This window comes from Haliotis rubra, unplaced genomic scaffold (genome assembly GCF_003918875.1).
Source record: "Haliotis rubra isolate DU_JTF1 unplaced genomic scaffold, ASM391887v1 Scf517, whole genome shotgun sequence".
NCBI classification, from domain to species: Eukaryota; Metazoa; Mollusca; class Gastropoda; order Lepetellida; family Haliotidae; genus Haliotis; species Haliotis rubra.
In genome coordinates, this window is record NW_025767210.1 from 663,800 (window position 1) to 722,037 (window position 58,238).

The window sequence follows — 58,238 nt, forward strand, 5'->3', positions numbered from 1 at the left end:
CGGAATAACACGAGTTGGTCACGAATGTTCGATAAGAGTACATTCCCACTGACAGATTGTTTGCTTAGCGATAAATCGTTACAGTTGTTTGACGCTTTTCCATGTCAAACTGACCCGTGGAGATCCGGGTTAGAATTGATATTCAGTAACCCATGCTGTTCGTAAGGGGCGACGAACGGGACCGGTGGTCAGGCTCGCTGTCTGCTGACACATGTCATCGTATCTCAATTGCGTAGATCGATTTTCATGCTGTTGATTCCTGGATTCTCTGGTCTAGATCCGATTATTTACAGACCGCCGCCATATTGCTTGAATATTGCTGAGTGCGGCGTAAAACTAAACTCACTCAGTCACTCCTTGTCAAACTATTCAGGCATATTGTTTCTCCAAAAATTCAGGTATCTGGCGACAGGCGCTAGGAGTCCAAGTTGTTCATGGTGTTACACGCAAAGGATGCTGGTTACATGTGTGTAATTATCATAGATTTACATTTCCTATGATTGGATGTATCAGGCGAAGAGACAAACATTCATTTGTCTTTGAACCACATAAAATGTTAAACGAATGTTCATTTCAGGTATTGACATACGTGTACTGTCCTATTCTCGTGATGATATCATGTGTTTGAGACCTTCATTGTGATCTATGGTTTTTGCCTGATGAAAGAATGTGAAAAGGAATTCTTAAGTTGGTTCAAGAACAAAGACGATTAACAAACTCACTCTATATGAACTGTAATTACTATAGTAGATTTATATTACTGAAGTGAATAGTTTCATGTTGTTGGTTGATTGTCTAACGTCGCACGCAGCAATGTTCCAGTTATATAGGGGCGGTCTGTAAGTAATCGAGTCTGGACCAGACAATCCAATGATTGATGTCATGAGCGTCGATCTACGCAATTGGGATACGATGACATGTGTCAACCAAGTCAGCAAACCTGACTGCAAGACCACTCGATCCCGTTAGTCGCCTATTACGACAAGTATGGGTTACTGAAGACCCGGATCTTGACGGATTCGAATGGTGTCAAACTTGGGTCACAGATGACAGTGGAAGTCGCGGTGGCTGAGTGGTAACATATGTTACATTTGAACACTTTCAGAATGGCATTGTGTAATCATAACGTACTACATGACGTACCAACATTTACATGCCGTCCTACATCAACATTCACATAACGTCCTAGAAACACATTTACATGATGTCCTACACCAAACTTTACATGACGTACTACACCAACCTCTACATGACGTACCATCATTTACATGCCGTCCTACTTCAACATCCACGCAACGTCCTGGATAAACATTTACACGATGTCCTACACCAAACGTTACATGACGTACTACACCAACCTTTACATAACGTACTGCGCCAACCTTTAAATGGCGTACTACACCAACCTTTACATGACGTACTACACCAACCTTTACATGACGTACTACAAAAACCATTACATGACGTACTACATCAACCTTTACATGACGTCCTACACCAACCTTTACATGACGTCCTACACCAACCTTTACATAACGTACTACACCAACCTTTATATGACGTACTACACCAACCTTTACATGACGTCCTACATCAACCTTTACATGACGTCCTACACCAACCTTTACATGACGTCCTACATCAACCTTTACATGACGTACTACACAAACCTTTACATGACGTCCTACATCAACCTTAACATGACGTACTACACCAACCTTTACATGACGTCCTACATCAACCTTTACATGACGTTCGACACCAACCTTAACATGACGTACTACACATACCTTTACATGACGTCCTACACCAACCTTAACATGACGTACTACACATACCTTTACATGACGTCCAACACCAACCTTTACATAACGTACTACACCAACCTTTACATGACGTACTACACCAACCTTTACATGACGTACTACTTCAACCTTTACATGACGCACTACACCAACCATTACATGACGTACTACACCAACCGTTACATGACGTTCGACACCAACCTTAACATGACGTACTACACATACCTTTACATGACGTCCTACACCAACCTTAACATGACGTACTACACATACCTTTACATGACGTCCAACACCAACCTTTACATAACGTACTACACCAACCTTTACATGACGTACTACACCAACCTTTACATGACGTACTACACCAACCTTTACATGACGTACTACTTCAACCTTTACATGACGCACTACACCAACCATTACATGACGTACTACACCAACCGTTACATGACGTCCTACACCAACCTTTACATGACGTACTACACCAACCTTTACATGACGTCCAACACTAACCTTTACATGACGTCCTACATCAACCTTTACATGACGTCCAACACCATCCTTTATATGACGTACTACACCAACCTTTACATGACGTCCTACATCATCCTTTACCTGCCGTCCTACACTAACCTTTACATGACGTCCTACACCAACCTTTACATGACGTACTACACCAACCTTTACATGACGTCCTACATCAACCTTAACATGACGTACTACACCAACCTTTATATGACGTACTACACCAACCTTTACATGACGTCCTACATCAACCTTTACATGACGTACTACACCAACCTTTACATGACGTACTACACTTACCTTTACATGACGCCCTACACCAACCTTTACATGGCGTGCACTACACCAACCTTTACATGACGACGACGGGCGGTGGGTAGCCTAGTGGTTAAAGCGTATTCGCCACGCCGAAGCCCCGGATTCGGTTCCCCACATGGGCACAATGTGTTAAGCCCATTTCTGGTGTCCCCCGCCGTGATATTGCTTGAATATTGCTGTAAGCGGCGTAAAACTAAACTCAGTCAGTCACTCAGTTACATGACGTACTACACCAACCTTTACATGACATACTACACCATAATTTACATGACGTCCTACCCCAACCTTTACATCACGTACTACGCCAACCTTTACATCACGTACTACACATACCTTTACATGACATCCTACACCATAATTTACATGACGTACTACACCAACCTTTACATGACGTCCTACACCAACCTTAACATGACGTACTACACCAACCTTTACATGACGTCCAACACCAACCTTTAAATGACGTCCAACACTAACCTTTACATGACGTCCTACACCAACCTTTACATGACGTCCTACACCAACCTTTACATGACGTACTACACCAACCTTTATATGAGGTACTACACCAACCTTTACATGACGTCCTACATCATCCTTTACCTGCCGTCCTACACTAACCTTTACATGACGTCCTACACCAACCTTTACATGACGTACTACACCAACCTTTACATGACGTCCTACATCAACCTTAACATGACGTACTACACCAACCTTTATATGACGTACTACACCAACCTTAACATGACGTCCTACATCAACCTTTACATGACGTACTACACCAACCTTTACATGACGTACTACACTTACCTTTACATGACGTCCTACACCAACCTTTACATGGCGTACTACACCAACCTTTACATGACGTACGGGGCGGTGGGGTAGCCTAGTGGTTAAAGCGTTGGCTCGTCACGCCGAAGCCCCGGGTTCGATTCCCCACATGGGCACAATGTGTTAAGCCCATTTCTGGTGTCCCCCGCCGTGATATTGCTTGAATATTGCTGAAAGCGGCGTAAAACTAAACTCAGTCAGTCACTCAGTTACATGACGTACTTCCCCAACTTTTACATGACGTACTACACCAACCTTTACATGACGTCCTACACCAACCTTTACATCACGTACTACGCCAACCTTTACATCACGTACTACACATACCTTTACATGACGTCCTACGCCATAATTTACATGACGTACTACACCAACCTTTACATGACGTCCTACACCAACCTTAACATGACGTACTACACCAACCTTTACATGACGTCCAACACCAACCTTTAAATGACGTCCAACACTAACCTTTACATGACGTACTACACCAACCTTTACATGACGTCCTACACCAACCTTTACATGACGTACTACACCAACCTTTACATGAAGTCAAACACTAACCTTTACATGATGTAATGCACAAAACTTTACATGACGTACTACACCAACCTCTACATGACGTACTACAACAACCATTACATGACGTACTACACCAACCTTTACATGACGTACTACACATACCTTTACATGAAGTCCTACACCAACCTTTACATGACGTACTACACCAACCTTTACATGACGTCCTACACCAACCTTTACATGACGTACTACACCAACCTTTACATGACGTACTGCACAAACCTTTACATGACGTACTACACCAACATTAACATGATTTCTTACACCAACCTTCACATGAAGTCCTACACCAACCTTTACATGACGTACTACACCAACCTTTACATAACGTACTACACCAACCTTTACATGACGTCCTACACCAACCTTTACATGACGTCATACAACAGCCTTTACATGACGTACTACACCAACCTTTACATGACGTACTGCACCAACCTTTACATGACGTACTACACCAACATTTACATGACTTCTTACACCAACCTTCACATGAAGTCCTACACCAACCTTTACATGACGTACTACACCAACCTTTACATAACGTACTACACCAACCTTTACATGACGTCCTACACCAACCTTTACATGACGTCATACAACAGCCTTTACTTGACGTACTACACCAACCTTTACATGACGTCCTACACCAACCTTTACATGACGATAAATAGACAACACGAACATTTTCCACGGATATTGTAAGTGGGCTTTGCATTTTGTGCGACATTCAGCTTTCCAGTTCTCACCAGATGGAGCACACTTAGATCCACATTTCCAGAATATATGCATATCATCTTCTATTTCCCTGGGACAGTAGATGCATATTTAACTTTCTACGTACGGTGTTGTGGCTAGATCACGTTCGTGCAAATACACAGAATACAATTGATACTCTATCTTATTCTTTCAAATCGTGTCCAAGGTCGTACTCCCATTTAACTAAGTTGTACAGCACCCATTGCTTTCGGTGCATTAGGTCTGCTACTCCCTCAGCCTGTTTACCTTCTTGGGATATAGTACTCGTTGAAAAGGCATGCCTCTAAATGTACCTTGAATGATTTTTGTGATGTTGAGAGCGTAAAATTACTTCAGCTTGTTTTGCTTTTGTCTTGTTTTGTTATGTTATTTATATATTTGGTTTGTTTATCTTAAGCAATGTAACGGTTTTGCATAACAAGATATTGAAGAGAATAAAGCACTACAGACCAAAGCTTGTTTAAGTAATCTACGTTACAAGAGGAGTACTTTGTTAACGTATATAATTCGGTGGGTTTCTGTATGAATTGGTATTCTAATGGCTAGTTAGTATTTCTAAAGTTGAAAGTGATTCGTTTTGACAAGATAATGACAAGGTTTAAATGATTGTTATTTTTCTATAAATAGCCAAAATAAAAGCACATTTTCCATAGATATTGTTACAGAGCTTTACATTTTCTGCGATACCAGACTGTCTACGAACGTTAATGAGAAGACAGTTCGTTGGCAAGATATGATGCAGCATTTGATACTGGAACTATTGTCGTTAAGTCAGGTTCCTGCAACTAAACGGAATGGATTCTCTTCTATCTTGTTCTTTAATATCGTGCCCAAGATACTACTCCCATTTAGCGAAATGGTCATTTCTCTCACATATGTTTAAGTGCTATATAGAAATACTGTGAAACTTAATTTTCTTTGTTTAAACGATATATATAAAATGGTAAAATGGGAGATTATAGGATCATGTTTAATTTTGGTAATCGATGGGTTCGGCAAAACTATTTTCAACTGTTGAAAGTACAACCCTGGAAAGATATATGGCCACAATGCTTTTAGACTGTACAACTAATTCAAGTACAATCTTGGAAAGATATATGTCATATCAGTTCCAACACACCAATTGAAAGATCTGTGGACACACTGCTTACAAACTGTACAACTAATTCATATCAACTCAGATGGTACCCAAGTTTGACACCATTTGCTTCAGTACACGTAAATCTACCATTTTGGCAGCTAAATCCATTCTAAACTACATTATGTCATATATGTTTTAACACACCGATGTCAGTGCATTATTTCCGTACATATCTTCAGATTGGAAGCAGTCCTACCCTGGAGTAGCTCCTCAACATATGAAAAGAAAGACACTAAAAAGCAAACTTTATGATGCCTGCAAGGAAGGTGATCTTAAAAAAGTGAAGTGGATCTTGTCTCATACTCGGGTGAACATGAACTATAGATGTTGGAAAATGAAAGTGACACCTCTCCTGCTGACTGCATTCTATGGGCACAGACAAGTGTATGACTTCCTTGTAAGTAAAGGTGCTGATGTATCCTTAGTAGGTGCTGACGGTAGCAACATTCTGCATGTGGCATCTGAAGGTGGACATGAGGAGATGGTGAAGTGTGTCCTTTCACAAAATATTGTTGACATCAACAGCAGAGACAAAAGGGGAAGGACACCGGTGATGCGAGCTGTATATTTTGGACATAGAGACGTGTACAACCTGCTTGTAATGTCAGGAGCTGACATTTCCCTTGTTGACAATATCCTTAGAAACATTCTGTTTCTTGCCACTGGGCCAGGACATGTGCAGATTGTGCAGGACATCCTCGCACGGGACATTGTTGAACTTAACAGCAGAGCAGGCGGCGACATGACAGCAATAAATCTTTCAGCTGTTTGTGGAAGAAAAGAAGTGTATGGCATACTAATCAGTAAAGGTGCTGATGTTCTCTTGGTAGATGATCACGGCCGGAATATCCTTCACGTAGCATGTTGGGGTGGACATGTAGACATGGTGAGGTATATCCTTTCGCAAAATATTGCTGACATCAATAGCAGAGATAAGAGAGGGTTTACATCAGTGATGGTGGCAGCATGTCATGGACGTAGAGAAGTGTTTGACTTCATTGTAAATATAGGAGCTGATCTTTCCTTAGCAGCTCACAATGGTCACAACATCCTTCACTGTGCTTCTCAAGGTGGACATGAGGGGATTGTGAAGTATATTCTTTCGCAAAATATCGTTGACATCAACAGCAGAGATAAGAAAAGGAAGACAGCATTGATGGTGTCAGCATACACCGGACATAGAGAGGTGTTTGATCTTCTTGTCAGTGAAGGAGCTGATGTGTCCCTCGTAAATGGTGACGGTCGCAATTTCTTGATAGTGCTGCTCAGGGTGGACATTTGGACATGGTGAGGTATATCCTTTCGCAAAATATCGCTGACATCAACAGCAGAGATAAGAAAAGGACGACAGCATTAATGGTGTCAGCATACGCCGGACATAGAGAGGTGTTTGATCTTCTTATCAGTGAAGGAGCTGATGTGTCCCTCGTAAATGGTGACGGTCGCAATATTCTTTATAGTGCTGCTCAGGGTGGACATGTGGGCATGGTGAGGTATATCCTTTCGCAAAATAACGCTGACATCAATAGCAGAGATAAGAGAGGGATTACACCTGTGATGGTGGCAGCATGTCATGGACGTAGAAAAGTGTATGACTTCCTTGTAAATAAAGGAGCTGATGTTTCCCTCTTAAATGATGACGGTCGCAATATTCTTTATGGTGTTGCTGCGGTTGGTCATGTGGAGATGGTGAAGTATATCCTTTCGGAAAATATTGTTGACATTAATAGCAGAGATAGGAGAGGGACGACGCCATTGATGATGGCAGCATACGGGAGATATAGAGATGTTTTTGATCTGCTTGTCAATGAAGGAGCTGATGTTTCCCTTGTGACTAATGATGGTAACAACGTCCTTCATACTGCCTGCACCAAGGGACACACGAGAACGGTGAAGCATATCTTACTACTAAACGTTGTAGACATTCAAACGAGGAATGGATTTGGCCATACACCAGCAATGATAGCAAAGCAGAAGGGGAATATGGCAATATAAAAACTACTTCAGTCCCACGCTCGGGGTAGCCACACTCAGTAATAAAAAGTATGCAACTGTGATGGGCTTATTGAAGTAAATGCTAAAAGCGCTTGTGTTGTTTGTATGGATAGATCAATTGGAAATGTCATTAAAGACTATTTAAGATTAATGGTTTCACAGAACCATTAGTTACCAATGTCTGTTGTCCCGTCTTGAACTTTAGCCTTGTTTTTGACTTTGTTATCAACCAAAGTTTAACACCAATTCTTGATTTTTCCAGTGCTGTATGTGCTACTAGTCGATGTGATGACCAAGGCTGCGGAGTGTGAGAGATCTTTGTAGTGCATTGAGCGATTGTAACCAGTGCTGTATGTGCTACCAGTCGATGTGATGACCAAGGCTGCGGAGTGTGAGAGACCTTTGTAGTGCATTTAGCGATTGTGACCAGTGCTGTATGTGCTACCAGTCGATGTGATGACCAAGGCTGCGGAGTGTGAGAGACCTTTGTAGTGCATTTAGCGATTGTGACCAGTGCTGTATGTGCTACCAGTCGATGTGATGACCAAGGCTGCGGAGTGTGAGACCTTTGTAGTGCATTTAGCGATTGTGACCAGTGCTGTATGTGCTACCAGTCGATGTGATGACCAAGGCTGCGGAGTGTGAGAGACCTTTGTAGTGCATTTAGCGATTGTGACCAGTGCTGTAAGTGCTACCAGTCGATGTGATGACCAAGGCTGCGGAGTGCGAGAGACCTCTGTAGTGCATTTAGCGATTGTGACCAGTGCTGTATGTGCTACCAGTCGATGTGATGACCAAGGCTGCGGAGTGTGAGAGACCTTTGTAGTGCATTTAGCGATTGTTACCAGTGTTGTATGTGCTACCAGTCGATGTGATGACCGAGGCAGCGGTGTGTGAGAGACCTTTGTAATGCAGTGAGAGATTGTAACCAGTGCTGTATGTGCTACCAGTCGATGTGATGACCAAGGCTACGGTGCGTGAGAGACCTCTGTAGTGCAATGAGCGATTGTAACCAGTGCTTTATGTGCTACCAGTCGAAGTGATGACCAAGGCGGCGGTGTGTGAGAGACCTCTGTAATGCAATGAGCGATTGTGACCAGTGCTGTATGTGCTACCAGTCGAAGTGATGACCAAGGCGGCGGTGTGTGAGAGACCTCTGTAATGCAATGAGCGATTGTGACCAGTGCTGTATGTGCTACTAGTCGATGTGATGACCAAGGCTGCGGTGTGTGAGAGACCTCTGTAGTGCAGTGAGCGATTGTGACTAGTGCTGTATGTGCTACCAGTCGATTTGATGACCAAGGCTGCGGTGTGTGAGAGACCTCTGTAGTGCAATTAGCGATTGTGACCAGTGCTGTATGTGCTACCAGTTGATGTGATGACCAAGGCTGCAGTGTGTGAGAGACCTCTGCAGTGCAGTGAGCTATTGTATCCAGTGCTGTATGTGCTACCAGTCGATGTGATGACCAAGGCTGCAGTGTGTGAGAGACCTCTGTAGTGCAATGAGCGATTGTGACCAGTGCTGTATGTGCTACCAGTCGATTTGATGACCAAGGCTGCGGTGTGTGAGACATCTCTGTAGTGCAATGAGCGATTGTGACCAGTGCTGTATGTGCTACCAGTCAATGTGATGACCAAGGCTGCCGTGTGTGAGAGACCTCTGTAGTGAATGAGCGATTGTGACCAGTGCTGTGTGTCCGTCAACTTAACTTTTGGCACCCTGTTTTTCACAATTTACATAAAACTCCTGAATATTTTAAAACACTACTCTGTTCATATGGAAATTGTATACCTAGTGACCTATCAAGATATCGATTTTAGGAATTTTAAAATGATTATTAAAGATTTTGCCTTAAAACCTGTCATATAATAACTGTAAAACTGTGGAGAGTTTTACGAGGGGTTAACGCACATGATGGAAAAACCAACAACATTGTAAAATGTATGTCAACGTGATATGTACATGCACAGGTATTTACATTAGCACGCTTAAGTGATGTCAAAGATCGTCAACACACACGTTATGGTGAAAACGATGTTGTACAAAGATGACCGGTAAATCATCAAAAGAGTTTACAACATTTTCAAGCACGAGGCAAAGCGAATTTTTCAATTGAGTGTTTCTCCAAAAGACATTTAATGCAACCAAGACCTGCAAAAGAGCATTGCAAGGAGTTATCTCCCATGACATTATTTCAGAGCCTGTTAATGACGTGGCAGTTAAATCGGGGACCGTCTCAAAACATGCAAAAAAAAGCGTGATGAATTTGATAGAAGCGTTGTGAGGGACGTCATGTGTCGGTTAGAGCGATCAAATGAGTCCATATCAACAAGGAAACTGAAGAAATATTGTTCAAAAGAAGAACATGACATCAATGTATCAAAGCATACCATATGCAAGCTGTTGCTCAAGAATGGATATAGATACAAAAGATTGAGCAACCAGTCTTTGAAGACTTCAATCTACTTGTTTAAGATGGATTTGTGATGATTATACAGTCCCTTTAGATTTGCTAGCAGGCGTAACAATGTAAACAACATGCACGCGTGTCGTACCATGTTGTTTGCTGTTCCATCGTATCATTTTACTCCCTTGTATAGCTACTTCTATTTTTTATAATTTTATAAGATGGCTTCTTAAGAAGAAGCTTTAAATATTGACATAAAATTATGAAATTTAAACTTTCGATAGGTCATAAGATATAAAGAGCCTATGTGCAAAAACATTTTGAAGGCATTTTTGGTTAAAGATCACATATACTCTAGGGGGGTACAAATACACAAATCACTAACTGGCATCGCTATAATGAAACCCCGTCATTAATACTACTCACTTCGATCTTTAATCAACTTAAATCGACCTTTTTGACAACAGTGCACAATTCTCACCCGCAAACGAAATTTCAACCAATCAGAGCGGGGCGTCTCTGTGACGTCATATGAGGAATAGCTATGAGGGCCGATGCAGAATTCATCTACATTTCAGGGGGTAAATTATCTTCTTTACATGTTTGCATAAACCTGAAATCGTGACAACTGTTCTGGAAAATGAAAGCTATATGTTCTCACAATCTACTGTCATATAATTTTGTCTCCTGCTTTGCCTAGTTTCCGAGTTACAAGTTGTTTTCATAGACGATTCTGTCAAAATCGCTTGGTGTCGTTAGGCCTTATTTGTATAATGACTGATCGAAATTAATCCCATTTCTGTGGGTTTTTTTACCTCGATATTTAATCATGTCATGTAAAACTATGACGTCTATTATGTATGATATTAAATATTGACATTTGATTTATTTGAATCGGTAAACTAAACAACCCTATTTTGCCATTGCTAGAAGAATCTGAAATTTTACTTAGGTAAATAGGTACATACAGTTTTAGCACACAGCAAATGCTTATATGTATTTCTTATGCAACAATGAAGGTCTGTTTGTATTCTCAAAACAGTGTCGGCCCATAAGTTTTCACATGTAATTAAAATTGCATGCAATACAGTAATTAATACTCCCCCGTTGTAACCCGTGTTAGACGGTATAAACCTACACATGTTATTTGTCATCATTCACTTGATGGTCAGTTAATGAATTTATAACAGGTATAATTAGTGGTAACACCACTTAGATTGCCGAACAAAGGTTCCCATTAGGCATTTCTTGTGTCTGGAGTAAATATTCAACATTATAAACATCGATCAAAGGATTAACCGATAACACGCTGATTGATTAATTACTTTTATCAAGAATTTAAAATAATATTACCTAATAAATGCGTATTAAGATGTACTTCTATCATTAGTATACATGTTTATACACAAATGTCTAAATATCCGGAAAATATCTCACATTGCTATGGTATGCTTCTGCAAATCAGTTTCATTTTCATTTTTTTATCTACATCCTAGAATACTACAATTATTAGTACCACAATTATTTTATTTAATTCTTGAAAGACATATTTGGTGCCAGTGCAGACCAAACACCTGTTCTGTTCAATGGATACTAAACATCAATATGAAGTTCATGGGGAAAATTGTCATGGCTCGCAGATTATTTAATCAGCAACCGCGGATTTCACAAAAAATGAAAATCTAACAACTAGTTATCGAGATCATGGTCCTTTGTATATCCCTCTGACAAATGTAAATTTGCAGACCTCTGTTTTTGTCGTCGCCATGGATCAACTGTGTCCTTGAAACCTTTAACAGCAATAACTCAGTGTATGCCTCTCTCCTGGTTCAGTATGATACGTTTGTGTTATGTCATAAGTTCAGTTGATATCATACGTTAAATTGCTTTTGTTCTGTACTTTTCAGCTCCTGAGCATGGATATGATAAACGAAGCGCATGAGTATACATCACGACATCAGTTTTCAGTTACGGATAAAGAAACACGTTAATAACACTGCATTACTTTGGGAGAGAACGCCGTTGTTATTTTTTCAGTTCATTCCCATTACTTTATCCTTGCTGGATAATGCTGCATATACATCCACTGTTAAACTCCAAATATCTTGACATCTTTATGTGTGTGTGTGTGTGTGTGTGACCTTAAGGTTTACCTTAGTGGTCTGTGATTATCATTCAATTATTTTATGAGTTTTCCCACTCGAGTGTTCACACAGCAAAATCTCTTTTCAACGTAGAATTAATATCACACAATGATGGGAATTTAGCTGCTATTTATTAGGTCAAAAGTTGTGAAAATATCAGAGCGCATTTTGTTAAATCAAAGGTATCACTAGCCAGTTTAAAATAAGCTGTCATTTGGTACACAAGGAACAACTCCGAAGTTCTGAGGATTTATTTTACATATCTGTGAACAATAAGCGATTGTAGCTGTTAGCAAATAAAATTCATGCGCCACCGTATATGATATGCGTGAATGGAGGGTGTTGTCTATGCACTATACTAACAGTAGAATCGTTTTTCGCTGAGTGTCGGCCTGTGTGTGGCTTCCTGTGCTCGCAAAAGTAGCCCGTTCAAGTTGACCAGAAATTATTTTATTGTAATTTAAAGGTCAGACTGTAATCATGTGCACATGGTATGGTTGTTGATAATTTTCAGCGTGGTGGCGAATGTAGTGTCAAAAATGGTCAGCTTCCGTTGTTTAAAGATCAGACTGTAATCGTGAGTACATGGAATGGCTGTCGATAATTTTCAATGTGATGTTGAATGTATGCTGACAAGTGGTCAGCTTCCACGTTATGTAGAGAGAGAAGTGTCTGACCGGAATTAAATACAAGAAATAGTAAGCAGTTGAGGACTGATGGTCACTAAATATCTCAAGTAGGGTGGCAAGTGGTTGTACAGTGATGAAATGATTTAGCATTTGTCATATATATATATATATATATATATATATATATATATTACTGGATAAGAAAACAAACCTACATGGGTTCTCCTGTAAAACTTTCCAGTGCTTTTACTCAAAATTTAAAGCTGCACTTTACTCTCAAACTGCAAACATAAAAAAACCATCCCTGAATACTATATATGACACTTTTTTGACATCATGTGACACATAGGTTACTCACATGCCGTTAGCCGCTCTTATTCCACAGACAGTACAATGAAATACTGGTGTAAGCTTCTTGTGACTGTATTGTGTGGGGTATGAAGATGTTGGGACCTCCTGGTGTTAAGAATTGTATTCTGTGTGTTCAGTGACATAAGGAGGATTATTTATCAGTTGTAAAACAAAGAATTTGTACAACGAACAGTTGTCTCATGTCAATCCTCCAGCAATGCATTAAGTGAGTGAGTGAGTTTAGTTTTATCTTGCACTCAGTAATATCCCAGCTGTATGATCTGTAAATATTCGAGTCTGGACCAGACAATCCAGTGATTAACAGCATAAACATCGATCTACCCAATTGGGATATGATGAGATGTGTCAACCATGTCAGCGAGCCTGACCACCCGATCCCGTTAGTCGCCTCTTACGACAAGCATGGGTACTGAAGGTTCATTCTAACCGGGACCTTCACGGGTACAAAACATTAAGAAACAAGAGAGATATACAGATTTCATTGTTTATTAGCTCCGTTTCAAATGAGTATACATTAGGATAGGAGCTCTCCCAAATGTCTACTTTACATGTTGTGCTAATTGTCTTATTGTAGACTTGGATGTACAGCGTGGATTTTGCCGGCAGATTTTCCAGGACGTTTACCACGCTGAGGAATTCCGACACCATCTGCAATCCCACTTTTTGCATCCCGGGTTTGCTCGACAGCAGGTGGGCTATTCTTTGCCTCAACGTGCTGACGATCACGCTGCGTTTTTGCGTAGGGACGTTAGCCACGAGAAGCGTTCCGTTGTTCACGACTTTCGTCAGGTAGTGATCTTTGTTGTCCGTGAAAACGTGGGGAGAACCGAGCGTGATGTTGCGATTCCAGTCGATTTGGGATGGCACTAATACCCATCTGTTGTCGTCGTAGAAGATGATAGTGTACTGCGTGCTTCTGGAGACGGCCGTGGTCTCGACGTCGTCCAGGTGGAACAGCCTGCCGGGGAAGGCTGGGGTTACCGTCCATTCGTCCTCGTCGTTGCGTATCAGGTCGTCCCGAGTGTTGCTGACCGCTCCTTCGGTATCGACGAAATCGCCTAGGTCGTTGTTCTTGCCACCACCACCATCAGCGGCAGTAGATGAGGTAATTTTAAACTTAGTTCTGTGACTGGTAGATATAACAATGTCCCTTTTGATTCAAGATTTTGTCCTTTTTGCAAAAACAATCATAAAAATAATCTTAATTTAGTGAGGATGAAATGCATGTTTTACTTTATTGTAAAGCCTACTTAGATATAAGGAATACATTTCAAGGTAAATATTTGAGAGAGAGAGGGAGAGAGAGGGAGGAACGGGCGCCCTCTATCACAACGCAGTTTAGTAAATATAATGTCTTCATATATAATATAAACGTTTATGAATTATTAATGCCTATTTTTATAAAATGTTAGGATGTACATCTGACGTTTTTCTTTAAAACGCATGCAAAATCATGCAAAAATTATATTTATGAATGTATTTTTGGTCAGTTGCCTTTTACTGAATAAAATGTGTGTCTGTCTATCTAAACAACGATGTGCTCACTTTGCGAACATTCTCTGCATACGAGTTTGGGTATTACTCGCCACATATCATAATGACAAATAAATTTTAATTTGTGTTTTACCTCAAACATGGAAGTGATTGTGAACCTGTTCAAATAAGTTTGGGCTTAGACACGAAACGTGATAACGATTGCAACATATCTTGTATCATTCATTGTCAGACATAGCTGTGATTGTATTGCATCGTGTCTGTTCGGATACAGAAGACAGCAGTGTTTTCCTGGCTGTTTTAGGTTGGGGTCAAGATGCTTTGTTTGTTTGTTGTATAACGCCGCACTCAGCAATATTCCAGTTTTATGGCGGTTTGGGGTCAAGAGTAATCTGGAAGCTTCTAGAACATCATAGATTAATCCAGCTTAGCAAAGACATGTCTTGACGTTTTTCATATATATACTGAAGAACATTAGAAACGCACCACACTAATGTGTACCGACGATGCTCAGATATCATTTCAGTCTGACGGGGATATTTCGTATTTTATAGGTGGTGCGTTTCTAATGTTGTTAAGTATATAAGGGGGCAAGTGCATACCTCTGTCATCTGACATGACATCACAAGCAGCTGATGTGTCAATAGAATCACCGGGATAGTCAGCCTACGTCTATCTTCATGCAGCTTCACCACTGTCGCTGGTGAAAAGCAATGTCTCTTACGTCATTGCTATTATGACACCCGTCATATTGCATGGCCGTTGAAATTGCACTACCTCGCTGTTGTGTACTGACATTGTTTGTCCTTTGCAGCAATTAGTATTGATGTGTAAACGTAGTAATTGTACTACACAACTGTTACCCCTATGTCATTCCTTTGTTGTTTGTAGATTTCACTGTTAATTTCTTTTTCAGACGTAATCCTGGTCTTCTTACTGCTTCAGATTGGACATCGACAGGTAACATCATACTTTCACAGTACAGGTTGGTTTGAGTGAAACATCGTTATGTCTCGGTCCCCTGAAAATGACCGTAATTTGAATACTCGAAACTGTAACTGGACAAAACCTTGTTGCTAGACAGTTTGGTGGTCATCGTAACTCCATACAGTAACCCTGTGGTCGGTGGCAACGGACCGAACCGACCGACGTTTTGGACGTCAAGAGCAACGTCACGGAGGCAAGATTATCATGACCGTGTGGTTCCCTGCGGCAACTTTGGTTGCCCACAGCATCCCTGGCTGATGTCCCTGGAACTGATTTTGTTTATACGCAATGTGTAGTACTCTGAGAGAATATGTATATACCAACGTTTTTGCTGTATGCTACATAGTGCTGTCACAATGAGCATGTATGTATAAGTATACTATCACACACCACTTAAAAACGTCACTGAACACTGAATGTTTATAAGTTTTGGTTATATGTAGTATTGATAGTCGACATACATATGTAAGTAGTTTTGCCGATTACCTACATATAGTACAGGTAGTGAACACGTATAAAACCGTAGTTTTGTTTATAACCTAAGTACATTCTGACCAAGTTTTGGCGAAGGACTTTGAGGATTTTACCCCCTCCTCCACCCCCACCTCAACACTACCACGCACGCACGCACGCACGCATGCATGCATGCACGCACGCACGCACATACATACATGCATGGGTGACATTGACATGATCGTTGTGTACTACTTGCAGTGACCTTTCAAGAGTGGACCGTTTGACAGCACCACTTAACACTAAGTGGGCTCTACTTATCGCTGCACTCATCACCAACTCACTGCTATCCATAGGACACTTCGCTTGCACGTCGGACGCTGACATGGCGCATCTACTGCTGTTGCTGATATGTCTGACCCCCCAGCTGGCTGCTTGTGAGTAGAGTGTATTTTGAATTTATTGTGTTGTTTATATATAGGACTAAGTTATCAAACAAATCGGCAGTTAATGCGTTTATTTCATGTTGTTGAAACATACGCCTGCAATTTACTAAGTGATTAATTCTTCAGATCTATTTTCATCTTGTTATATTGCTCTTGGCCTAATCCTGCTCATATCACGCTAATTGTTATACGTGACAATATTAAGCATATGTTACATAGGGATTACACTTTCTTAGTAAAGTACAGATTCCATCAGGGATTCGAACCCACACACTCAGAGTCAGGCACCTACTCGCCAGCACACAAAGTCAGCCTCCTATCCCGCTCAGCCACCGCGACTTCCACAAAAATGGAAGTCGGACAACTTGTAGTCTAGACTGCGGACTTTGTGTACCCCTCTGATGAGTGTAAATTGGCACGGCTCCTACGGCTGAAAGCTATGATTACACAATGCCATTTAGGAAGCGGTCAAAAGTAACATATGTTATATTTACCCCCTCCTCCACCCCAACCTCAATACTACCACGCACGCACGCACGCACGCACACACACACATAAATACATACATACATACATACATACATACATACATACATACATACATACATACATACATACATACATACATACATACATACATACATACATACATACATACATACATACATACATACATACATACATACATACATCATACATACATGGCTGATCTTGACATGATGGTTTCTCAGTAAAACACAGATTCTAGGTATAATGACTAGAAGTAACCCTGATACCATAGGGTATTACATTAAATAACAGTGAACAGAATCTGGGATAATATGTCGATGACACACAGCTCTCTCTTGATGGATCAGATAAAAGCCTTAATATCTCAATTCAAACACTAAATACCTTTCATAAAATGTCAGGACTCAAAATGAACATTGACAAGAGCTAAAGCTATTTGGATAGGCTCAATGTCAGGCAGTAAACTCACATTAGTCTGTGATTTGAATCTTGACTGGCACCGTGGAAACTTTGAAGTGTTAGGAATTACATTGAATGCTTCACTAAATGACCTATGGGTGATTAACACAAGGGGACGCTTAGCACATATAAATAGATTGCTTGGTAGTTGGCGAAAAAAGAATTTGACTTTAATTGGATAAATCACTGTCATTAAAACCTTAGCTATTTCAACTTTAGTACACATCGTTTCCGCACTTCCTAACCAACTCAAAACCTTTATTAAGAATTTGAACAGCATAATTTATAAATTTCTGTGAACCTGTTTAAATAAGTTTGGGCTTAGACACGAAACGTGATAACGATTGCAACATATCTTGTATCATTCATTGTCAGACATAGCTGTGATTGTATTGCATCGTGTCTGTTCGGATACAGAAGACAGCAGTGTTTTCCTGGCTGTTTTAGGTTGGGGTCAAGATGCTTTGTTTGTTTGTTGTATAACGCCGCACTCAGCAATATTCCAGTTTTATGGCAGTTTGGGGTCAAGAGTATAGTGCGTTTGGCTCAAAAGCGGACCGATGAATTGCAATGTAACTAAAAAACTAATAAACATATAATACTCACATGAAACGCTGATCATAATCAAAATATCAGACCAACTCTGTGATTTGTGTGCAGAATTTATGTCCTAAAATTAAAAAAAGTTGTTTAACAAACTATCATTAAAATATTGACACAGTTCACTGTTTGTTACGAGGGAGGAGTGCAGAGAAAGGGACAGCCAGGTGTTAGAGAAGCACGTGCACAAGTGCCGACAAAGTTATTGCTTCATTCACCTGTGCTGTGCCGTCTCCATCCTTTCTCGCACTCTCGGCTGTCCCTTTCTCTGCACTCCCCCCTCGTAACAAGCCTACGTCTATATCCATGCAGCTTTACCACTGTCCCTGTTGAAAAGCAGTATCTCTTAGGTTATTGCTATTATCACACCCGTCATATTGCATTTGAAATTGCACTGCCTCGCTGTTGTGTACTGACATTCTATTTCCTTTGCAGCAATTAGTATTGTGTAAACTTGGTAATTGTACTATACAATTGTTACCCGTATATCATTCCTTTGTTGTTTGTAGGTTTCACTGTTAATTCCTTTTCCAGACATAATTATGGTCCTCTTACTGCTTCAGATTGGACATCGACAGGTAACATCATACTTTCACATCGTTATGTCACGGTCCCCTGAAAATGACCGTAATTTGAATACTCGAAACTGTAACTGGACAAAACCTTGTTGCTAGACAGTTTGGTGGTCATGGTAACTCCATGCAGTAACCCTGTGGTCGGTGGCAACGGACCGAACCGACCGACGTTTTGGACGTCAAGAGCAACGTCACGGAGGCAAGATTATCATAACCGTCTGGTTCCCTGCGGCAACTTTGGTTGCCCACAGCATCCCTGGCTGATATCCCTGGCACACACACACACACACACACACACACACACACACACACACACACACACACACACACACACACACACACACACACACATACATACATCATACATACATGGCTGACCTTGACATGATCGTTTCTCAGTAAAATACAGATTCTAGGTATAATGACTAGAAGTAACCCTGATACCATAGGGTATTACATTAAATAACAGTGAACAGAATCTGGGATAATATGTCGATGACACACAGCTCTCTCTTGATGGATCAGATAAAAGTCTTAATACTTCAATTCAAACACTAAATACCTTTCATAAAATGTCAGGACTCAAAATGAACATTGACAAAAGCTAAAGCTATTTGGATAGGCTCAATGTCAGGCAGTAAACTCACATTAGTCAGTGATTTGAATCTTGACTGGCACTGTGAAAACTGTGACGTTTTCACTAAATGAGCTATGGGTGATTAACGCAAGGGGACGCTTAGAACATATAAATAGATTGCTTGCTAGTTGGCGAAAAAGGAATTTGACTTTAATTGGAAAAATCACTGTCATTAAAACCCTAGCTATTTCAGCTCCAGTACACATCGTTTCCGCACTTCCTAACCCTCCCAAAACCTTAAAGTTTTGAACAGCATAATTTTAAAATTGGTGTGGAGTGATACAAATGACAAAATTAAAAGAACAACCATAACTAGAAATTATCATGAAGGCGACCTCAGAATTATAAATCTAGATTCTTTTATCAATGCCTTGAAATTATCACCATTATAAAGAGGAATACAAGCTTTAACAGCATCTTTCAATTAAGACATTTGTTAACTCTGGGCTCAAATGCTGTTAATTGTTTATCTAATTATTCAGACAACCCTTTTTGGAGAGATGTTCTTTTGGCCTGGGGGATATTTTATAGAAAACAGAATCTAGACTATGAAGATATTAACACCAAATCATGGTACAACCACTGTGGTTAAATCATCTTATTAAATCCTCATATATGATAAAGAATTGGTTTGATCGTGGTTTACACAGTATGAGAGATATTTGTGGTGAAAGTTGCTTTCTCAGTTCTGAAAACATTCAACAAACATACAGAATATAAGGAAACGTCCTAGATTATCAACGTGTATTAAACAATATCCCAGATACGTGGAAGCATCTTCTTAGAAACAAAACACATAATTTATGTCAGCTAAATATCAACATTATTAATCTTGATATGATCTCAAATGATACAAGCTCAACGATATTTTGTGATAAATTAATTAAGAATGATAATAAACCAAAGGTATTAAAACATTGGAACTCTGTTTTGGATCAAAGAAGCCTTTGTTTGTTATAGAAAATGTACAAATGATTGCAAGCTATTAGACTTTCAGTACAGATTCATTCACAGAGTAATATACACACAAAAAAGAGTTACTGAAACTGAGGTTAGTCGATGATGATCTATGCCCTTTTTGTAACACTAACTCTGAAAATATTTTATATGTCTTCTATGAATGTCAGACTGTTTTCAGCTTCCGGCAGAAAGTAGAGAATTTCATTAATTTCGAAAGTAACCTGAAAGTAACAAAATAATGTATAGTGTTTTGGTTAGGCTCAAACACTCACATAGTTAATCATATCTTACTCATAGCTAAAAGATTTATCTACATCTCAAGTCTCCAACAGCTTTCCCTATCTTTTGACAGATTTGTCTCAACAATAAAGGAAATTTGTAAAATGATACAATTCGTAGCAAGAAAAAATAACAGATATAGCCACTTTAAGAAAAAATGGAAACACCTGCCCGATTTATCCTTTGAAGCGCTCATAAAATGATTGATCACAGTGCTGTGAGCTATATCACTTTATTTTTATTTATTTTTAATAATATTGTGAATTATATATAGTATTAATGAATTAATCTGTTAAACAATTCCGTACCCATTTCGCTTATCCATGACCTGCATAACATGACCGAAGTACTGATCATTGAAGTGTTTCTTGTCCACATATCATGTCTGCTCTATAATTGTATAATTGTATGGAAAGGAATTTAGAATAGATAAAAACAAGTACAGATTCTAGTACGGGAATCCGGGATTCGAACCCACACCCTCAGAGTCAGGCACCTAATCGCCAGCACACAAAGCCAGCCACCGCAAGCATGAGATCAAGAATTCTGTATATTATTTACAGGTAGGAAAAACTGATTTAATGATATTAGTCATTGGTTTGATGAAATCACTTTAAGCAAGGTTATAATTAGTGGTCCCATTAAGCCTTTAAGGACACAGGGTAGCACAGTGAGTAAGAGTAGGCTCAAATATTTGAATAGATTTAAAGTTGTTTAGAGTCTCCCATCATGATGTTGCTGAAATATTGCTGAAAGCGACGTACAACCAATTCATTCAGCCACTCACTTTTATGATATGAAATCATTTGTTGATGTTTCATACCAGGTGCACAAGAACTTGTTTTCGATCCCCCCCGGGCCGAGACTCAGGAAGGAGGGGCGGCCATGGTATGTAACCTGTTTTGTCAACGGAATTGAAGACCCACGACAGAAAAAGGTAGAATGGGTGGATCCTGACGGAGACGTAATTGAATATTATGACAGGTAAGAATGCTTCCAGTTATTTAGAATAGTCTCGTGGCATGATGTCTTGTGAAGTCAACAGGCCGGAAGTCTAAGTGAAGAAAGCAGGTGGAATGGTGACCGCGTGACCTTGACTCCCGAGAGTTTCTTGAGCCTTTATTCTATCGCCTGCTATTTCATTTAATAGTGTCATTTCTCCTGAAAACTGGGATCGATAAGCAAAACGCTTATTTAAAAGCTCCCTATATCAAAATCATGTAACAAAAGTCAAGTTGTATGCTCAATAATGACACAAGATAATTTAGTTATCAAACATTATCGGAACTGTCAGGTTTTGATAGTTTGATAGTGTTTACAAAATCCACACGAGAATCACAATATGTTACACTCAAAAAACAAAGAGAAACGCTCAGGCGTTTTCAGCAGTTCGTTTCGATATATGTTGACAGCAATCGTCATTTAGACAATTCCTATGTTTGAATGTCGTGGTTGTTGTGTATTGCGCGAAAACGCATCCCAAAATATGTTTGTAAAGGTTTGTCATAAAAAAATTCAAACGTTGCATGAAAAGTGCATGCAGAAAAAGTTATCCACGAAATGCATGTTCAATGTGTCGGACACATGAGTAGAGACATCGACTATAAAAGCCAAATCAAATTCATCATTTCATTACGAAATTTAGGACGTAAACGAAGATTCAAAATGCAAAGACTGACCGAAATATCGCCATTGGACGTTTGGAGTGAGTGAGTTAGCATTTAACGGCACATCGGCAATATTTCAGCCATATCGTGACGAGAACATTGGACATTGTAATAGAATATATATAGTTATTATAAAAACCTGCCGACGAAGGACAGTAAAATTACTAGACAATCACAGATATGAATATAAAACTAGCGAACAAAGCTAAAATATTGCAATTAAAGGAGACAATACAATATAAAAACAAGCTATAGATCGCCAACACCAGAAGGTAGATCACCAAACTAGGGACCATGGGGACTTACAGTACCTTGGCTACCTTCATGGACCCTAGTTGGATTTACACCATCCCTTCAGCTGCTGGCGATTGTAAGGAATGTTAGCTACAAATTTAAATAAAATTACAAGAATGCTACGTTTAAAAATCCTGGCAAGTTTAAATTGACTTTGAAAGTTTTGGGACTTACGTACCCTCTCAGGAGGACAATAATTTTACGCTACGTAAACCCACTTTGAGGGTACATGGACGTTTGGAAGCATGGGAATCCCCGTCCGCGTTACAAGACACTTTAACGTCCACCACAACACCATATCTCGATTATGACATCGATATACCCAGTTCAATTCCACCTTAGATCGTCCCAAAAGTGGAAGACCAAGAGTGACCACTCCTGCTCAGGACCGATTCATCCGGGTGTTTCACCTACGTCACCGATTTGCTACAGCAACGGACATGTGCGTGGTCTTTGAAGAATATCCTACCAAACCATCAGAAATCGTCTGAGAGAAGTGGGACTTCGAGCAATTCGACCCAAAGTTGGACATGTCCTGACACGACTACACCGACAACGACGTGTCCAATGGTGCAGCAGGGTACAGGCATGGATCCTGGGTAACTCATGGAACGCGTTTGGTTCAGTGATGAATCGCGTTTCCTCTGCAACGATGGAATGGGTGACAACGTGTCTATCGACGTCAAAACGAACGTTTTACGCCGAACTGCGTTCGACAGGTGGACAGATTTGGCGGAGAAACGTCATGGTATGGGAAGCCATGTCCCACACGGGTGTATACGAGCTAGTGGTGGTTCAAGGCAATCTTACAGCAAATCGCTTCATCGACCAAATCCTGCAACCTCACCTCCTCCCACCTTTTGCCGTTTCAACACGACAGCTCGTGTAACAAGTGCCTATCTCGCCAATAAAAACGTCAGCGTCCTTCCCTGTTCTTCCACATTCCCTGATCTGACCCCGATCGAGCATCTATCAGACGAACTTGATCGACGCGTCCGTAAACGTCACCATCGTTCACAGACACTTGCAGAACTTGCCAACGCGTTGCAGGAGAAAGGCGAAGAATTCCCCAAGCAAAATTCAGACGACTTGTGCAATCCCTTCCAAGGCGGTGTCGAGCAGTGACGGCTGCAAGGGGTGGTGTCACCAGGTACTGACCTGAACGCCCCCTAGTGTCCACACATGTGCAGTGAACTGAAGTAATGCTGACAATGACAACAATACATATGTTCATCAGTGTGTCGAATTTCCTTCATCTATGTTCAAGCTTTATCCACTTATCTACACATACATACGTTTAATACATTACCTTATTTTTGGCCTATGCGTTTCCTTTTTCAAGAGTGTAAATGTGAGAGCAACAGGCGAACAGTAAACTTTCTTACCTGGCGAAATTTTGCCCAAAGTAAAGGCATATTTATAGTGATTTTTCCATCGTGGGTTTCTTTGAAGAATACGCTTGTACACACCCCTGTGTTGAACTGTTAGTGTCAGTGAGTTTTCATGACTTTCTACTAAGAGTGAGTGAGTTGGATCTTACGCCGCTTTTAGAAATGTTCCAGCAATATCACGGTTGGCACCAGTAATGGGCTTCACACATTGTTCACAGGTGGGGAATCGAAATCGGGCCTACAGCGTGACAAGCGAACGCTTTAACCACGGGGCTACCCTATAGCCCCTTTCTACTAAGAACCCCTGGGCAGTGGTCTGTGGGCCTCGACATGTACAGTCTGTTATGTAGGGTCCTTGTAAAGGTGCTGGGATGCCATGCTGGTGCGTAATGAACTAAGTCATTATGTTGATAGAATATATTCAGTTTTGGGGTTTAGCACTTTGATGTTTAAACCTTATTAAAATCGGTATCAGCACTGCTAATAAACTGACGTATATATACTATTGAAAAAAAGAAACGCATAACCCGGAATCTGTTGCGAAAATGTATTTTCAAACATGTATAACTCGTCCACAAATAGACTTTAGTACATGAATTTTTACATCAGTTTAGAAGAAGGAAATGGCTATACAAGCAAGTGGATAATTTTAGATAACGGACACACTGAGCGCGATGGTGACGACGTAGCAGTCCCGACGTCGGAGCTCCTGGCTCTCAGTCCAATCTTTCTCAACCTGTTCCGTACAGTTTGACCGGATATCCTCCGAAGCCCAGGCACCCTGGCTGCTGTCCTCTCACCCGTGGCAGTACGATCACGCAAATGTAGTACCCGGATGTACCGATCTTGGGATGCAGTGGTGACTCTAGGTCTGCCAGTACGGTGACGGTCATTTGTTATACCTGTTTGGTTGCAACGAGCTGCAAATCGTGATATCGGCTCAGACTAACATTCAGACACCTGTTAGAAGATTGTTAATATCCAGCGTGGATCCTTTCAATTTCGATGTTCCGTGTCGCAGCGTCAAGACGTGGCGCAGTAATTTGACCTTGAAACTCCTTCAAAACGATTGCAGATTTCCGAAAGTAATCTGGATTTTTATAGCCAGACAGTGCATGCTCTTTGATGTACAATTTCAAGTGGAAGGTGATTGCTGTTGCGTTGTGGCGATGCCTTTTTAATCCTTGTAAGAAATCTCATCAAAATCAACATTTTGAGGTAAAGTCGATTTTTACTTGTGCAATTGTGTAAAATCATGTTATCAACACTTTTGTTACATATTTTGACGATTGTCTGAACACAATAGGCAATTAATAGATATTTAAAAATGCAAAACGCCTATGCGTTTCTTTTTTGGAAGAGTATATTTTTGAAAAGGAAATATGTGGTGTTTAGGCAACACGTACTAAACAAATGTAATAAATCACAATCAAAACACTTTTCTTTTGGAAAATAATCCCGAAACTCCATGTGTGTACTTTCTTTTGTGCGTCAGTTTAGGTTCATCCGTTAAAACATTAGCCCAGCAGAGATTAACAATAATCATATCATAATATTAACTTATTGTCTTTACTCACACCGCCTCAAGACAGGGTACCTCTAAGTCAAACATCCAGTGTGCACACATTATCAATGTTGATATGATAATAATGAATGCTTTGAGAGTGCATCACCACTTGCACTTCCTTATGACCATAGTTGTGTGTACAGTAATCGCTCTTGAAAGATGATTGGTGAATGACGTGAAATTTGCATGTGTACGATTTTCATTTTCAAAAAAGAAAACCCGGCTAAAAACAAACACTAACAACTGTGTGATGCAAAAACTATTGTAAAAATTAATGGTATACAGAGATTTATCGACCTACCTGAAAACCGTCAAAATCAAGAATAACACCCCATGCACGTGTATTGAGTCTACTGCGTTGTGCACGTGCATCCTATGCGTTGTGCTTCGGGGTGCTGATAAAGAGAACTGGTGGTGCGTTCATAAGATGTGTGTCTTTGAAAAGTTTGTTAACGCTTAAACTTCCTATCCAAATTGAACTATTTTTGGGGACACCAGAAATGGGGTTTACACATTGTACCCATGTGGGTAATCGAACCCCGGACTTCGGCGTGACTAGCGAACTCTTTACCACTGGGCTACCCCACCGCCCGTGAACACTGATAGGGTGACTGATTAAGAACAAAAAACAAAACAAGCATTAACCGTCTGTGAGTGAGGGCGTATGTGAGTGTGTGAGTTGTTAAATGCCTCACTATCTGCCTAATACACGACGTCGATCTATATATATAAATAATGTCTTGAAAAGACAATGCAATCAGGAAAATCGATCCGAGCAATGGGGATTCGATGACATATAAGCATCTAATGGCTTCAATGATTGTTTGAATCATATTGTGTTTGACTTTCAGGAGATTGGGAGGCTCAAGCAACGGTCACGTGTTGGGGTTCCGGGAATACTGGGACGATTACGTCAAGAATACAGGGAATTATACATGCAGTGCAACAATCGCAGGGAAGACTGTGAAGAAAACTATCTGGGTGGATTTCTCAGGTAAACTGTGAGCGAGTTGCATATACCTTTTTAGCCGCTGGGTTAGCTGCTTCCCCTTCCCTACCTCTTTCCTTCATTCACTCACTCACTCACTGTACTCCTTCACTCATTCTCACACTCACACTCCTCCACGCTCTCACACTATTGAATATATAAGCTATATAAACCGCAGGCCTCTTTGAACAGCATTGTCTTCAGATCACAAGCTATTATTTGAGGGGGCGTTGGGGTAGCGTAGTGGTTAAAGCCTTTGCTCGCCACCCGAAGACCCGGGTACAATGTGTACCCATTTCTGATGTACCCGTCGTGATATTGCTGGAAAATTGCTAAAAGCGGTGTAAAACTAAATTCACTCACTCACTAATTTGAACAACATTGTATTCAGATCACAAGCTATTATTTGAGGCGGCGGCGGAGTAGTCTAGTGGATAAAGTGTTCGCTCGTCACCCCGAAGAGCCGGGTACAATGTGTACCCATTTCTGATGTACCCGTCGTTATTTTGCTGGAAAATTGCTAAGCGGTGTAAAACTAAACTCACTCAGATTGAAAGAGAAGGTAAAACTGACGCGTCCGAGGGAGGGTCTTAATGTATGTCACAGCTTTGTAACAGCTGCCTCTATAGTAACATGAGTTTGTCCTGGACGTGACTGCTGGCATGACAAACCACAGCCCACTGAAGTATGATAGGTAGGTCTGTATCATACCACAGTATGATCCCAATCACAAACTGTTTTTATATGGTATTTTACTGATATATGTATTCTTTGTCACAGACATTCATGAATTACTCAACCCCAGAATTTCTGCTTTAAACAACTGCCAAAAGGACTTTTTCATGATTTCAGTAACTTTTGATAGAAAATTCTATATCAATACCAAACTAGAAAAACATGTTGGGTAATAATCAATCAGTGTCCTGTATAAGGGACACATCCCACATGAGTGCTATGTGTGAAGCCCATTTCTGGTGTCCCCGGTCGTGATATTGCTGGAATTGCTACAAGCGGCGTAGAAACAAACTCACTCACTATCATTTGAGATTATAAGAAATGAATACAGGTCTTGCAGGTATAATTCAAGGTTGATCACCGTCGACACGTGACACAGCTGTAGTGTCGATTAACAGATCTTAAGCCATTCGAATCTGGGATTCGAACCTTCTATTATAGTCATATATCACATTTAGATGGATATATTTAGAAGATATTAGAAGACAAAAACATATCATCCATCGACTCCCAATTGTTCTTGGTGCTTTAGGTTCTGTATCTCCCGATCTATTGACTGGCATTGTGAGAGTCATTGCTGCAGTCAGGAACACTGCTCTTCTGACACTCCAGCGTCCTGAGTTGATGATGAGCCAGACTGGCGTGTTTTTACTTTAACGTGAACAGTATATGATGTAATAATGACCGCTAGCCTAACCTCAGATAGGATAGCATCGAGTACCATCTCTTAACGTCTTGATGACATAGAGCTTTATTGAACAAGGCGGTGAAATGTTTCTTCACGTAACAGTGACATACATGAATATGATACTGTTATAAGCGGTGTTAAACCTAACTCACTCACTCAAGGGGTGGTCGGGTAGCCTAGTGGTTAATGCGTTCGATCATCACGCAGAAGACCAGGTTCGATCCCCACATGGGCACAATGTGTGAAGCCCTTTTCTGGTGTCCCCCGCCGTGATATTGCTGGAATGTTGCTAAAAACGGCGTAAAACCCAACTCACTCCCTCACTCACACACACTCAAGCATGGATGATTCTATTGTGCATGACCCGATGTTTCAGATGACCAAGCTGTCGGTATCTACCCAAGTAAAAATAACAGTATATCGCGAATCGAAGGAACGGGTAAACTGGTTCTCACCTGTAAAGCCATAGGCTTTTCAGCCTCAGACACCAAGTTGGAATGGATGGATCCTAACTACAGAACCATTGGACATGACCAAACCACCAGCAGGTAATCTTACATCACAATATGCATCACTCAGATGCACCTAGCACGAAAAGGTGATATACTTAGTTCAAATAATGTTGACAAAATGAATCGCAAAAGTATTGCATTTAGTGTGTTACGTTTTGAATTGCTTTCGGACTTTGAAAAAATGACTGCACACTTTTCTTTCTGAGTTTTAAAGCACGGTTTTATGGAAATAAATATCGCTGAAAACACGCAACAGGAATTGTGAGTCGTTGTTCTGTCAAGTATTATACGGGGTATTCAATTGCTCCTTGCTGGATTTTCGGTATTCCAAGACTTGGCCCTGAATTATAGAAAGTCGCTGTTGCCTTCATTGTAAAACAATTTAATGCAATGTAAACGCATTTGACCCATAACAACAATTAGGATCTATTCGAGATTGAATACTTTCTAGAGACCAAGCATCACAATTTTATCTCATGGTGGGGCGGTGGGGTAGCCCATCTGTTAAATTGTTCGTTTGCAAAGGCACGGTTTCGATTGTGAGAAAGGGGCGGGTCGGTAGCCTAGTGGTTGAAGCGCTAGCTCGTCATGACGAGATTTGATTCCCCACTTGGGTACGATGTGTGGACCCTATTTGTGGTGGCCCCCGCCGTGATGTTGCTCTAATGTTGCTGAATGCGGTGAAAAAACCGTACTCCACAAACTACAGCTTGTGATTTGCGTATATTGCTGTGCTGCCTTACAGGACACTTGTGTGAAAGCGACAGAAACAATTGACTACCATATGTTTCCAAATAAGCAGCCATGCTGATGATCACAAGCCCGGTTATGCTCTTCGAACGTCATGGCGTGAGACAAGCAAAACAATCACGAAAGATAACTAACACATTTAGTTGCAGGATTACTGAGCTGTCAAGCATCGACTTACCTTTTTTGCAAATCGTGTGTTACCGGTAGGGTAGGACATGGCATCCCTTTTCACGAACATCCGTCGCCACAACTGACTTTGAGGGATCCACTCATTCAACTGTCAATTAACCTCTTTTGCCTTCTACGTCTCGTTGAATCTGTTGAACACAAATTCCGGTCTTCTAATACCGAAGCGTTTACGTCATATATTTACGGATCCGCGGGTACAGAAATGTATAATGAATTCTCCGAGCATCAAATATTTGTGAGCCCCCGCACATGAGTGTGAAACCATTTCGGGTTTGTTTTCTATAGGTCTCTTTTGTCTGCTTCTGGTTGCAGGATCCACACAGAACAACTGTCTCTGAGAACACGTCTGCACTTTGATGACGTCAAGGTTGAAGACCATGGACTATACACATGCCGTGTGATTACTGGTGGTCTCACAATAGTGAAACAAGTACAGGTCAACGTCTACGGTCAGTCAATCCTTAGAATGTTTTGCGAAAAGAGTAAAACTTTACTCCGAGGGGTTTCGGTTGACAATGACAAACCTTTTTGCTGACCGAAGGTTTCTATATGTGAAGACTTCGGTGTCTTGTTCGGTGTGCGGAAAAAAAAGTCCTCGAAAAAACAGTACCTGAAAAAAGTCCTAAATGTGCCTGGGAAAAAAGTCTTCCGGAAAGGAGTCCTATTTCGAAATAAGAATAAAACGCATTTTTTAGTTTTTCATAGCGTTTATTGACTTCCATGTATTGTATGTTCATACAACAAACGTAAAATAGACAGATCCGGTTTACATTACAGAGGTTTTCATTCAACATACAACTATGTTCATACAACAAACGTAACATAGACAGATCCTGTATACATTACAGATGTTTTCATACAACATATAACTATGTTCATACAACAAACGTAAAATAGACAGATCATGTTTACATTACAGAGGTTTTCAGCTTTATTCCTACTACAGAATATTGATGAATATTAATGTCTACTGACTCGTATTCATTCTAATGTGTACTGCCACGCCACGTCATACAGCACAGGTCTGGAATGTCTATTGAGTCTTATTCATTCTAATGTTCACTGCCACGCCATGTAGGAACTTGGGGATTGATATTCTTCCTGCTGCCATGTTACTGCAGAGCTTGTTTGCGTATGAAGGTACCAGTGACAGTACTCAACCAGTCTAAATATTTAGCACGTCCTTTTAATCACCCTTTGCATGTGAGTACTTCATGTTTTAATAAGTGTCATTAAAAAGATAAAAGATCAATTTATCTATTTAATAACCCATATGTGTGAGTTATCAATGTTTTTCTAAAATCTTTGACATAAAAGTTGATGAATAAATAGTTTTTTATTACAACAGGACTTTTTTCCGGAGTTCTTTTCTTCCGGTACGTTTTTACCGCGGACATTTTTTCTACCATCTCTTGTTCCACCCAAATGATGAACTGTCCATCCTGCAGCACTCTGTAAGATTTGGTGAATGTTACGTATAAATGTGCGTCACGATAGCGTACAGAAACGTTCGTAAAATATGTCCGACATGGAAATACCAGCTTGACATGAAAATGAAACCGATGCAACCAGATCTGTGGGCTATGGTTGGAGTGACTGACACCCGATCAGAAAGTTGTATAGTCCCAGGCAAAAAGTATCAAAATATCTGATAATGTTTCCACCTAAATTAGACCAGGAGGTTTTAGCCCCAGTGTAAAGTTCTGTGCAATGGTATACTTGTTCGGGTGTACAGGAAGACTTGCTACTGTGTGTGAATTAAGGGGAAGCCTACAAACCAGTTCAATCCAGATTGGATGATGTTTGTCCTCTAGATAAGATTTCGGTTTTAACCTACGTGCTTGTGTTACAGGAATATCTATCTTCCCATCACAAAGTCCTCTAAGAGTGATGAAGAAGACAGACATATCTTTGCACTGCCAGGTGACCAAACCATCAGGAGCGAAACGTGTAACTGTATCGTGGATGCACTCATACTCCATTAAAGTATCCCCTTACGACCCAAAGAAAACGAACAGGTAGAAACAATTCCGTTTCAATGGTTGTGAATGTTTTTTCTCTCTGCATCGTTGACTGGATCTGTATACAGTTCTAAACTCCTTGATAAGCTTCAGAAGATCCAAAATACTTCCGCCCGCATCATCAGCAAGACTTCTAAACGTTCCCATATAACACCAGTGTTGAAAGAACTGCATTGACTACCAGTTAGGGCCAGAATTGACTTTAAGATCCTCTGTCTGATATACAAGTGCCTCCATGGTTTGGCTCCCTCCTACTTGTCTGAACTCCTACAGTATGTCCCCGCACGCAACTTGCGCTCAAACACAAAACCGACTGGTCATCCCATCCTACAAACTGAAATCCTTCGGACACCGATCATTCTCTTACTCCGCGCCTGTGCTCTGGAACTCTCTCCCATGTGCCCTTAAAAGCTCTGCCACAATTGACATTTTTAAGTCCAGACTTAAAACCCACCTTTTCTCAGTATATTATGTATAACTTCATCTGTAAATACTCCAGTGTAAATATTCTGTAGCGCTTTGAGCATGCCTTAGGGTGTGGAAGGGGCGCATTATAAATATGCATTTTATTATTTATTTTATTATTATTTATCTGTTTTCTATTTCTTACATGTGATATTGAGATCAAGCGATGTTTCCAAGGAGGTGTCACTTTGATAAAATGCGTGACGATATATTTGCAAGCCATTGTGACGTCATCGTAACTGTGACGTCACAATCAAATGACGCCACATCAGTTCTGCTACTGAAGCTTGTTATCCAAGTCGTATATGACAAATAGCATATCAACCTTGTATCTTTTGATAGTTGGCTGTGTGTATGTGATGTAATACAGAGACAAAATTTACAAAAATGTTCCGCCAAAGTAAATATCTGTGTCGTCATCAGTGAGTATTACCTCTTGATTCTCTTATTTCGCCTTTCCTTTTTGTGATCACGCAGCTGAAATCGTGCTCGTGATGGCGTTGAACTACACTCACCTACTCGCTGAATTGTAGTGACCAATATGGACATAAGTTTGATCGTATTATATCCATTGATCCAAACTTTAGTTGTGGTTTAACGTTGATTATCTTGTTCAAAGTAAAGGAAATACGTACGTAAGATAAAAATGATGCTTCTATGTAAGGTTATGATCTTAAAATGGTGTTTGTTTGGTTTGGAAATATACGTCGGTTGTTTGAAACAAACATTAGACCAATATAATCTGTTCATGCATGTTCTACCGTCAAAGAGCGATTAAATCGCCTTTAAACTCATTACACATTCATTTATCATGACTGATGTAGAACGTTTGTATCAACTGTTGCGTGATGTGACATTATATTCTTGTGTCGGACAAGTCTTAAGATTGACATTGCCGCTGCTGGACAATTTATTTGAAAGAAAATAGAATATTGTTTTAATGAAGTGACAAAACCCTTTCCACATTTATAAGAAATCTCTGCTAAAAGCAGAATCGATAACACACACCCACTGTTACTTGAGGGGCGGCGGGGTAGCTAAGTGGATAAAGCGTTCTCTCGTCGCGCCGAAGAACCGGGTTCAATTCCCCACATGGGTACAATGTGTGAAGCCCATTTCTGGTGTCCCCCGGTGTGATATTAGTAGAGAACTGATATTCCTGGAATGTTGCTAAAATTGGCGTAAAACTAAACTTACTCACTCACACTGTTACTCTTACAGGATATTCTCACGGAACAGCTCTTTGGGGAGCACTATGTACATTGACGACCTGGCCGATGCCGACAACCGAACACACACGTGTCAAGTCTGGATCGACGGAAACTTTCTCCTACGTGAAATAAGCCTCCAATTTTTCGGTAAATATTTAAGGTAGAAGTCACTTTAGGAACTCACTGTTGTCTGGTGTTAATTCAAATATGTATTTTTACATATTTACATAGTTTGTATTTGATAAAAAATACCAGATGTTACGAATTAAAGTCCGCTGTCCAATAGAACACCCCCCCAACCCCACCCCCCCCACACACACACAACAACGCAATGTATATGAATACATGAACGCTTTTTCGTACGCCACAGGCCAGTGCAAAAATACATGAAAATAGTTTGTGTGTACATGTTCATCAACATGACATTTAACTCCACCCCTGTACGTCACGTCAATCTATTCTCTCAATACACCCCCACCCCTCCCAGCTGACTAACTTTGCCCATTCTTGAGATTCCTGAAAGTCCATTCTCTCAAGAATCCGCGACGGTTTTCTCATGCTTAACATGCTTCGAATTAACACGAATGTTGTCTCTTCAGATCCCCCCCCGAAATTGTTATTACTCCAGTAGAAGAGAGTATACGGCGAATGAAAGACACTACCACATCGATATATTGCAAATCAAAGGGACTTTCAGATACGCAGCTGCACAATGCCAAGTTCGAGTGGTTGGACAAACACGACAATGTCATTGGACCCTTCATCGAAGATGATCCCATACGCAACAGGTACACTTATTATTAGACAGTAGCTTAGTCTCTGAATATAATTTTGATTGTAACAAATAGACCCATTTAAACTGAAAGGAGCCCCCGGGAGACCAGGGCCCCGTTTTTACAAAGCTATCGTACTGCTACGACTGTCGTACCTCCTATACTGCGCCTAGCTGTTCGAAACTCTCTTAGCGCTAAGATAGTCGTAAGTGTCATGCATGAACATTAACTTACTACTATGTTAGCGCTAAGAGAGCTTCGAAAATCTAGGCCCTGTACAGGAGGTACGACAGTCGTAGCGCTAGGATAGCGTTGTGAAACAGGGCCCAGAAACCTGGGGAAATCTAGACTTGCTTCATTAGGGGATTTAGCATTGCAGGGAGGGCTAGCCTGAAGGGGAAATAGTATGGCTCAGGGACTGTGAGACAGACTAACTTATTGCACATTTCGGTTGAGATGTACCCACGGTATACAATGATGTAGTATTACTGATCACTGCTAGCACTCAAACCGCTGGTCGAGTTAATCAATGATGCACGAAACCGGTTTCCCTTCAGACTTCCGGAAAGCCAAACCGCGGTAAAATAAAAGGGGTAGATGTTTAACTGGGAAATTTTGAATTGCTCGAAACACAACTTGGACTTTGTTTGTGTAAAACTGGAACCAGTTTCTTGCACTGTCTCAGCAGAACGAGTTACAACATTAGTAATGACCCCAAACAAAACGATTGCGACTAATATCGTCTGTGTGCAGGGTCTACACAGGGAAATTGTCCCATCTTCTCTATTCAGGATCTTTACAGTGGTATTGTCCCACCTTCTGTATTCAGGGTCTACATAGTGGTATTGTCCCACCTTCTGTATTCAGGGTCTACATAGTGGTATTGTCCCATCTTCTGTATTCAGGATTTACACAGTGGTATTGTCCCACCTTCTGTATTCAGGGTCTACGCAGTGGTATTGCCCCATCTTCTGTATTCAGGATCTACACAGTGGTATTGTCCCACCTTCTGTATTCAGGGTCTACATAGTGGTATTGCCCCATCTTCTGTATTCAGGATCTACACAGTGGTATTGTCTCACCTTCTGTATTCAGGGACTACGCAGTGGTATTGCCCCATCTTCTGTATTCAGGATCTACACAGTGGTATTGTCCCACCTTCTGTATTCAGGGTCTACATAGTGGTATTGCCCCATCTTCTGTATTCAGGATCTACACAGTGGTATTGTCTCACCTTCTGTATTCAGGGACTACGCAGTGGTATTGCCCCATCTTCTGTATTCAGGATCTACACAGTGGTATTGTCCCACCTTCTGTATTCAGGGTCTACATAGTGGTATTGCCCCATCTTCTGTATTCAGGATCTACACAGTGGTATTGTCTCATCTTCTGTATTCAGGGCCTACACAAGGGTATTGTCCCACCTTCTGTATTCAGGTACACAGTGGTATTGTCCCATCTTCTGTATTCAGGGTCTACACAGTGAAATTGTCCCACCTAGTGGTTCAGGATCTATACCACTCTTGGTATTGTCCCACCTTCTGTATTCAGGGTCTACGCAGTGGTATTGTTCCATCTTCTGTATTCAGGGTCTACACAGTGGTATTGTACTATCTTCTGTATTCAGGGTCTACACAGTGGTATTGTCCCATCTTCTGTATCAGGGTCTACGCAGTGGTATTGTTCCATCTTCTGTATTCAGGATCTACACAGTGGTATTGTCCCATCTTCTGTATCAGGGTCTACACAGTGGTATTGTCTCATCTTCTGTATCAGGGTCTAGACAGTGGTATTGTCCCACCTTCTGTATTCAGGGTCTACGCAATGCACCTGCCCGATGGAACACGTCTTCAGCTTAATCAACTGACCAGTGAAGAGCAAGGAACGTACACCTGTAGATGGAGAGTCGGGGACAACATCATGATTAGTGAGATTCACCTGATTATCTACGGTAATTATAAATATGGTGAATGAGTGAGGTTTGTTTAAAACGGCTTTGGAGTTTCAGAGTCAAAACGCTTAATCTACTGAACCATTTTGAAAACAGTATCCGATTACACATGACGCATCTGACTGACTGACTGACTCACTGATACGGTAACAAAAAACAGCAAACCCCGGCTTCATCGTGCTCCTGTCACGCGACGCATGTAAATGATCACATATACATCGTGCCTATTCAATTTAACTCACTCTCTAGAATATGTAAGACAGATTTTCGTTGATAGAAGTAGACATAAGGTTGTAGGATAAATGGAGACTGTTTTGAATTGGTGGAGTGGGAGGAAGGTTGTAGAGTATGTAATACCATTTTTGATTGGTGGAACGGGAGGAAGGTTGTAGAGTATGTAAGACCGGGTTTGATTGGTGGAGTGGAAGGAAGGGTGTAGAGTATGTAATACAGTTTTTGATTGGTGGAGTGGGAGGGAGGTTGTAGAGTATGTAATACAGTTTGTGATTGGTGGAGTTGGAGGAAGGTTGTAGACTATGTAATACAGTTTGTGATTGGTGGAGTGGGAGGAAGGTTGTAGAGTATGTAATACAGTTTGTGATTGGTGGAGCGGGAGGAAGGTTGTAGACTATGTAATACAGGTTTTGATTGGTGGAGTGGGAGGAAGGTTGTAGACCATGCAATACAGGTTGTGATTGGTGGAGTTGGAGGAAGGTTGTAGACTATGTAATACAGTTTGTGATTGGTGGAGTGGGAGGAAGGTTGTAGAGTATGTAATACAGTTTGTGATTGGTGGAGCGGGAGGAAGGTTGTAGACTATGTAATACAGTTTGTGATTGGTGGAGTGGGAGGAAGGTTGTAAAGTATGTATTGGTGGAGTGGAAGGAAATTTGGCCCCATAGAAATAAATACACATCGTTGTGAGCAATGAAATATGTCTTGGGGGTAGCTAGTTTTGTTTAAGGAAAACTGCTTACGTGCAAGTAGATCTGATCAATGTTTGACATTCCATTGTGCGTTTTTAAGACGTGAGCTATATTCCATGCAGGTAAGCCAGAGGCACCGACGAATCTTCAAGCCGCAGATGCCGACACCAGTTCCATTACAATCACCTGGGAGAAAGGGTACAACGGAGACTCCAAGCAACGTTTCAACATAGAATACAGACAGCGTGACGGACGTGACGGACAATGGACCACCCACCCCACCGTGCCACGGGACCTCCACGCCCTTGAACTAACACTGGGTGGTCTCAAAACTGCAACAGTCTACGAGATTAGGATAAATGCTATGAATAAATATGGTTCCAGTAGCTACGCGTCAGTCAGTGTGACAACGTTTTGACGGGTAAGGACTGTCTGTAATTATCTGTGTATAGATGACTAATTAGTGGATCTGGAGGAAGTTGGGGTCAATGTGACGACGTTTTGACAGGTAAGGGCCGTCTGTAATTATCTGTGTATAGATGACTAACTAGTGGATCTGGAGAAAGTGGGGGTCAATGTGACGACGTTTTGACAGGTAAGGGCCGTCTGTAATTATCTGTGTATAGATGACTAACTAGTTGATCTGGAGGAAGTGGGGGTCAATGTGACAACGTTTTTACAGGTAAGGACTGTTTGTAATTATCTGTGTATAGATGACTAACTAGTGGATCTGGAGGAAGTGGGGGTCAATGTGACAACGTTTTGACAGGTAAGCACCGTCTGTAATTATCTGACCCGTGAAGGTTCGGATTAGAATGTGCCTTCGCTAACCAGTGCTTGTCGTAAGTGGCGACTAACGGGACCGGGTGGTCAGGCTCGCTGACATGGTTGACATATGTCATCGGTTCCCAATTGCGCAGATCGATGCGTATGCTGTTGATCACTGGATTGTCTGGTCCAGACTCGATTATTTACAGACAGACGCCATATAGCTGGAATATTGCTGAGTGCGGCGTAAAACTAAACTCGCTCACTCGCTCACTGTAATTATCTGTGTATAGATGACTAGCTACTGGATCTGGAGGAAGTGGAGGTCAATGTGACGACGTTTTGACAGGTAAGGACCGTCTGTAATTATCTGTGTGTAGATGACTAACTAGTGGATCTGGAGGAAGTGGGGGTCAGTGTGACAACGTTTTGACAGGTAAGGTCCGCCTGTAATTATCTGTGTGTAGATGACTAACTAGTGGATCTGGAGGAAGTGGGGGTCAATGTGACAGGTAAGGTCCGCCTGTAATTATCTGAGTGTAGATGACTAACTAGTGGATCTGGAGGAAGTGGAGGTCAGTGTGACAGCGTTTTGACAGGTAAGGACTGTCTGTAATTATCTGGAGGAGCGTGAATTTTGATTTGTGCTAGTGTCAATTAGAAGTAGTAACCACGCCAGACGCGGTGAACATTAGTGCCATATTTCTTCGACAGTCTTTCCAATGTACATATGGAAGCTGAAGCATAAAGCTTAACGCTGTAGACTACAAGCACATGCCTGTGTCCCTTAGACATGCACCTGTGATCGAGGTTGGATTACCAGGTAATGACTCATGGTTTGTCAGAGGCATACACGTGTTCGTGGAAACAAAGCCTCAGTGAAGCTTTCAGGATTATTGTGGTGGACTTGTTTAATAAATCACGGACAAACACGAGGTCCGATGCAAGCCTCTGTTATGAGGTGTTCCCTTGTACTGTTTGATAAATCACGATATGCATGAGGTCCGATGCAAGCCCCTGTTATGAGGCGTTTCTTTGTAGTGTTTGATAAATCACGGATAAACACGAGGTCCGATGCAAGCCCCTGTTATGAGGTGTTCCCATGTAGTATATGATAAATCACGGATAGGCATGAGGTCCGATGCAAGTCCCTGATATGAGGGTTTCCCTTGTAGTGTTTGTCCCGCTGTATGTGCATGCTGGATGTGTCTGACATACAATGTCCACAATGGCGAGACAAACCAAACCTCACTCTAATCTTCACCCACATGCACTTCAATTGCGAATGCATGTGTTGTTAAAACAGGGTAAAATATATTATTCAAGCTCAAGGAATGCCAAACAAAACATTCCTAAAAACTCTTTTATAAATACTCTTTTTTACAGCTTAGTAAATTTGTAATGCATACATTTCTTGTTTTTGCCTTGTTGTTATGGCAACGAAACATTGCGATACCGTGGACAACCTCTCTGATTTCAGATGCAGCACCGACCCTTGATGCCAGAACAACACGGGGTTAATCTTACAGCATGATGATGCAAAACCCGATCGTAATCTGACCTGAATATTTTCATCTTTGCCACTATTTGCAGTCTAATAAATATTGTTGAAGCACGACGGTTACAACAGATTCGTGTGTTGCGTGATACACGTGATATCACATCCGTACACCGATATACACTTATCCTCCCCCCCATGGTTTCCATGCTGAATGATTTATCAGTAAGCTTTGACCTATCCTCTACAAACTACTGAGCGGTGCTACTTGCAAGGAGTGACCTGACACAGCGAGACTCGTTGTCCTGTCAACCAAATATTAGATCCGATTCCTACAAACTGTCTACAGATGTTTTTTGCTGGTATTCTGTTTTTGCTCAATTCTGACATCATTCACATATCGGGATTCGAACATGGGATCATGTGTGTTTGACGAGGCCAATGGACAGGAGCAAACTGCGGCGCCTTAGACAACAGAGCCACCCCGCCTACATTAGCAAGATGGCGACTAACGTACAACCACGTTATAGCAGGGGCGTCTCCGTGGACATGTGAAGGGGCCATTATATCACTTCTGTGTCCGTGAAACCACTCTGAGTAAATGTTGACTTTCATCATCCTCAGCTTCAGCTCTTTATTCTTGCTATAATGCATGTGATCAGATCGAGAATGTACCGTCTACACCATGAAGGGCTAGTGGCACGCTTCAAACTGCTGGACACAATACAGTCAGCCACCATGTCTCAGTCTGCGTTTTGCTGACTTTCGATCAAGTTTCTGCAGATACAAAATATTGAAGAGAAAGGCCCTGCACACGGCGTTTAAGGTTAACAACACAAACGAAGGATCGATTAATCATAAACCAGCCTTTAGGAAATCTCACTGTTCACTTGACGTACGCCAAAAGGAACAATGTAAGGTGATACGTGTCGAATTTCGCATTGATAAAGACAAAAGGTTGGCTATGTCGGTTTGGAAACCTCTGTAGTTGTATATAGGATCATTCCAAAGATTTATACCATTGTCATTTTCCACCACACCCTCTGTATATTTTTGGTCGTACTATGGGTGGACATCTAAGTCAAAACCAAGAGCTTGGCGAAGACGGTGATAAAGGGAATCATGCCCCTCAAACTACTGCATTTGTGCCAAAGCAGGACATCCATTGGCAAGGTGTTGTGCATAATCTAGTTCTAATGTACCCATAATCACACAAACTCTCACATTGACAATTACAGGTGGGAAGTCACTGGTCCTGAGGACCAAGCGTCTGTTTCACGTTTGGGGGTAGCTGACTTCACCCCAGCAAAGAGCTCTGCTGGGTGCACTTCTTCTCAACACACTGCACCTGGTGATACATATCCAGTCTCTCACTCCATACTCCCCAATGCTCATGGTCTAACATCATAGTTATATTGTTGATGGTCTAACATCAGAGTTATATTGTTGATGGTCTAACATCAGAGTTATATTGTTGATGGTATCTAACATCAGAGTTATATTGTTGATGGTCTAACATCAGAGTTATATTGTTGATGGTCTAACATCAGAGTTATATTGTTGATGTACATGCAAGAAATTACTCCTTTATGCATTACGCCTCATGTCCGAGGCGTTGTTCCAACGTTCTTCATTAACCTAATGATACGATCGACTGTAGGAGGGACATATTCCACAGAAACCCCCTACCAGTTGGAGTTGTACAGTTGGTCTCAGTCTCACATATACACATACATGCACTGAAACGTCAGATATCTGTTCCTTCCACGTTTAGTAAGCTCCTTGTTGATCAAAGAGTGTGGACATTGACAATTACAGGTGGGAAGTCACTGGTCCTGAGGACCAAGCGTCTGTTTCACGTTTGGGGGTAGCTGACTTCACCCCAGCAAAGAGCTCTGCTGGGTGCACTTCTTCTCAACACACTGCACCTGGTGATACATATCCAGTCTCTCACTCCATACTCCCCAATGCTCATGGTCTAACATCATAGTTATATTGTTGATGGTCTAACATCAGAGTTATATTGTTGATGGTCTAACATCAGAGTTATATTGTTGATGGTATCTAACATCAGAGTTATATTGTTGATGGTCTAACATCAGAGTTATATTGTTGATGGTCTAACATCAGAGTTATATTGTTGATGTACATGCAAGAAATTACTCCTTTATGCATTACGCCTCATGTCCGAGGCGTTGTTCCAACGTTCTTCATTAACCTAATGATACGATCGACTGTAGGAGGGACATATTCCACAGAAACCCCCTACCAGTTGGAGTTGTACAGTTGGTCTCAGTCTCACATATACACATACATGCACTGAAACGTCAGATATCTGTTCCTTCCACGTTTAGTAAGCTCCTTGTTGATCAAAGAGTGTGGACTGTTACCGACGTATGAGGTCTGTAAGCCCACGATACCATGGTACCATCGGCAGGAATATCAAAGCGAAGAACAGAATACATATCTCCGAATATTAGCTCTAGAAATGTCCAAGATATGCCGACAGACCTGTTCTGACACACATATTATGGAGTTTGTCTGCTGGCGGTGGCAGATGCTCCCTGTCACTGCCCATTTCAGCTGATGCTAGGTAATGCCTGCTCGCTGACATTGAGACAAGTTAACCAGAACTAAAGCAAAACATTAATCTCAACAAATTGCTTCGGTATGCTGTTTGTATGGAAGTTCACTCTTTGACCTAAAATAAGCTATACACATTAAACACACGAAAACACCGTGATGCAGATTATTCATTTAATTACAATAAGGTCCATGGGTTGGTACATGGATGATAATACTGACACATCACTTGGTAGGTTTACTGAAGATAAACAACATCATTTCAAGCCAATCGCAGTTCGTTTCACAAACAGTTTCAGGTTTATGGACTTTGTGAACATCTCACCAGTTCACCAGTTTGGGCGTCCCATCAATTCCGAAAGATATTCGTTGTGTGGTCTGTAAAAGGTGTCCAGAAGGTCACGTGTCTTGCTCAGCATGTCACCTACGTCCTGGCCGTAACGTCTTTGATAAGCAACCTTCTCATCAACGATGTTCTTCAATTCTGTTTCCGATAACGTCCCTGTAACGAACAAACTTATATAGTGTGTGTGAAAGCCTAGTTTCATCCTCACGTGGTAGTGATTCATAAACAGATGGTCAGGATATTCTCGGAGTCGTACAATGGGCCAGCAGAGATTTACAGTGATCTTGGAAATAGTATTTGCCGTTTTGTTTAACTAAGTTCAACAACAACAATTAAAGTGAGTGAGTTTAGTATTAAGCTGCTTTTAGCAATATTCCAGCGGGGCAAACCAGAAATGATTTTCACACATCGTACCCATGTGGGAATCGAACACGGGTCTTCGGCGCGACGAGGGAAGCTTTAACCACTAGGCTACCTCACCGCCCCTTCCTGTTAAACTTAATTGTTCCTCTACATGAAAAAATTAAAACGGTCTTGTATACTCACTTAATTTAAGGAATTTGAAAACTCCTGCCAGATGGTTAGAAACATCCATGGAATATTCCTCGAAGTTGAGGACGTAGAGCTGCTCTCTCGGAAACACTTTCAACCAGTCAGACAGAAACACGTGGTAGATACCTCGCTGGAGATCAATCTGAGGAATAATCAGTCTGTTTCTTACATTTGTCAAATGTTGATAATGAAAGGGTCAGTGAGTGAGCAGGTATATATTGTAAATTTACCTATATTGTAGCACTACCGATGTCAGATTATATCGACGTCCCCCAAATGCATGTGTTGTTTGAGGTGAACAATTGACTAGCCTCTGCATGTGCCACCACTGTTCAATAGAGATTCGTTTTGTGTAACACATGCTCTTGACATCATACAAACTATACAATCTTGTTATATGAAGGAGGTAAGCATATTCCAGTCCACACGACACATGACGATCCTGGTTATAACTGATCTTCAGCAACCCATGCTTGTCGTAAGAGGCAACTAACGGGATCGGGTGGACAGACTCGCTGACTTGGTTGACACATGTCATCGTATCCCAATTGCGTAGATCGATGCTCATGCTGTCGATTATCTGGTCCAGGCTCGATTATTTACAGACCGCCGCCAGACAGTGCAGCGTAAAACAATATCAAAAGGGTAATTGGAAAATCGAGATGATATGATCACCTCTGTTGTGGTGAGATGTAATGGGTTGTGATGGTGGGTGTGGTGATAGTGGTCGAGGCATGCACCAGTGACAGCAGCACCAAGGGCACTAGGTTCCTGGTGCACTGTACTGTAGAAGAATCGCTCAACTCGAGCACCTGCTTATTCTGGGTAATTAGAAGGGGAGATCCTATATCAATATTGAGGGGCGCCGTGGGCGAGCTGGCGCCAGGCTAGTGATCCAGCGAGCATGAGGTGCCGGGATCGAGCCCACCTGTGACCGGGTGTAAAAACCTTGGAGTCAACTTTATGTGCAGACTCTTTCAGTGATGTCACAACCCCTAGTGTAAAAGTACACAACCCTGTGCACTTAAATGAACCCACGAATCCGTTGGTATATGACCAGATGGTGGCCACATGAATACGTGCAAACATCTATTTGCGGGTACAGCAACGTGCAGTAAACTTGGACAAAGTACTGTGACTATGTGTCATAGTCCATCCAGCTGTGAATGGGTACCTCGTAAGGATGGGAAAGCCCCAATAACTCGATGCGCCTTCTGGCAGCAAGAGTTGTATACCGGTAATCCCCAGGGAGCTGAGATTGATAATAAGATGTGCCGTTGAGATTGACATCCAATGATCGAGGGGAAAAATACCAGCGCCTTGAGCATGCACTATTGCGTGGATATTTGCGCTATATAAATATCCAATAATAATAATAACATCCCATTTTACGACATCACGACACAGCTCTGCATTAAGGGCAGCGGGGTAACCTATAGTGATTAAAGTGTCCGCTCGTCACGCTGAAGCCCCGGGTTCGATTCCCCGGGTTCGTCGTGATATTGATGTCACAGCCTTGGAATATTGCCAAAAAACGGCGTAAACAACACTCTTTCATTCACTTTATGAGGAGTATCCAGGGGACATTCAACAAATTGCAGATGCCAGAGGTGGGACTGTCTCTCTCAAGAGCCGACAGGTAACCAAGAGTGTCGGATCGTCCTACCCAATACTTGTTCCCAACAATGGGCTGAATAGGTTAATAGCGACTACATCCTTCAAACACCCAGAAGAAATCCGCTCTTTAAGCAGAGTATAGTTGCTAATGGTATTTGGTTACAGGATCAATGCGATCCGTCACACCAACCTCGTGAGTCTTAGAGTAGGAGTTTGTGTAGTTGTAGCAGCAGCCTCGGAGGGATTGTGACGTCAGACAATCTTCAAATCTATTTATCTCTCTTACAACTAGGTCGTGAAAATCTTCTTTCGACACCTTTCTCTTTGTAAAGCCAGCCTTGTGGAAATAGTAGGAGTATAGTCTACAAAGAAAGGAATGCACGTTGATGTGAATCCATGTACACCCCATACTATTTTGTGCAGTTATATCAATACACGAACCTTACAAGAATACATGTACCGTTAAATACTATGTACATTTTACTACATAGTTTGTGTGATAATACTGACACTAATACAAAACCCTAACCATTACAGTTCAACCTAAACTGTTCCACATACCTCTAATCAGCTGACATAGATTTTTGTTTAAGAAACATACATATTATATATTCTTTCCAAAAAAGGAAACGCATAGGCATTTTTATTTTAAAAAATCTATTAATTACCTATAGTGTTCAACCAATTAAAACATTTGTAACAACAGTGTTGATAACATGATTTTACACAAATATACAAGTAAACAATAGACTTGACCTGAAAATGCTGATTTTGATGAGGTTTTTATACAATGATTAAAAAGGCATCGCCACAACGCAACAGAAATCACCTTCCAGTTGAAATTGTGCAGCAAAGAGCATGCACTGTCTGGCTATAAATACCCAGATTACTTTCTGAAATAGGGATTCGTTTTGAAGGAGTTTCAAGGTCAAATCACTATGCCACGTATTGACGCTGCGACACGGAACATCGCCATTGTAAGAATGCACGCTGGAGATTATTGATCTTCTGTTGCCAGGCGTCTGAATGTTAGTCTGAGCACGATATCGAGGATTGCAGCTCATTACAACCAAACAGGTATAACAAATGACCGTCCCAACCTCGAGTCACTACTGCCGCCCAAGATCGGTACATCCGGGTTCTACATTTGCGTGATCGTACTGCCACGGATGAGAGCATTGCAGCCAGGGTGCCTGGACTTCGGTACGGTACGGAACAGGTTGAGAGAGATTGGACTGAGAGCCAGGAGACCCGACGTCGTTACCGTCGCCATCGCGCTCAACGTCTCCGTTAACTAAAATTATCCACTTGGTTGTATAGACATTTCCTAAACTGCTGTAAAAAGTTATGCACTAAACTCCATTTGTGGACGAGTTATACATGTTTGAAAATGCAACATTTTCGCAACAGATTTCTGGGTTTTGCGTTTCTTTTTTTGAATAATATATATAAAAATATTTAAAAAATACAACAGCAGAAAATAAAAATAAAATAAAAATGAATACTTTCATCATAAACAGGTGCCCGAATTTCTATTCTACCAACCTTTTTGTAGGGTTCCTGAGAGACAGTATCAGTTTTGCGCGAGGGTTCAGATGATGAATGAGATCGGGATTTGTCACACACGGCTCTTTGCATCCCTCGTTGCCAGGCAACATGTCCCAGAATTCGTTAAATGAGAAATAGGCTGGGGTGGCATCACCTGTAAAATTAAACAAAAAATAGACACACGATAGACAGTATATGAACAATGCACGTGTTTTGCAAATTCCGCTTTCGTATCTTTTTGTTACGGTTTTTCATGAAGACATGCCATCTACTTAACATTGTGTGAGAGTAACAGGATATTACCTAGAATATATGGGCTGACAGTGCCCTCTCGATGATTCATCTGTATGAAAGTGGCACTCCTCTGCAGCAAATTTAGGTATGTATCTATGGACGAACAGGATTTGCCTGAAAAGAAAAGTTGGATTGGCAGATATATCAATGAAGAAGTCACTCTGAAGACTAACAAAGAGCACTGACATCATTTAGACAAATCTCAAGCCTAAGTTGTTACAGCCATTTGCCAATGCTGGTAGAAAAATGGCAATCACGTGTTTATCAATCTCTTGTACATGGATCTACAAAGAGGAGATTTCAATAATGTCAACTTTCATATTTTGTGGCACAAGACGTACTCATGTTATTTGTTAATATGGTGTCGTTCATGCGATGACATCGGGGCGGTGGGGTTGCCTAGTGGTTTGAGCGTTCGCTATTATTGTGATAGTATCATTTATCATGTCACACCGGCATTCCTCATGCATGCAATCAATGTACTAACATGGTAGAATATACCATACAAAGTCAATAATACAATACAAGAAACACCCACATTACACGCTTCGATAAGACCTCAGACGTAGCGTGACCAAATAAGGAGAAGGATATTTATCTTGTGAAATATGAAGGAAATGCAGTCTGAATAAAATATGACCCATGGAAATCCGGGTTATAATTGTTTCCAAGCAACATGTGCTCGTCGTAAGAGGCGACTAACGGGATCGGCTCGTTGCCCATGATGTCAGTCACTGGATTGTCTGGTCCAGGCTCGATTATTTAAATCGAAATTGCTGTGAAATTGTTGAGTGCAAACAGACGAACGAACAAACAAACAAACAAACATCAAAGATTCCTTTCAGTATGCAGAGTAAATACATCCAGTTACACACACCTAACTGTAGCCGACGTATCCACTGCGTCTCCTTCAGGGCATGAGGAGCTACATCAGGGTGACGGTTGATTCTAGCGAACAGATCAGATGTTCCACACTTGCACTGGCCGATGATGAAGAAGTATGGCAGACAACGTAGCACTTTTGCTTCCCCCGTCAACTTCCGGTTGTTGGCGAACCAGGCTAGCACTTCTCTGCTGTATTTCATGCTCCTCGGACAGTTGTCTTGTGGTAGTTCTTGCACCCACCAACACGGGCTTGTGAACTCAGGGAGAGTCTTACGTTGAGGCTAAAGATAATATAGAGACAGAGAGTCTTACGTTGAGGCTAAAGATAATATAGAAACCTACAGCACCCACCAACACGGGCTTGTGAACTCAGGGAGAGTCTTACGTTGAGGCTAAAGATAATATAGAGACCTACAGCACCCACCAACACGGGCTTGTGAACTCAGGGAGAGTCTTACGCTGAGGCTAAAGATAGTATACAGACAGAGAGTATTACGCTAAGGCTAAAGATAATATAGAGACACAGAGTCTTACGCTGAGGCTAAAGATAATATAGAGACAGAGAGTCTTACGCTGAGGCTAAAGATAATATAGAAACCTACAGCACCCACCAACACGGGCTTGTGAACTCAGGGAGAGTCTTACGCTGAGGCTAAAGATAGTATACAGACAGAGAGTATTACGCTAAGGCTAAAGATAATATAGAGACAGAGAGTCTTACGCTGAGGCTAAAGATAATATAGAGACAGAGAGTCTTACGCTGAGGCTAAAGATAACAGAAATACCTACTGCACCCACCGACAAAGGCTTGTAAACTCAGGGAGAGTCTTACTTTGAGACTACGGATAATATAGAGGAATAGTGCACCCACCCATAAGGGCTTGTAAACTCAGGGAGAGTCTTACGTTGAGGCTACGGATAATATGAAGACATGTTGCACCCACCGACAAGGGCTTGTAAACTCAGGGAGAGTCTTACGTTGAGACTACGGATAATATGGAGACATGTTGCACCCACCCACAAGGGCTTGTAAACTCAGGGAGAGTCTTACGTTGAGGCGACGGATAATATAGAGGAATGTTGCACCCACCGACAAGGGCTTGTGAACTCAGGGAGAGTCTTACGTTGAGGCGACGGATAATATAGAGGAATGTTGCACCCACCGACAAGGGCTTGTGAACTCAGGGAGAGTCTTACGTTGAGACTACGGATAATATGGAGACATGTTGCACCCACCGACAAGGGCTTGTAAACTCAGGGAGAGTCTTACGTTGAGACTACTGATAATATGGTGACATGTTGCACCCACCGACAAGGGCTTGTAAACTCAGGGAGAGTCTTACGTTGAGACTACGGATAATATGGAGACATGTTGCACCCACCGACAAGGGCTTGTAAACTCAGGGAGAGTCTTACGTTGAGACTACGGATAATATGGAGACATGTTGCACCCACCGACAAGGGCTTGTAAACTCAGGGAGAGTCTTACGTTGAGGCTACAGATAATATGGAGACATGTTGAACTACCAACACGCACCAATAGACGTATAAATACGTCACTGATCGTGTACTGATGCGTACAACAGTGACAAAGGTACGTATTGGCAAGTCAGCACAGATCCAGCTGTATATTGACACATCACATATCAAGCCACTTACAGAAATTGCTATATTGACAAAGGTATATATTTAAAAATTGAGATCATATCAGCTATTTCAAAACGCACATGATTAAAACATTCAACACGCATGTCATACGGTATCGACCAATGAAAATCAATACTAAAATCAAGTTTGTCCTGACCTGTCAGTGTTTCTTATCTGCGCATGACAGGAAGACGGATGTGATTTACGAGAATAATGTAAAACTACCTATCACCTGTTTCAAGCTCTGCCCAAGACTAAATTAGGGTTGTGTTCAGATGCAACTGCTGGTATGAACAACATTCGATCAGAAATGGATCCATATTAGCAGTGAATGTCTTTGAGCGAAACTTGTGGAAGTGAAAGTAGCCCTTTCTGGTTTCTTAAATTACGTTCTGAAACCAAAACGCTGGGTGTAAAAAATTAAACTTGAGCTAAGTCATGACTGTTATAAACATCTGATCATTATGGGCACTGCAAGTCAGTTATATGTAAACCGTCAACGTCAACCGTCAACGACAAAACACCATCTGTAATTACCGATGAACTGGTCCCACCGCTTTGAAAGTCTATCAGGTGATTCACCATTGTGATGTCAGCAACAACACTGTCAGGACAACACGCTAGGTATATTATCGTTCAAGGGAACAGCTATACCGTCTATACGCCACCATGAACGTTACCGATAGAAAATAAGGCTATACTGGTTTACTGTCTACAAGTGTAATAGTAACACCTACACTTCGCATTGCGCATACGACATGCACTGTCAGTTTAAGATTAGACCGACCGGATCAGCTCACCTTGTTAGTGAAGGGAAGATAATTAAAAAACATCACCCACTACAAATCATGAAAGTAACCTATTTTCTCATCAACATCGAGCTGAATATAAAAAAGATTCCATTTGGTATAGAGGGCAAAATAGGTGTGAAAATCATATTGAATGGCCCACTGGAAATCAGTGATGGCACAATTACTTACCAACATCATGAGATCGATGTCACGCCGCCATGTCATGTTGTGCGACGCGTCTCGCAGAAACTCGACCTTATCATCAAATATTGTATTTCTCCCTTTTAGTGTGAATGTGGAATCATGTTGAGTTCTTTGTAAGTCTCGGTGTGCATCCTCCCTCCAAAGTAAGTGTACACGCTGGTACATTAGGAAAAAACATACAGCAGCGATGCTCCATTTTACCAGATTCCTGAGTCTCCTCATTGCGAAACACCCGGCTGTAAAGAAGAGCAACATGTGCGTTATAACATGTGTCTGATATTGACAGATCAATGGCTGAAGCTATACTAGATTCTTCTAGCGGATACAGCACGAAGGCTGTATGAACATGCCAGTATTATCTATACATTTAAAAATTAATTAAGCAACTTTACTGAACTGGTACATAAATAGTATCAAAGATTCCCATTCCATATGAATTATGTAGTAAAAAGGACGGTTTGAGGAGTAACATTGACAAGATTATCATGACATAAATAGGTTTGTTTGAAGATGTACAGATTTGAAAAAAATGACGTCATTTCATGCAAAAACAGAACGAATTTCACTCTTCTTGCAGACTTAACGGTCAGTACCATGCACACATCTTGTTCACTTAATTGAAGAATAATGATTTCAAGTCCAAATACTGACTTTCCTTCAGTGTGTTATGTTACCTCCATGCAAACGAACAAGTGATTCAAGATGCCTCCTCATTCCTTTGATCAATTTCCGGATTTGATCCGAGAAACCCTGTTCCATTCCTAATGTAACCCAGCAGTCAATTCATTGAGAGTCTAGACGGATGGGTGTGTCTGTCGAACACGGCGGCCTAAAATGTCCGACAGATGCTCAGTGGGATTTGGATCTGGACTCGTGGCTGGAGAGCGAATGGTCTGAACATCATTCTTTTGCACGACCTATAGTCCGTTTGGCTCAAAAGCGGACCGATGAATTGCAATCTAACTCGAAAACTAATAAACATATAATACTCAATGAAACACTGATCATAATCAAAACATCACACCAACTCTGTGATTTATTTGCAGAATATATGTACTAAAATTAAAAAAGTTGTTTAACAAACTATCATTAAAATTTTGACACAGTTCACTATTTGTTACGAGGGAGGAGTGCAGAGAAAGGGACAGCCAGGTGTTAGAGAAGCACATGCACAAGTGCCGACAAAGCTATTGATTCATTAATCTGTGCTGTGCCGTCTCCCTTTCTCTGCACTCCTCCCTTAAACAAATAGTGATCTGTGTCAATATTTTAATGACAGTTAATGACAATTCCTACAAGTGGTATTAATTTACGACATTGTTATTTACATAGGAAAGTACACACCGATATCAGAACATTGAGACTATTGTCAATATTTGACACTGTTATTTACATAGGAAAGTACACACCAATATCAGAAGAATTTTAGAAATACTTTTACCACCTGACAATGTTCTTAATTCCTACATGTGGTATTAATTGACGACACTGTTATTTACATAGTAAAGCACACACCGATATCAGAACATTGAGACTGTTGTCAATATTTGACACTGTTATTTACATAGGAAAGTACACACCAATATCAGAAGAATTTTAGAAATACTTTTACCACCTGACAATGTTCTTGATTCCTACATGTGGTATTAAATTACGACACTGTTATTTACATAGTAAAGTACACACCGATATCAGAAGAATTTTAGAAATACTTTTACCACCTGACAATGTTCTTGATTCCTACATGTGGTATTAAATTACGACACTGTTATTTACATAGTAAAGTACACACCGATATCAGAAGAATTTTAGAAATACTTTTACCACCTGACAATGTTCTTGATTCCTACATGTGGTATTTCTCATTCAATATATGTAACACAACACGTTAAAAGAGATGTTTCTTTTTCGGGCAGTTGTTGAAGCAAAACTCCATCTTTACTTTTTACGCCTGTAACTACTTGTGTCCAGAACAAAAAAGATCAAATATATGGATAATCATACAAGGTAATTAGTCCATATCGTTGATCTGGCGGAATACAATCATCTGTAAGCATGGCAAACCTATTATTGTCCAGGTCACTATGTTATAAATGTCATAAATAGCACTGTTACAATGTAGAAACCTATAACAACACCTACCCTCATTGGACAGCGCTACAGTGGCCGTTAACTGATTTGTACGCAGCCGTCGAGGACTGGTAGCATTTACCATACTTGTACAAGTGCGCGACATGGCAGGCGTGGTATATTGGATATTGATTGACCATGGTAATATACAGGGACGAAGGAGTCAGACTGTGCTGGTGGGCAGAACAAAATGAAATATTGACGAAACGATCGTTATCGTCTTTATAGCAAACAATACTTTTCAACAGTTCAATTTTTAACTATCAAACGACTTTAAAATGATCGATGAATGTGAGCAGAATAGATAATATGGCTAGGCGGGTCAGACTCAAATACTTAAAGATCCTGCCAACACCAGTAATGTGGAGCGGGTTTCAAAATCATCGGATCGATTTAGCCCCGTCATCTACCCCGGGACCGGATCGAGTCAGCCTCAGCAGCTCCCTGGGATCGGGTTGAGTTAGCCCTGTCAGCCACTCCGGGCCCGAATAGAGTAAGCCCCTCATCTTCCACGGGACCGGATCGGGTCAGCCTAGTCATCTACCCCGGGACAGGATCGAGTCAGCCTCGTCAGCCACCCGGGACCGGATCGAGTCAGCCTCGTTATCCTCCACGGGACCGGATCGAGTCAGCCTCGTCAGCTCCCCGGGCCCAGATCGAGTCAGCCTCCTCGGGACTGGACGAGTCAGCCTCCCCGGGCCCGGATCGAGTCAGCCTCGTCAGCTCCCCGGGCCCGGATCGAGTCAGCCCCGTCATCCTCCTCGGGACTGGACGAGTCAGCCTCCCCGGGCCCGGATCGAGTCAGCCCCGTCATCCTCCACGGGACCGGATCGGGTCAGCCTAGTCATCTACCCCGGGACAGGATCGAGTCAGCCTCGTCAGCCACCCGGGACCGGATCGAGTCAGCCTCGTTATCCTCCACGGGACCGGATCGAGTCAGCCTCGTCAGCTCCCCGGGCCCAGATCGAGTCAGCCTCCTCGGGACTGGACGAGTCAGCCTCCCCGGGCCCGGATCGAGTCAGCCTCGTCAGCTCCCTGGGCCCGGATCGAGTCAGCCCCGTCATCCTCCACGGGACCGGATCGAGTCAGCCTCCTCGGGACTGGACGAGTCAGCCTCCCCGGGCCCGGATCGAGTCAGCCTCGTCAGCTCCCCGGGCCCGGAACGAGTCAGCCTCGTCAGTCCCCCGGGACCGGAACGAGTCAGCCCCGTCATCCTCCACGGGACCGGATCGAGTCAGCCTCGTCAGCTCCCCGGGCCCGGATCGAGTCAGCCTCGTCAGCCCCCCGGGACCGGAACGAGTCAGCCCCGTCATCCTCCACGGGACCGGAACGAGTCAGCCCCGTCATCCTCCACGGGACCGGAACGAGTCAGCCCCATCATCCTCCACGGGACCGGATCGAGTCAGCCTCGTCAGCTACACGGGACCGGATCCAGTCAGCCTCGTCAGCCCCCCGGGACCGGAACGAGTCAGCCTCCTCGGGACCGGATCGGATGAAGTCAGCCTCGCCAGTGAGTGAGTGAGTGAGTTAATATTTTACGTCACATCGGCAATATCTCAGCCATATCGTGACGAGAACATATTTCACATTGAAATGGAATATATGTATATGATAAAAACCTGTCTACGAAGGACAGTAAAACAACTAAAACTAGTGTGGAAAGTTAAAACTAATAGCACTATAAGGACAATACAATATAAAAAATGGCTATAGATCGCCAACAACTGAAGGTAGATCACCAAATTAGGGACCATGGGGACTTACATTAATTTTGCTACCTGCATGGACCCTAGCTGGATTTATATCATCCCTTCAGCCGCTGGCGATTGAAGCCAAATTTAGCCAAAATTAAAATGGCAAGAATACTACATTTAAAACAGCTGGTACATTTAAATTTCCTTTGAATGTTTCGGGACTTACGTACCCTCTCAGGAGGACAATAATTTTACGCTACTTCAACCCCCTTTGATCAGCCTCGCCAGCCTCCCCGGGACTGGATCGAGTCAGCCTCGCCCTCCACCCCGGGATCGGACCGGATCGAGTCAGCCTCGTCACCCTCGTCAGCCTCAACGAGACCGGATGAAGTTAGCCTCGTCATATAAAATTCTTTGTCACTGTGAAAACTGGATGACTTCGACATAGACATGAGAATTCATAATTGTCAGAAAAAGACAACAAGTTCAAAATTATACCCACCTAATCTATTACTTTTATCGGAATTTTTCAGTTCGTCTGCATTAAAACCTTTTGAAACTCTACAACTTCTTTTAGAAGATTTTATTTTTAAACATCTGCATTTATTACATTTGGGAACATTCGTAAACGGACAACCAAATTCAATTTGATTTACGCCATATTTCCCAGCATATGAAAAAGGCACAGATTATTTCGCATAATTTAATTAATGGTAGTTGGATATGTTCCCTTCCACAACCCTGTCGAGAGATCATGGTCTCACAATTCTGACATTATCAGCTAGAAATCTCCAGACCAATCTTCATATTCAACAGGAATTCCTTTCTAACTACTTATTGTTTCATTCTCCTGATTTGCAAATTTACACTCACCACAATCTGTAAATCTTTCTGGAATGATTTATATCAGTTGGTTAAAATCATTTCTTCCTACTATGACAGGTGATTTATGGTCCTCCACCATTGTGGAGCAGCTTTCCCGTTACCTCTGACATAATCCATATCGCAGGCAGCATCCTGCTTATCATGTCAAAGCTACCTTATCCTCTCAGTCTTTGCCATCTGGCACGTGCAGACAAATTAATTTTTCCCTGATGTTATTTGTTACACGTCATATTTCATACTGTGACAGAGTTAAGCAATCCGTTAACGTATTGTATGTTTGGTGTGACCCAGGATGTGTTGACGCTAGTACGTTTTGTTGTCATTTTAAGCAACGCTTAATTGATTGTTTTATTCAAAAATGGCATCATGACATTACTCCAAGTAGTAAATTATGGCTATACAGTAATATCAAAAGTGTATTTGGATATGAATTATACTTAGATGCTTTACATACAAACACTGTTAGGTATTTAAGTATGTTACGAATTTCGTGTCATAAATTAAAAATTGAAACTGGGCGTTATGAAGATATTGATCGGGAGAAAAGATATTGTATCTACTGTAAAGAAAATAATGTAAATGTGATTAAAGATGAATACCATTTCGTTTTAATTTGCCCAAAACATACAGTACATCGAAAACAGCTGATGAAACCTTATTTTTGGAAGAAACCAAGTATGTTGATATTTTTGGAATTATTAAGAAACACATGTAAAGATAATATTGCACTATTATGTAAATACATAAAGTTATGCATGTAGGTAACGAAATGTCTTGTCCAGACTCCTTTTGTAAATGTAAAAAATATGTATATTTCAATGGATAACCATATTCTATCATGTATACAGCGTAAAATGATGACGAGGGGCACATAGCCCAAGATTTTACTGAATAAACAATCGAATCGATTAACCGCGTGAGCGGGCATCTCATTGTGAGATTGGTCTCTATCATAAATTGTAACTATGTAATGTGTGTGACAAATTGGCTGCTTTTATTAATGTGTCATGACGTTTTTTATTTGTAAAAATATTGGAATGAAGAAATATGTATTCTTAAGAAGCTCCTTTAAACTTTGTACTTCAAATTGACTTGTTTATATACATGTGCAATCGAGGTTTCGTCGCTATATGGCTGAAATAATGCCGCCGGGACTTTTTAACTCACTCACCCACCCAGCACTGAACCTGCGTTGTGGTAATCCTTGAATGTGTTGACAAAAAAAAAGAAGACTAAAACAAAAACAATACATATAAACCCGCACATTTTTTAAGTGCTACTTCATTCACATATTGGATATCATGTAAAATATACCTAACTGGATTTTCGATGTTTTATATTTATTATTTTCTGCGTGTTTAACGCCACACTCAGCAATTTTCCAGCTATATGACGGCGGTCTATAGATACGCAAATCCAGTGATTGACATCATGATCATCGACCTATGCAATTGGGATACAATGACATGACCACCCGATCCCGTTAGTCGCCTCTTACGACCAGCATGTTATGTTAAAGACCAAACCGGATCTTCGCGGATAGTAGGAGTAAATGGATCAAATCGATGGATTGGGTGGCTAATCTCGGTGATTTCATGTCATCCTATTGCGGACAATATCAATCATTGGATTGTCCTGCCCAGACTCGATCATCCCAAGGCCGTCGTCACGTAGCTGGGCCATTGTTACGTGCTGCCGTAAACAACAAAGGGGGCAGCTGGAAGAGGAGAGGGCTCAAATACACTAGACACCAAAAAGAAACGTTACCGTTCTACCTTTATGAATTACTTAAAAACTATCAAAGATATGGTAGAAGGTATTAGTTTACAAAAAAGGTTAACAACACAGCTTTATGCAAATGACGAAAATAAATCCTCAAATGCATTCAAATTTAGGTGAAATGCATCTTTTTCAGAAGAATTAAATTGTCCTATTTTCGTCCATGCCGAAATAAACCAATAACAGTAATTTAGATGTCCAAAAGAAAGGTTGAAAGTTGATATGTATTGATGAGATCTACAGGATTTGTTCGTACTAGTGTTGACACTGTTGAACGATCCAAATTTATGTCCATATATGTGACACTGAAACCGTACACTCAATTTGCATGGAGACGAAGCAAACAAAACTCCAAACCCGCAATGAATTGTGGGATGTCTCTTGAGTGAGTGTGTAATAAAGCACTGACTTAGATGTCACCTTTTGTGTCCTCCTTCATACTGTATGTACCCCTTTTTGTGATAGATATTTGTGTGTGATTGTTGTTTAGGAAATGACAAGGAAGGAACCGGTTCTGTTATTCTCAGAGGAATTGTGTTTTTTACATTAAAACCTGGCTGGTATCAAGCCAAGATCACTCTAACCTTTCAACAACTCCTATCCTCTCCTTTGCTTGTATCTTACTCCCTGTCTATACATGAAAAGTACTTAGACTCAATCTAACGGACATGATGAATATTAACATTAAGTACATGATATAAACAATATTGTAAATGTATGTTTATCACTTACAAACCAGAAGCTTCTATCCATCATGTAGGTTCGTTTTCATTAATGGGTTTCTGATCATTCGACAACGTTAAATAGATATTCTTTTTTTATACATATTACACAAATTGTCAGTGTTTTCATTTGTAACTGTACATTATATTTTACAAGCATAATACACAAAAACTTCATATTATAAGCTATTATTAGTTATTATTCATGTTTGGTAATCCTGATAGATATTGTTGTAAAGCAGAGGGAAAAGCGAAAATTTTGTTTTAACGAAAGCAATTAACACAACAGATAATCTAAGAAGTGGTGCTCAGAATGACCATCATATTCCATTCCTTAGAACTCAACAAATCAATTAATGTTTCTGAAGGAACTGCCTAGCGTTGTAATGGAGTCGAAGAACGATTGGCGAGTGGCGTTTAAAATGTTGAATGAAATATATTTTACGTGAATAATTATTAAATATGAGGTTGGAAATATGAGAGCACAACCCTATGAGAATATGGGTATCTACCTTTAATGGTGGCAATATTTTGTTTTGACATTCTCATAATATTTTTCGAACCGAAGCGAGGGAAGTAGGTTGCCAACTTTTGCTCGCTTCGCTGGCATAAGGGAAGACTGGTCATTTTTCTGTCTGTTGCGCAACTCTGTTTGTGCTACAGTTTGCCTGTGGCTGAAGGCATGTACCAAATGAAAAAAAACACCGCTTTACAAGTTTTAGTGTACATAGGTATAGATAGATAGATCATAAATTGACTGTTTTGAAATCCGGAAGAATACACATTAATCTTTGGTACATATCAAAACTATTCACAAAGTCAAACTGCAAGACAGAACAAAAGGCATATATAATCAGATTTTCGTTTCTGTTAAAAACACACGAAAACATGAAGAAAAACACGATTATGAATTACGCTTTCTTTTGCACTTAATCAGTTTTTTAATGTATGATATATCTGAAGTTAATTTTATATACATCCAACTTCCATTGAAGAACAATGATGCAAAATACCCACCACACAAAGGGGCACAAAAATCAAATTAAAGCATACGTCATACATCAATATTGTGAAACATTTCTTTGACAAGGAGATCCAGTAATTAAAGTTTCATTCAATACTGCCTTTTACAGTTTCAGTCATTGTGTAGATTTTGCGCATCTATTTGTAGGAATTGCCACTAATGTTCTTTTTTACATTAAAACTTGGCTCGCTAAGCCAAATCAGATCAACCTTTCAACAACTCAAA

The 58,238-nt window shown here is 41.2% G+C and overlaps 2 protein-coding genes and 1 long non-coding RNA gene across 3 annotated transcripts; all 3 read left to right on the forward strand.

Annotated features, from left to right (window-relative positions):
- The first annotated feature begins 16,809 nt into the window (after positions 1 to 16,809).
- On the forward strand, positions 16,810 to 39,438 carry LOC124292429. The gene is made up of 12 exons (XM_046729509.1): positions 16,810 to 16,889; positions 19,002 to 19,045; positions 21,745 to 21,902; positions 26,689 to 26,831; positions 28,625 to 28,796; positions 30,012 to 30,148; positions 31,552 to 31,717; positions 33,407 to 33,543; positions 33,996 to 34,184; positions 35,984 to 36,120; positions 37,169 to 37,467; positions 39,295 to 39,438. The coding sequence occupies exons 1-9, from the start codon at positions 16,838 to 16,840 to the stop codon at positions 34,025 to 34,027; spliced, it is 1,041 nt and encodes a 346-aa protein (XP_046585465.1). The 5' UTR covers positions 16,810 to 16,837; the 3' UTR covers positions 34,028 to 34,184; positions 35,984 to 36,120; positions 37,169 to 37,467; positions 39,295 to 39,438.
- Positions 39,439 to 40,450: 1,012 nt separating this feature from the next.
- Positions 40,451 to 41,316, forward strand: LOC124292430. The gene is made up of 2 exons (XR_006902449.1): positions 40,451 to 40,550; positions 41,131 to 41,316. It is a non-coding gene; the product is annotated as an uncharacterized LOC124292430 (long non-coding RNA).
- A 10,697-nt stretch (positions 41,317 to 52,013) lies between these two features.
- On the forward strand, positions 52,014 to 53,992 carry LOC124292422 (uncharacterized protein DKFZp434B061-like). Its single transcript, XM_046729502.1, has 3 exons — positions 52,014 to 52,085; positions 52,402 to 53,419; positions 53,883 to 53,992. Exons 1-3 carry the CDS (start codon positions 52,014 to 52,016, stop codon positions 53,990 to 53,992), a joined length of 1,200 nt encoding a protein of 399 aa, XP_046585458.1.
- The last annotated feature ends 4,246 nt before the right edge of the window (positions 53,993 to 58,238 follow it).

Excerpts from the sequence above, each read along its gene's own strand:
- LOC124292429 (XM_046729509.1), top strand. The coding sequence starts at position 16,838 with ATGGCGCATCTACTGCTGTTGCTGATATGTCTGACCCCCCAGCTGGCT. Across the intron at positions 26,832-28,624 it reads TATCTGGGTGGATTTCTCAG|ATGACCAAGCTGTCGGTATC; the intron begins GTAAACTGTGAG and ends CCGATGTTTCAG. Across the intron at positions 28,797-30,011 it reads CATGACCAAACCACCAGCAG|GATCCACACAGAACAACTGT; the intron begins GTAATCTTACAT and ends TTCTGGTTGCAG.
- LOC124292422 (XM_046729502.1), top strand. The coding sequence starts at position 52,014 with ATGGCAGGCGTGGTATATTGGATATTGATTGACCATGGTAATATACAG. Across the intron at positions 52,086-52,401 it reads GAAGGAGTCAGACTGTGCTG|AGTAAGCCCCTCATCTTCCA; the intron begins GTGGGCAGAACA and ends GGGCCCGAATAG. Across the intron at positions 53,420-53,882 it reads GGATGAAGTCAGCCTCGCCA|CCTCGCCAGCCTCCCCGGGA; the intron begins GTGAGTGAGTGA and ends CCCTTTGATCAG.